This window comes from Nansenia antarctica (genome assembly GCF_963989245.1).
Source record: "Nansenia antarctica genome assembly, chromosome: 7".
NCBI classification, from domain to species: Eukaryota; Metazoa; Chordata; class Actinopteri; order Argentiniformes; family Microstomatidae; genus Nansenia; species Nansenia antarctica.
Genome location: NC_137677.1, coordinates 38,303,038 through 38,373,037, shown reverse-complemented (window position 1 = coordinate 38,373,037; position 70,000 = coordinate 38,303,038). Strand labels below are relative to the sequence as shown.

At 45.4% G+C, this 70,000-nt stretch overlaps 5 protein-coding genes across 6 annotated transcripts in view; 4 read left to right on the top strand and 1 right to left on the bottom strand.

Moving 5' to 3' along the window:
- Positions 1 to 19,173: 19,173 nt before the first annotated feature.
- Positions 19,174 to 25,041, top strand: nme5 (NME/NM23 family member 5; the record flags this gene model as incomplete). The annotated part of the gene is made up of 5 exons (XM_080536371.1): positions 19,174 to 19,296; positions 20,849 to 21,054; positions 22,991 to 23,091; positions 24,293 to 24,411; positions 24,958 to 25,041. The coding sequence occupies 5 exons, from the start codon at positions 19,174 to 19,176 to the stop codon at positions 25,039 to 25,041; spliced, it is 633 nt and encodes a 210-aa protein (XP_080392497.1).
- Positions 25,042 to 25,971: 930 nt separating this feature from the next.
- LOC308162239 (heterogeneous nuclear ribonucleoprotein D-like) lies at positions 25,972 to 32,467 on the top strand. Of its 2 annotated transcripts, XM_080536366.1 has the most exons (9): positions 25,972 to 26,073; positions 26,588 to 26,982; positions 27,517 to 27,685; positions 28,062 to 28,220; positions 28,360 to 28,491; positions 29,273 to 29,393; positions 29,905 to 30,072; positions 30,213 to 30,295; positions 30,795 to 32,467. In XM_080536366.1, the coding sequence occupies exons 2-8, from the start codon at positions 26,618 to 26,620 to the stop codon at positions 30,278 to 30,280; spliced, it is 1,182 nt and encodes a 393-aa protein (XP_080392492.1). In that variant the 5' UTR covers positions 25,972 to 26,073; positions 26,588 to 26,617; the 3' UTR covers positions 30,281 to 30,295; positions 30,795 to 32,467. The 2 variants fall into 2 exon arrangements, with proteins under 2 accessions (XP_080392492.1, XP_080392493.1); XM_080536367.1 differs by lacking the exon at positions 30,213 to 30,295.
- A 185-nt stretch (positions 32,468 to 32,652) lies between these two features.
- Positions 32,653 to 48,011, bottom strand: phykpl (5-phosphohydroxy-L-lysine phospho-lyase; the record flags this gene model as incomplete). Its single annotated transcript, XM_080536729.1, has 12 exons — positions 32,653 to 32,699; positions 33,490 to 33,620; positions 33,858 to 33,947; positions 36,772 to 36,926; positions 37,940 to 38,165; positions 40,852 to 40,934; positions 41,323 to 41,439; positions 41,680 to 41,767; positions 42,503 to 42,577; positions 42,833 to 42,992; positions 47,516 to 47,634; positions 47,953 to 48,011. 12 exons carry the CDS (start codon positions 48,009 to 48,011, stop codon positions 32,653 to 32,655), a joined length of 1,350 nt encoding a protein of 449 aa, XP_080392855.1.
- A 2,394-nt stretch (positions 48,012 to 50,405) lies between these two features.
- On the top strand, positions 50,406 to 60,938 carry LOC308162583 (protein FAM53C-like). Its single transcript, XM_080536728.1, has 6 exons — positions 50,406 to 50,469; positions 53,442 to 53,685; positions 54,008 to 54,068; positions 54,943 to 55,706; positions 58,622 to 58,722; positions 58,980 to 60,938. The coding sequence occupies exons 2-6, from the start codon at positions 53,605 to 53,607 to the stop codon at positions 59,209 to 59,211; spliced, it is 1,239 nt and encodes a 412-aa protein (XP_080392854.1). The 5' UTR covers positions 50,406 to 50,469; positions 53,442 to 53,604; the 3' UTR covers positions 59,212 to 60,938.
- Positions 60,939 to 66,934: 5,996 nt separating this feature from the next.
- Positions 66,935 to 70,000, top strand: part of LOC308162238 (C-terminal-binding protein 1-like) — a 34,772-nt gene continuing 31,706 nt past the window's right edge. The window contains exons 1-2 of the mRNA XM_080536364.1: positions 66,935 to 67,021; positions 68,371 to 68,428. The gene's annotated coding sequence lies outside the window, so the exon portion shown is untranslated. The remainder of the gene's footprint in view (positions 67,022 to 68,370; positions 68,429 to 70,000) is intronic.

The following is a 70,000-nucleotide window of genomic DNA, read 5'->3' as shown; positions in this document are numbered from 1 at the left end:
AAGACAGTTACAACTTGAATTTGAATACATTTTTTAAAGTTTTAAACTGAGTGTTTTTCTGAGTGGGGCAGTCCCACTCATATTTTTCCTTTTTATTGACAGTTACAGTGAAGATTTAGACAGGAAGGATGGGTGAGAGAGAGAGGAGGGATGACATGCAGGATATGTCCCCGGCCGGAATCGAACGGGGGACCCTGCGGTTACATGGTCAACGCTTAACCCGCTACGCCACCTAAGCTCCCCTGAATTTGAATTTTAAAAAGCTGTTTACAGTACAACTACTATTTTCTTCCTCACGTAAGTTATAATTCATCATTCATCATCAGTCATTTTCATAATGTTACAATAATTCCAGGATCCCGCTCTCTGCACCTCACAACATTAGCTAGCTAGTTAGCTGGCTAGCTAACACCCAGGCTCCACTATGGCCATCGAGCGTTGCGTCTGCGTTGCGTTGCGTCCGGAATTGCTGTCAGCCAGGGAACGTTGCTTTTGTAATCAATGAAAGGTGCTCCACTGCCTACGTTGCTTTTGTAATCAATGAAAGGTGCTCCACTGCCTACGTTGCGTCCGCGTTGTGTTGCAGCCGATGGCTGCGTCCAAAGTAACAATTCGGCAAAGTTTGATTTCTGATGGTGAACGCAAATGTATATTTACTATTGTATATTGGTTGTTGGTTATAATTGTATATTGGTTGTTTTCTGGTGTTGTTTTCTTGTTTTGCTCTGTCTGTAGTCTACTTGATCATCTTTTTATCATCAGTTAAATCACCACAGCGGTTAATCCACTACTAGAGAAGATACCAGATTGAAAATGCTTGTAGCCAACTACTCTATAGCTCGTGGTCACAGCTATTGCGAATTGTGAATCACCACAGGTGCTTGAAGCTTGTTGCAGAAATGGATGACGAACGGCTGATACTTGAGGTGGAAAAATCGATATTTCTATATGCGACAAATGACGGTGGAGCAGGTACAACGTCAAGTTAATGCAACGCCGATGGCGAGGTGACGCAACGCTGGTAGTGGAGCTGTCACGACAACATGTAGGCTACAATTTCCTCAATCTCACGTAAGTCATGTATTATGTCATCACAATATGGCCTCTACCTCTACCTCTAGTGGGACCATTAATTGGGACCTATGCTGTCTCTGCCAATGAGATGCTGATGAACCATTGCAAAGACCCAAAAATGAAGGACTTGTATCACACTAGAAAGGGAAAAAAAGATTTCTTCGCTATTGCTAATGTTCTTCCTTCTTCTGTTATTAATGTTACAATTGATCAGTTGAATGACGGTTCAGGTATTGCAGCAACGCTTAAAACACATAATGCTATGTATCACAAACGCTGTAGAAGCTACTGTAGTAGGACTACAAAAGGACTCCAACGTATGACGTAGTGAGTCCTAAAAAGCTTCGATCATGTCAACCCAAAGCCTGTGGCATTCATTGTGTCATAGCCTATGTGAGCAGGAGGATATGGATGACCTTCACAAGGCAGTAACAGATCATGTTGATTCCAATTTGAAAAGCTGGGCAGAATCCTGTAAACATTTTTAGCTTCTTGGTAGATTAGTGACACAAGCTTCCGATGTGCACGCAGCAGGTGTGTACTACATGCCAAATGTTATCTCATGTTGCGATATGCAGCAAAACGGCAAGCATCTCATGACACTGTCAGGCCAGGGTGTCAGAAGGGGAAGCATCTACCAGTGAGTGGGGGACAACCTTTGACCATCTAACTATTGCACAAATTGTTGCTCTGGTTGAGGATTCAGATCCTCCTTCACAATCTCCTATTACGGCAACTCTACAGGAACCTTATGAAAGAACGTAGGTGTTTGTGGCTGATTATGAACCCCACACAACAACATTCATGGTGGGGGTGTTTTTTTATTTATTACAATTTTAAAGGGCTTTATTGGCAGGGGAAACACACGTTTATATTGTGTGAAGATTAAAGAAAAAGAAGAAAAAAGAAAGAATGTCATGTACGACTAAAATAAATAAATAATTAAACAGAGCTGTGTGTGTGTGCGTGCGTAAGTGCGTGCGCGCGTGTGTGTGTGTGTGTGTGTGTGTGTGTGTGTGCGTGTGTTTGTGTGCGTGTGTGTGCTTGCGTGCATGCGTGCGTATGTGTGCACCAACAGAACGGAACGTTCTAGTTTAAATAAGGGTACAGGCGAATCACAATCAGTATAATACAATGACATTGTCCGCAATATCCTGCAAGGTCCTACATCGACACAGAGTATACCTAACCCTAACCCTAACCCTAACCCTAACCCTAACCCTTTGAATACGTAGAAACTAGGCATCTGATCTAGTTCTAACCCTAACCCCAACCCAAAACACCATAAATATGATCTAGTTCTAACCCTAACCCCAACCCAAAACACCCTAAATATGATCTAGTTCTAACCCTAACCCCCACCCAAAACACCATAAATATGTGTGTATGCATCCATCTGGAAACCCAAATGAACTCACTGAGAAAAGTGATTTTGCTCTCTCTCTCTCTCTCTCTCTCTCTCTCTCTCTTTTCCCTTTCTCTCTCTCTTTCTCACTCCCTCGCTCCCTTTCTGAATGAGTGCATATATGATATAATAATAACAATAATAACAATAATAATAATAACCTTTATTTATATTGCACTTTTTTAACAACAAACGTTGCAGCTCAAAGTGCTTTAATCAATCATTGTTAACCCTAACCCGAACCATAACCATAACTCTAATTATTATGATAATAATCATCATTTAATTATTTTGTAATTTAAAGGCAATAAGATGGGTTTTTAGTCTTGACTTGACTTGAACATAATGTGCTGAGGTTGCATGCATCCCTAATGTAAACTGGCAGTGAGACACAATCTGGTGCATAAAATGAGAATGCAGCCTCACCTAATCTCTTCTATTATATAGTATATGTTAACCCAGTTATTTTTTTATTAACTAAGGTTACCATTACTGAATTGTCTAGGGTGCTATTGAACACTAACCAGTAGTTGTATGGACGCCTAACCCCCCCACCCTACCAGTCACACCAAACCTGCTCAAAGAGGATGGCTGCAAAACAACCATTCAGAGGAATCTGTGACATTTAAAATAACAGAAATCAGTTATTCTGAATGTAGTCTAAACCATTTACAGCATAAGGTGTCATCTTGCTGCCCCATGCTGTTTAAATGGTTTATTCAGAAGTGGCCAACCTTTGGCCCCTCGCTGTATCTCAGGTTGTTTCTGCTATCTCTGTATGGAATTATCTAATTGGTCCTCTTTGTGACCTCTTTTGGCGCTTTTCCATTGACCGGCTCGGCACGGCTCGGCACGGATCGCCTCGGCACGCTTTTGAACAGTTCTGGGTACGAGACGTTTTCCACTATACAGGAACGACCTGGGACTGGAGGAGTTACGTGTCATAAGATTCCCCCCGCTATACAGATCAGCGGGGGGGAATGCGATAAGAATTATGTCAAAATGCAGCACTATCGTGCACAGATCAGCCTTACAACATGTAACGTTAAGTGCCTGTTACTTGCCGCTTTCAGTTATAGTAGACTAGTTAAGATCTCGCAACCAGGGAAATGCCGACATGTGTTAAAGCCCCGATTCTATTTTTATTTCTCCTGACACGTTGAGCACTGTGCTTGTTTTTGTTGGTGAACTACCGTAATAAGCCTAAAAAGGTTAAACTGCTTTCAGAAACTGTTTGAATTTTTTAGATTGGGCATATAGTTCATGAATTACGATAGTTTGAAGGAACGCTGTAGCATCCTGTCTGCGCCGACAGCTCCGGTTTCGGAGCAAGACGCGAATCTATCGGCATTAGTCAAATATATGCTCACATCCAGTCATCCGCTCACTGCTCTCCATCGAAAAGGGCACATCCATCAATAATATTACATACTGTAATAACAACTGCTCTGATTAGATTGCTTAGATTGTTTAATACATCAACGGGGGGGAAAGCGAGATGAACTCTGAGCGAGTATCATGCTTCCTCCATTTTATTCCATTCTAAGTGTTTTAGCCTTCCCCCTTTCCACTGGTAATAAGGAATTGGCAAGAATAGGTGTCTTGCTGGTAGTCAAATATATTTATTTATATATACAGCATATGGATGTTACGTGCCTGTTACTTGCCGCTTTCAGTTCTAGTAGTTTAGATCTCGCAACCAGGAAAACGCCGACATGTGTTAAAGGGAGCAAGACGCGAATCTACCGGCATTTGACTCATGAGTGAACGGCGAAAATGGCTGGACGGCACAGCTTGGGATTCCATTGAAGTTACAGGGAACTATGTGTGAAAGAGGCTTAAATGTTGAAATAACAGTAATACAATGTTCATTGATAAAATGACATAAGGGATGGAAAGGGGAGATGGCAGTTTTAGAAGGGGGATGATGAAGCGCTGGACTGAGGAACAGCATAGGCACAGCACATCGTCATAATAGCGATTTTTTGGTTATGCTTGTTGTAAATAAAAGTTTATAATACATTTAAATGACATTAAACTAAGATAATACGATGGTTATCATATTTTTTCAAATCTTTATTAATAAATTATTACAGAAACAGTAAGTGACATTTTCCTAGAGCGAAATCTGTTGTGGTATTTAAAAATGGCGGTTAGCGATGAAATCTATGAACATGGGATGACGATTTCCATTGACCAATCAACGGTGTGCAGCGTCACACGTCACACGCAGCCTGGCAAAAAAGTACCTTTCGGCCCCGTAGTTCCTGCTCGTGAAGGGTAGCTAAAACGGCCAGGTTCGGCTCGCTTCGGGCCAGCTCGGTTGGCAATGGGAAAAGGATAATAAACCCTGTAGTGGAAAAGTGCCATTTGTGGTAGGAAAAGGTTGCGCCTGGTTGTCCCCTGTAGTCCCTCTATCCTCTCTATCCTTGGACTGGTTGCCTTGTCTTCTAGTTTGAGCTTCCCCTCTTCACTTCAGTCCCTAGTCCGCCCCTCTACCCAGCCCCAAGTGTGCAGCACTGTGCAGCAACCCCCCCCCCCACCCCTCCCTCTCCACCTCTACCCCTCTTCCTCCACGGCTCACTCTATTTGGGCTCAGTTCTGCTGGGCCTGCCCACTGCAGGGTCACTGCACTCTTTTCCTGCTTGTCTGATCTGCATCAGGGACTGAGAAAGAAACCACACACTCGCATTGTTGTGTGTTTGGAAAATAGGAAAATATTTGTAAAGCTTCTGCCAGTGTCAATGAATTGTTAATGGTCGATTTCAGAGATCTGCTAAGTCATGTAATTCAAACTATGACTATCTGGAATAACGTTTGGAACAGAACTGCAGTAAATATTTTGACATTTGTCCATTCATCCATACAGACCACGTCCATTATCTCTGTTTAGTTTTTTGTCTTGACCTTAGGCAGAAGCTTAGGAAATATACCATGCTGCCATCTCACACAAAGCATTATTCTTCTCATGTCATGGCACAGCACAACGCTTACTGCAGGTCTGAGCTTCCTGTTGCCTTCCACTCCCACAGGAAGTGAAACTGGGAGGTAACATTGGAGCTATGTCTTAGCAGTAGGCAGCAGTAGGACACCTCTCTAAACCCCCAGACAGAGCATGTGTCTCCCCTCCCCTGTCCAAAAAATGACAGACCAGGTGAACACATTCACCGAGCTTAATCATCAATTCCATTCATACTGAAGTCCCCATTCATACTTGATATCCAGCGGCTAAAATATGATGAAGTTGCAGATATGAACAGACATCAAAGGTTTTAGACCCTGGATAGGCTTTATGGATGTTCTTATGAATATGTCCACAAAAATGTATAATGGTAGATTTACGTTTGTTTACGTTGCTCAGGGATTAGATTACTACTGGTCCAAATGATGAATTCATTTTTGGGGTGAAAATAATCATGGTACATTTCTAAAGTGTGTAATATGTCTTAGTTAACCCGCCATGTCCCTATGAATAACCACATCCATTGGGTGCATGGGTGGCCCAGGAATACATTTGATCCTGCCCTAACCAATTTACTACAATGTTCTATGTTCATCAATTTATTTGCGATTTAGTTTGAACTGAAATTAAAATTGAGGTCAAAGTGATAAATAAATGGATTGGGAAGTACGCGAATGGAGGGATGAGGACGTCATATGATGACACCGTATGAAAGAGATTCTGGAAAGTTAGAAGGTTGAGAACCTTTAAAATTTGCTGACTTGAGTTTTCTGGCACGTTGGAACATGAAGACCAATGCAACTCAAGCGCCGAGCATTGCAGCTTGAATTCAACCCATTGCACTGCTTAACATGCAATGATCATGGGCTGTTCTGACCACGTACTCTTTGTTAAATGCTCTCTTATGCTACTTTGTAATCGCATTCTTACTTTTTCGAGCAATGCAATGTACAAGAATGTAACGGTCACTAGTCATTTTAATGTTGGTATCACTATCTTTTTTCCAACACTAACACTATCTCTAGTCTTTGGTTGCATCTTTATGTAGTAATGACAATATTCCAGTATTTGTTTCGTTACCTTCAACAGACTGTCAAACTAGACAGGATATTGCCATTTCATCAGCACTGGGCCATTGAACAAGAACTCTGAGCCCTTATAGTCAATGCAAATTACCCTTCTTGCTGCACAATGTTAAATATCAGTAGCAGACACATCTGAGTTACATACCAATGGCACCCAGACAGACAGACCCAACTCTTGTAACCTTTAAACAGAGGGTCTAAAAACGACTGTACAACATCCATGATGCTGTAGTTGTGTGTCTTATACACCAGCAGTCCATACACCAGTGTCAAATAACCTAATCAGATACACAAGCAATGTTTTGGCCATTATACTGTATCTTTATCTTTCAAAAGGGTAGCCTTTACATCTCTAATTTATTTTTATAGATTTACACATTTGTTATGCATGGTCTGAGCACAACAAGTTTGAATTAAGGTTCCAGTTTCAATAAAACCTGTACTATTTACATATGTTTTAGAGGTTTGCAATTTAGAACTAATAAACTTTATTTTATTGGGTTACTCTTATTATGACTATTTGGTGATGTAGTTCAGCCACCTGGTATTTCCCTCTCCAAATATGATGACCATCAGAGTGAGCATTCTTAACTTATAGGCTATTATGTCAGTTATCCCCCATTCGGAATTTGACTGTATCAGAGAAGAGGTAGGCCTATGTCTAAAGAAATCTAATTTGCCATAGAACTGTATGAGATATTTCCATACAACTACTGGTTAGTGTTCAATAGCACCCTAGACAATTTTGGTTTGACTAGCAAGTGTGTTGTTGACTGTTTCAGTAAAACAGTGTGTTTTGAATCAATGCTCTTTTAAAGGTGATTTGAAATATATTACGTCACCACCCGGTCCAATTTATTAAAACATTTCTGAATAAAAGTCAAAAGTGAACATTTGGTCTGTTGCCGACTTGTGGCGCTTTTCCATTACAGGGCCAGGCCCGGGCTGGCCTGCTTCTTTGGCGCTTTTCCATATGTCGGCCCGGGTCGGGTCAGGTCGGGTCGGGTCGCTTCTTTAGCTCCCCTTCGATACCAGGGTCTACATTTTTAGACCCGGATCTTTTTGCCAGGCTGCGTGTGACGTGTGACGCTGCACACCGTTGATTGGTCAATGGAAATCGTCATCCCATGTTCATAGATTTCTTCACTAACCGCCATCTTGAAATACCACATTCGCTCTTGGAAAATGTCACTACAGTTTCTGTAATAGCTTATTAATAAAGATTCGAAAAATTATGCTGACCATCGTATTATCTTAGTTTAATGTCATTTCAATGCATCATAGAACTTTTATTTACAACAAGCATAACACAAAAATCGCTATTATGCACCGTCTTTGCCCGCGAATGACACTGGCTGTGAATGTGGTAGAAACACAATACTCCTTTGCTAACTTCACCATCGGTCTACGGTAATTTTGAGCCCTTAACCACCGCGCTGACACCCCGAGAAGTGGAAGTGTCCGGTTGCTGGAGGAACCAGGACGCCGGCTACACTGCACAGTTTAGCCCGAAATAGAGAGAGTGCAGCACCGCGCCAGCTGGTGCAACTCCCGTTGACAGCGGGGGGAGAGAATCGTTTTAACAGGGAATTCGCTGCGGGCTGTGTCGACGGTGATAGGAGTGTAGGATCGACACCATTCAAATGGTTTTGGATTCCCTGTCTTTTCCCCTATCCGGACACGTTTGAATTGTTATCCTAACCCACGGTACACCGAAGTTATTAACCCGCAAAGGGCACCGTGTTTGTCCGTGAATAACACGGCACACAATGATACTACAGTTCATAAAGCAGACAAGTGAAGGCAGTGGTTTTAAGGGTTCAAAAAACATGACTTTATTATGTGTACATAGCTTCCTCTCTCTCTTTCTCTTTCTCTCCCAAAAAACCACGGTTAATAATATACCACATGCCGAGGGAAAGGCATACGATAGCTGCAAGATCCTCCAAGTCTTCATGTTGTTGTGGCTGTGTTGTGTCTCGTGAAAATATACGTCACCACCATGGCGCGCTGTTATGACGCGTAACTCCGCCTACTATCGCCTACTCCTCCTACTATTTCCGGGTCTGTTGTGTATAGTGGAAAACCAGAACTGATCAAAGGCGGGCCAAAGCGGGCCGAACCGACCTGACGCGACCCGAGCTGGGCTGCTGATGGAAATGCGCCATTGTTCTCCCTTTCACCAGCTGCCATCACATATCGTTATCTACAAAATGACCTCAACCTCTAAACAGGAGACTGACAGAACTCACTCACTTTCACTCACACACGTACACACACACACTCTCACACACCCCTCCCTGGTGACCGAGCAGTCTATCTCTGGCTGGCCTCTCGTTGGGTGTTAGAGGCAGGGGCAGGGGTGGGGGCTGTGGCTTCTCTGTACTGCTGGGTCCAACTCTGGGGCTCCTGGTCCAGAAGCTGAGAGAGAGAGAGAGAGAGAGAGAGAGAGAGAGAGAGAGGACACAAAGTGATCACACACACAAACACATATACAGAGTTGAAGGATGACTATCAATTTGATGGTGTAGTTGCACCATCGGTTGTAGTCGATGTGAGGTGCCCTAAACCAAGGTAACACACGCACGCACGCACTCACCTGTCCCATGAACTCCAGCAGTTTGACCTTTGACACTTCAATGTCAGCACGCTGACCCCAGTGGAACTCAAACTCTGCTGGTTCAGTGTGAGGGATGCGCACATACTCCAAGTACCTACACACACACACACACACACACACACACAATATATAAAGTCACAGCACACAACACGTGGTCTCAGGTTTCAAAGTGTTAAGTCAATAGATTGTATGGCGTCGGTGCTGGTCCAGACACACTGCTGGTTGTGTCTGGGTGTCTTCCAGACTCCAGCTTCTCTATGGTGTGGTATAAACGGGTGTCTATGGTCTTAGAGACAAACGCTCTGATCACACCAGTACACAGATATACACTATACACTATACACACACACACACACACACACACACACACACACAGGGGACTGAGAGGGGGTTTGAACCCACAACCTCCTGGTTACAATCCCACCGCACTACCCCCTGAGCCACTGGACGAGGCTGGGATAGGGTTGGCCCAGACATGACACATTCACACTTGGGGGAGGGGGGGCAAGAGATGGGGGGCGGGGGACACACACACAAAGAAAATAAGCCACATTAGATTATTGAAATGACTAAAGCCCAGTTTATGCTTCTGCGTAAAATCGACGGCGTAGGCTATGGCGTAGCTTGCGTAGGCTACGGTGTAGATTGACGCGCACCTCTCCAAAAATTGAACTACGCGGCAGTGCTTACGCAACCGTAAGCTCTGTGATTGGTCCGCTTGGTAGCACATGATTCTGATATGATTCCGACTCTCTCGTAGGCCAAAATGCGGAAGCCATGACAGAAATGTCATTTACTTTTTCTGTAATTACTTATTAATAAAGATTTGAAAAATTATAATGACCATCGTATTATCTTAGTTTAATGTCATTTCAATGCATCATAGAACTTTTATTTACAACAAGCATAACAAAAAAAATCGCTATTATGCCGCTTTCTACACCGTTCCAACGGAGCGCCCTATGGAACACACAGCCTTCCTAGGAAGGAGCGCGATTCACATTTACGAGATGTACAATCCTGTTTATTTAGAAATAAATGATTAGTTACAGGGAGACCCATGGCTGTTCGTTGGGTTTAAATGATATTTATGATAGACATATTTAATGTAAAGTTATCTATAACAACTGTGATTGGTCCGCTTGGTAGCGTCACATTCCGACTCTCGTAAATGCGGAAGTCATGACAGAAATGTCATTTACTTTTTCTGTAATTACTTATTAATAAAGATTTGAAAAATTATGATAACCATCTTATTATCTTAGTTTACTGTCATTTCAATGCATTATAGACATTTTCTTTACAACAAGCATAACAAAAATAAGTTTTTGGATCGCTATTATGCCGCTATGAGTACACCGACCAACGCGACGCGGTCCGCGGACCAACGTAGAACTATAAACTTGGAGAGCCCTCGCGTAGGCTACGGCGTAGCTGCGCGTAAATTCGACGCAAGAGTATAAATCAGGCTTAAAGGCTGATTTAAACTTCTGCGTAAAATCGACGCCGTAGCCTTGCGTCGGCGCGCGTGGGCCCGCCTTGCCTACGGAGAGGGTTGACGTGCACATCTCCAAAAATGTAAGAACGCGTCAGTTTCTACGCAACCGCAAGCTCTGTGATTGGTCCGCTTGGTAGCACATGATCCCGACTCGGCCAAAATGCGGAAGCCATGACAGAAATTTCAATTACTTTTTCTGTAATTACTTATTAATAAAGATTTGAAAAATTATGATAACCATCGTATTATCTTAGTTTAATGTCATTTCAATGCATCATAGAACTTTTATTTACAACAAGCATAACAACAAAAAGATCGCTATTATGCCGCTTTGAGCTTTGAGCTCCGTTGAGTTCCTAACCGGAAGAGGCACAGCACAGGGGCATAGAAAACACACTGCCACCTAGCGATGTGACGGTGTAATTGCAGCGCGGCCTACGCAGAAGTGTAAAGTGCGAGAGCCCTTACGTAGGGAACGTAAGCTACGCACGTAAATTCGACTCAGAACTTTAAATCGGCCTTTAGTCCTGTATTGTGGCAGGATACTTATATAAGGTGCAGAGGTTTTGGAACCTGGTCAAAAATTAATTGATGAACAGTGAAAAAGGGGAGAATCTCTGGTAAAATGTTTAGGGATTTCAGTTTTTCTGATAAATGAGAGAAAAGTGATGGAGTCCTATGTTCCTATCACCAAAAAGTGCAATTTCCGTCTAAACTTTTCCGTCTAAAGTTTACAAGACTATAATTCAGTATTTATTTAGGTAAATAGTTGTCTGACTATTTGGTGATGTAGGACAGCCACCTGGTTCATACCTCAGCAGATCTGAAGAGGAAAAGAGTGATCCTTCTCACGTTATGGGCTTTTTTGTCACCTTCCCCATATTCGGCCTGGTCTAATTTGGCTCTTTTTCAGGGATTGGGGTAGTTCTAAAGAACAACCAAAAAAACATATTTTCCCCCCAAATAAAATTTGACAACAATCAATTTCATTAATGGGAGACCCTAAAGATAAGAAAAATCATTGTTGTCATTTGTTCTACCTCGGGTAGGGGTATCTCGAAAACTAAAGCCTTTTTTGAGGACTTGCTGCTAGACTACTAGAGCATTGTGACAGTATGCTAACAGCCTAGATAATCACAAGGTGTTTACATGGGTTATTGTTTATTTATTATCGTTTGGGTTCCTAAATATTTATTCTTTATTTTCTTTTTTAATGTAATTATACATTTAATTTTATGTAAGTATGTAAATATGATATTTGACTTTTGGGTATGCAGTATTTGTATATATTATGAGATTGTATTAATTTGTGCATTTTAACAGGAAGCATCTTTATGATTTATGGAGAAGGTGGGATTTAATACGTTTATACTTCTCACTCCTTTTCAAAAATGAAGTTAAATGTGCAATAATTTATTTTGCTTGATGCTTTTTAATTATATTAGTTTAGTTTTTTTGTTTTCCGTTATATTCATTATTGTTGCTGTTTTGCACATATTTGAAATAAACATCTCAATCAATTAATCTCTCTCTCTCCCATATATATCAGTGGTTAAACAGTGACCTCTAGTGGCCATCGACTTGTGAAGCTCCGATATTCAATATTACAGTACATATTATGACAGCTGGAGGCGCTAAACACTGAAACTTATTTGGAAAATGATGAAGAAGAATAAGAACATCATCTCTTAAGCAATTTAATTAAGTGAGACAGCGAGAGAGAGACAGAGAGACACAGAGAGAGAGACAGAGACACAGAGAGACAGACAGACAGACAGAGAGACAGAGAGAGAGACACAGAGAGACAGAGAGACAGACAGACAGACAGAGAGAGAGAGAGAGAGAGAGAGAGAGAGAGAGAGAGAGAGAGAGAGAGAGAGAGAGACAGACAGAGAGAGAGAGAGAGAGACAGACAGAGACACAGAGAGACAGACAGACAGACAGAGAGACAGAGAGAGAGAGAGACACGGAGACACAGACACACAGTCACACGCTGGCATTAACAGTCTACGCCTACGGCATATTTTGATCAAATCTCTGCATCTCCCACAAATGCATGTCTTATAAGGCGGTCTGTCGCCATCTAGTGGTTCAGGAATAAATCTAATACATTTATAAATTTAAGACAATGCTGGGCAGGGAGGGGCTGAGTAACGTCACTTTGCTGAAGTGAAACTTAACAGCTAAAGGGAGAGTTCTAACATCACACTTCAGTACGTATCTATCAATGTTCACAGCTCCACCACGTCCACAGTCCATAAACCAAGAAGAAACCAAGAAAACAGAGTCAACACAATAAACAGGTGAGAGAGAGACTTTTAGTCCCATTCAGGTGTTGTCCTCTTTCCTCCATCGTGATGTCTTGTATTGTAAACGTGTGGTGTGCTTTGGCAGTACCCTAGTTTAGGATCTAGCTTGCTGTTGATTATTTTGATGATAAATCGTAGCTAGATAGCTTTAACATCTTCATATAAATCTATATCTATACACACACACACACACACACACACACACACACACACACACACACACACACACACACACACACACATACATATACTATATATACCAGGCTAAATACTGATTAACAGATTATCTTAAGAAAGCGAAAGGAGATTTTTCTATATAACGACGTCGATCATTGCCTGACTGGCCATCGGATTTGGGCTCCTAATAGTTAAAAAGCAATACTCAATGACTGGATCACTTTGAGCTGCAACGTTTGCAGGGAAAGGGCTATACAAATAAAAGTTCTTCTTCTTCTTCTTCTTCTTCTTCTTATTATTATTATTATTATTATTATTATTATTATTATTATTATTATGTACCATATTCAATTAGAGAAAATTAGATACACTGTTAGAGGATCTACTAGGAAAATTCCTCACTATTTGGCAAGCTTTCCTAACCTTTTTTTGAAGAATCTGACAGCATGATAATGTAATATATATATATACAATTTCATTTTGTTTGTACTATTTATTTTTTACTTTTCTGCACGGTCTGGCTATGTGTATAGTGTTTGTGTATATGTATATGCATATGTCTGGTATTTGGGGGATGGGGGGGTTGTTTAAGTAAATAAAACAAAATAAAGTTATTATAGTGTAGACCAGTGGTTCTCAACCTTCTCCTCGGGGACCCCCAGCCGTTCCACATATCTGATCTGTTCCACCACCAGCACACCTGATTCAACTAATCAAGTGCAAAGCAATTATGGTTTGTAGTTGATCAGTTGAATCAGGTGTGCTGGTGGTGGAACAGATCAAATATGTGGAACGGCTGGGGGTCCCCGAGGAGAGGTTTGAGAACCTCTGGTGTAGACCTTGACAAAGTGCTGGAGATAATATGGGGTAAAACAAAATGTAAAAAGTGACATACCCCTTTAAGAAAATGTACTGGGCAGGGAGGGACTGATAGCGTCACTTTGCTGAAGTGAAACTTAACAGCTAAACGGAGAGTTATAAGAAACTTACACACAGCTGCACCAAGTCTACAGTTCCTTAAACTGAAGTAGAGAACAGGTGAGATAGAGAGAGAGATTCAACAATGAACAATAATGATAGCTTTTCCTGTTTTTCTATCTGTATAAAATGTTGGCTATTATTGCCATGATTTAGTGTAACATTGTGACTTATTTGTGACTTGAAGATTTTCTGAAAATGTCAAAGCTAAGGATAAAGGGGTTTTAAGCGACTGATTTCTGAAATAACGTTTGTGTCTGTCTGTCTGTCCTCCTCTAGCTATGGCGTCCAAGATCGTCCTGTCTGAGGAGCAGTTCCAGTGCTCTATCTGTCTGGACGTGTTCACTGACCCAGTCTCCATCCCCTGTGGACACAACTTCTGCATGGCCTGTATCAGTGGCTACTGGGACAGCACTGACCTGTACCAGTGTCCAATGTGTAAGGAACATTTTGGCACGAGACCTAAGCTTCAAATCAACACTTTCATTGCCGAAATGGTAGCTCAGCTGAAGAAGTTATCTCCGGTAGAAGTCACACCTGTCACCCGAGAGCAACTCCAACCTGTGGCCAAACCAGGAGAAGTGGCCTGTGACTACTGCCCTGAGAGGAAGCTCAAAGCCTTGAAGTCCTGCCTGGGGTGTCTGGCCTCCTACTGCGAGACTCACCTGGAGCCTCACCAGAGAGTGGCCACCCTCAAGAGACACAAGCTGATCGACCCTGTGGAGAACCTGGAAGACAGGGTGTGTAAGAAGCACGAGAGACCCCTGAAGCTGTTCTGTAGGACTGACCAGACATGCGTGTGTCAGTTCTGCACTGAGACGGGCCACAAGGGTCACCAGACTGTCCCCATCGAGCAAGGGTTTGGAGAGAGGAAGGTCAAGCTGGGGGAAACAGAGAGCACTGCGCAGAAGATGATTCAAGACCGACGTCAGAAGATTACGGAGGTCAGACGCACCGTAGATCAAAACAAAAGTGACGCAGACAGATTGACGGCGTACACCGTGCAGATCTTCACTGACCTGGCGAGCGCCCTGGAGAGAAGCAAGTCGTCAGGGGTATCGAGGACAAGCAGAACGCAGCAGAGAGGCAGGCCGAAGGGTTCGTCGAGGAGATGGAGAAGGAAATCACCGAGCTAGAGAGGAGAGGCGCTGAGATAGAGCAGCTCTCACACATTGAGGACCACTTCCACCTCCTCCAGAGCTCCCAATCGCTCTTCACCCTCCCGAAATTCAAGGACTGGTCTGCGGTCAAGGTTGACAGCGGTCTGTGTGTGGACGCTGTCAGGACGGCCGTGTTTGAAGAGTTGGAGAAGCTGAAACGTGGAATTGACCTGGTGATGGCGGAGCAGTGTGCGGTGGACGTGATTCTGAACCCCGGGGAAGCACATCCTGATCTGACCGTGTCTGAAGACGGGAAACAAGTGAGACTGAGAGAGAAGTCTTTCCCTAAAGGCCTACCATGGTTTGACGGTGCTGCCACTGTTCTAGGAAGGACAGGGTTCACAGAGAGATTCTACTTTGAGGTGCAGGTGAAGGAGAAGACTAGGTGGATTTTAGGAGTTACTCACAAAGGTAAGAGAAGTACAACATGGTTTTTGCCTTGTAATTGCCTTTATGTCCGACTCCTAGTGACTACTACCTATTGCCCTAAATGTCTTAAGAACAGACAGAGTACAAGACCGAGTCCTAAGGATGGACTGTGGACGGTGGGACTGTGGGATGGTCAGTACCGCGCTCTTGCAAGTCCTGAAGTGGTGCTCCACCTGAAGGAGAACCCTCAGAGGGTGGGGGTGTACGTTGATCGCAATAAGGGCGAGGTCTCCTTTTACGACGTGGAGGCCTGGTCTCTCATCTACTCTTTCACTGGCTGCAGCTTCAGCACAAGCCTCTACCCATGCTTCTATACAGGGGATAATGCTGACGGACACAACGCTGCCCCTCTCATCATCTGCCCTGTCAGGTATTCCAACTCCCTGCTCCCTCTCAGTAGAACTTAGGGTTTAGGAGGGAGGGAGGGAGAGAGAGAGGGAGAGAGGGAAGGAGGTAGGGAGAGAGTGAGGGAGAGAAGGAGAGAGGTAGGGAGGGAGGGAGGGAGGGAGGGGAGGGAGGGAGGGAGGGAAGGGAGGGAGAGGGAGGGAGGGAGGGAAGGAGAGAGGGCACGAAGACATGGAAGCGCTGAGCTGAAACTGAATATCTGAATGACTTCATAACTTAGATGTGTGTGAACGGAGACATCAATTGACGGATGGATTGTAAGATAAGGAACATAATCAATATAGTATGTACAGTATGACTTCATGAAGAATTTCTAGTTTGAACAGTTCGAGCACAAGCATGTTGTCTTGGAGAAAAAAAATCGAATGAAAACTTACAACTGTTAAACCTGTATGGTCAGATTTCTGTTGAACTGTTTAAAGAACATGAGAGGGTGATGTAACTTTGTTTATTTCCTTTAATCGTTTTCTATTCTAGTCTGTGTCATATGTAAGGTGAAAGATCCCCAAGTTCACGCGCTATTTTTTGTTGTTTTTGTTTTACTTTACTTAATATATAAAAAAAGATATAAAAAAGGCTTTGGTCATAGGAACTGTGTTGATTGTGACATGTTGAATGTAATGGCAAATGTTGAAACCGATGACAATAAAAAGAAAGTTTAAAAAAAGTACAAATGTATCCCGTTGGTGGTGGAGGCGGTGTAGGCGGTGTATCTGATATACTTAAAAACTATGAATGAAGAAATCAATTGACAGAATGGTAAGATAATGAAAATAACCAATGTAGTAGAGATATATATATATATATATCCATGTTTTGTTCATCCTGCAAACTTGTTGTTGTTTTTGAAAATCACTGAATAAAACTGAATTAAAACAGACACCGGATAACACCACATAGTGTTTACTGTCTGAAACCTTTCTTCTTCTTCTTCCTGAAAACATATTAAAACTTCATAAAATGACATGTTAACACTTGTAAAACCAAAAGTACAGGTTTTAGCTAATGGAGGTTTAAATTCGCCGGGAAATGCATTCTGGGAGGCAGTATGCATAGTGTGTAAATGGTCGGCTGGTTTTCGCATACTTATAATGAATTTAGTAGGCAGTATGCAGTATATACTCATTGAGTATGCTAGTATGCAGTATGCTAGTATACCATTCCGAACACAGCCCAAGTAAGGGAAACAGCATCCACATGTCTCCTGAGTGTCCTCCTCTCCTTGTAAAGGACACGGAGACTGGAGAAGAAGGGCAGAGAGATTGAGAGGCATGCCTTGATGAGTAGAGTGACAGTTTCACAGGCCAGCCAAAGCACATAAGAAATGCAGCACGGCTATGGCAGTATTAACACTCCTAAACCAAACATGCTTGAACGGCGGCAGTAGTGTGGGAGGTTGTATCGTAAGTTCGTTCATCAAAATACCACCACGGCTGGTGTCCCCCCGAAAAGTCTTTTTTAGAGCAGCGATTTTTTTTTAAAATAAGGGTTCACTGTGTAGCTTGGACTTGTCATGTTCGTTGAGTCTTTCTGTAGAGATGGGTCTGAGTATTATTACATTGGTGGAATAATAACCTGTGTTTGTGACTGACTTGTAAACTTGACTCACAGACCTCTAGGTCAACCACAACTACACTCAATTCGGCTGATGCTGGGGGATATTGTGTTAAGCTTTATCCAGTTTCCCAAACCAATAATAATAATAATAAATACATTTAAAAAAAAAACTACAACTCCCTGAGGCCTTGCGGTTGTGTGTGGTGGGTATCCTAGCAACGCTGCGCGGTGGGTATCCTAGCAACGGAGGACCTCGGCCAGTGTGTCAAAGCAGCCTTGAGTGACGATCAGAAAAAGGTTTGTTGACAAAGTCACAATATTCATATTACAGAAACATGTTTTATTATAATTCCAGTTGGAGAACAAGGCTTCGCTATCTAAGCTAGATATGTGTTCCTAAACGTGTCCTGTGTTGTGACTAGAGTAAAGCGTGTTGCTAGCTAAGGAAGGTCACATGCTAAGGTTGGGTCTGTTGCAACGACGTTAGCGGTGTTTTATCATACACTTCCGTGTTCAAATGCTTTTCAATGTTAACAAGCCATGTAATAATAATAATAATAATAATAATAATAATAATAAATGGTATTTATGGGCGCCTTTCAAGGCTCTCGAGGACACCTTAGAAGACATAGTTACATATCACATATCAAAACATGATCAAATCAACAAAGCAGTGTCAGATATAACGGCTAAGTCAGATATAACAACAATCAAAATACAGCAGGTCAAACCATTATGTCAAAAGGTGTGTTTTAAGACTGGATTTGGAGAAGTGGAGAGAGCGTCAATATGACAAATGTTAGGTGGCGTACATTCACAAATGTGGCCCCATCTGTGACTAAATATGAATATCCTAATGTAGCCATGGATGATGCACCACAGACAGAGATGCCCTCTCTCTCTGTCTCTCTGTCTGTCTCTGTCTCTCTGTCTCTCTCCCTCTCTTCCCCTCCCTCTCTCTCTCTGTCTATCTCTCTCTCCCTCTCTCTCTCTGTCTCTCTCTGTCTCTCCCTCTCTTTCCCTCCCTCTCTTTCCTTCCCTCCCTCCCTCTCTCTCCCCCTCTCTTTCCCTCCCTTTCTCCCCCCCTCCCTCTCTCTCTTTCCCTCCCTCCCTCTCTCTCTCTCCCTCTCTTTCCCTCCCTCTCTTTCCTTCCCTCCCTCCCTCCCTCTCTCTCCCTCTCTTTCCCTCCCTCTCTCTCTCCCTCCCTCCCTCTCTCTCTCTCTCTGTCTCTCCCTCCCTCTCTCTCTCTCCCTCTCTCTCTCCTTCTGTCCCTCCCTCTTTATCTCTCTCTCTCTCCCTCTCTCTCTCCTTCTCTTTCCCTCCCTTCCTTTCCTTCCCTCCCTCCCTCCCTCTCTCTCCCTCTCTTTCCCTCCCTCTCTCTCTCTCCCTCCCTCCCTCTCTCTCCCTCTCTCTCTCTCTCTCTCTCTCCCTCCAATGTTAACAAGCCATGTGACCCCATCTGTGACTAAATAGTATATTAATATCCAAACGCAGCCATGGATGATGCAGCCCAGATGGAGAGGCCTCCGCCTCGCCTCTACGTGGAGAGAACCCTGGCTCTGATCAAGCCCGACGCCTTACACAAGGCAGAGGAGATAGAGGACCTCATCCTCAGATCTGGGTTCAGTGTCTTACAGGTTGGTGTCCAAGACTGACATGACTGTCACTCATCTTTCACACATCTGTAGAGGCTGGTGGAGGTAGAGGCTGTGGCTCAGGAGGTAGAGGCTGGTGGAGGTAGAGGCCGTGGCTCAGGAGGTAGAGGCTGGTGGAGGTAGAGCCTGGTGGAGGTAAAGGCTGGTGGAGGTAGAGCCTGGTGGAGGTAGAGGCTGGTGGAGGTAGAGGCCGTGGCTCAGGAGGTAGAGGCTAGTGGAGGTAGAGGCTAGTGGAGGTAGAGGCTAGTGGAGGGAGAGGCTAGTGGAGGGAGAGGCTAGTGGAGGTAGAGGCTAGTGGAGGGAGAGGCTAGTGGAGGTAGAGGCTAGTGGAGGTAGAGGCTAGTGGAGGGAGAGGCTGGTGGAGGTAAAGGCTGGTGGAGGGAGAGGCTGGTGGAGGGAGAGGCTAGTGGAGGTAGAGGCTAGTGGAGGTAGAGGCTAGTGGAGGGAGAGGCTAGTGGAGGTAGAGGCTAGTGGAGGTAGAGGCTAGTGGAGGGAGAGGCTGGTGGAGGTAAAGGCTGGTGGAGGGAGAGGCTGGTGGAGGGAGAGGCTGGTGGAGGTAGAGCCTGGTGGAGGTAGAGCCTGGTGGAGGTAAAGGCTGGTGGAGGTAGAGGCCGTGGCTCAGGAGTTAGAGGCTGGTGGAGGTAGAGGCTGGTGGAGGTAGAGGCCGTGGCTCAGGAGTTAGAGGCTGGTGGAGGGAGAGGCCGTGGCTCAGGAGTTAGAGGCTGGTGGAGGGAGAGGCTGGTGGAGGTAAAGGCTGGTGGAGGTAGAGGCTGGTGGAGGTAAAGGCTGGTGTAGGTAGAGGCCGTGGCTCAGGAGGTAGAGGCTGGTGGAGGGAGAGGCTGGTGGAGGTAGAGGCTGGTGGAGGTAGAGGCTGTGGTTCAGGAGGTAGAGGCTGGTGGAGGTAGAGGCTGGCACACAGACACTGAACCCCCAAATTGCTCCCAATGAGCGGGCCGGCGCCTTGCATGGTAGCTTGCCGCCATTGGTGTGTGAATGTGTGGGTGAATGGGTGATTGAGAGGCCATGGTAAAGCGCTTTGGAATAAGGCACTATATAAATCATTCCGTTTACCATTTAATGTTTTGGAGCTGTGTTAGTAGCCTATACGTGTTGATTTGACTCACAAGTGATGAATTGTTAAAATACAGAACTGTTGCTCCAATCTTTTAGGACACATTTTCACCATCACATTTTTGTAGGTTCTTTCTTTTGTTTTCTTTTATATATTTGTTTTTAAATTGGAACAGAAGACAACAATATTGTGTATAAAATGAAAAGTGATTTATATTCTGATTCAATATATATATCGTATTATTTTGTAGGGTTAGGTGCTAGGGTGACTTGGTACATGCTGGCATGTCTAACCCTAACCCTAGCACCCTAGCACCTAACCCTAATCCTAGTTTTCCCACATGTACCGTTTTCCCACATGTACCGTAACATACACTTCATTTATCTGAGTGTGTGTGTGTGTGTGTGTGTGTGTGTGTGTGTGTGAGTGTGTGCGCAATGATCTGTGTGTCCTTCTTGACAGAAACGAAAGCTGCAGCTGAGTCCGGAGCAGTGCAGTGACTTCTACGCTGATCAGTACGGGAAGCTGTTCTTCCCCAGCCTGACCGCCTTCATGAGCTCTGGCCCCATCCTGGCCCTGGCCCTGGCTAGGCACCAGGCCATTGACCACTGGAAGGCCCTCATAGGCCCGGTCAACAGCATCAAGGCCAGGGAGACACACCCCGAATGGTCAGTAAGAATGGGCCCAACCCCAACCATGATACACATAACACCGATGCTTCTCAAGATTAACGGCCCTTAGGGCGTAGCGTGAGGTGGCTTGATGTACAAGTACACACCCCCCCGCTAGACATGACGCCCCCCCCCCAATCCAACCCTTAATGGTGAGTGCCAAGCAGGGAGGCATCGGGTACCATTTTTATAGTCTTTGGTGGTACGACTCGGCCGGGGATCGTGGTTAGGACGGACACTCTAACCACCAAGGCCACTGAGCTGGTCAGGCCACCAACCATAACATGCTGGCTCAAAACAGCAAGGGTTTATAGGGATAGTCGATGGCTTTCAGCGCTCTCCTATCCCTATTAATAATGTTGATTGGGGTTTTTATTGGGGGGCCCTATCAGTAGAGAGGTGGGGTGCATGTTAGTAAAAACCCCTGGCGATAGGTAAGGTCATCTGGATCAGAGACTTATGGCACTTTTCCACTACCGTACCGTACCGTGTGAGCCCGGTTTGTTTTGCTTTCTCCACTGCCAACCAAGCCGTACCGAACCGTACCTACCCGGGCCGATTTGAGCTACCCTTCGACAGGGGTAGCGAAAGGTACTATCCATGCTAGGCTGTGTGTGACGTGTGACGCTGCAGACCGTTGATTAGTCAATGGAAATCGTCACAACATCGTCATCCCATGTTCATAGAGTTCACCGCTAACCGCCATTTTTAAATACCACAACAGATTCCGCTCACGGAAAATGTCATTTACTTTTGTCATTAACCATCTTATTATCTTAGTTTAATGTCATTTCAATGCATCATAGAACTTTTCTTTACAACAAGCATAACAAAAAAATTGCTATTATGGCGATGTGCTGTGCCTATGCTAGACCGTTCCACAGTCCAGCGCGCTTCATCATCCCCTAAATAAATGTATGAAAGTAACAGGCACGTAACATCCATATGATGTATAAATAAAGACTACCAGCAAGACACCGGAGCACTCATATCTATAGACTCTTTCACACATAGTTCCTTGTAATTTCCATGGAATCCCAAACTGTTCCGACCAGGCATTTTCGCGCATGAGCCAAATGGTGGTAGATTCCCGTGTTGCTCCCTTTCACACGTCGGCGATTCCCTGTTTGCGCGATCTACTAGAACTGGAGCGGGACGGGCGCGTGGGACTGCCATGTACAATATTGTATATCTGCCATATCATACCTCTGTTTTATATTGAAAAATATGATTATAAATACATGTGGGACGGAGGTATGATATGGCAGGTGTGTGGTATGTGGCGGTCTCGCGTGGGTGTCTCGTTCCAGCAAGTCAACTCAAGAGTGCTTACCATCACCAAGTGCGCTCGCCAACTAAGGCACTTGATTTCCGTTGATATAAACATACTATACTAGTCCATAAGCACAGTATGGGAGAACTAGACCAGCATAATATGAGTTGACTCAATTAGACATATGCGCTCTTTGCTATGTTTTAAGGCTGATCTGTGCATGATAGTGCTGCATTTTGCAATTCTTATCGCATTTCCCCCCTGTTGAGCTGTATAGCGGAACTTATTAAAGTGAAGTGCTCTTATGACACGTAACTCCTCCTACTGTCCCGGCTCGCTCCAGGTCTGTTGTGTATAATGGAGAAGCGTTTCTGAAAGTACGGTACGGGTAGGATACAAATGAGTGCCGTACCAAGCCGTACCGGTCTGGTCAATGGAAAAGCGCCTTTATGTTACAACTCCTGGAAGCTCCCTGAATACACTTAGAAATGCAATCCAACTAGCAGTTAAAATACACAACTAATCTTCCCTATTCCCATATTTTATACTGAGCATATTATGTGTGCGTGTGTGCGTGTTCCATGCGTGTTGCATGTGTGTTGCATGCGTGTTGCATGCGTAACTGAACATGCTGTACAACGTGCTGGGTCTCCCCTGCAGCCTGCGAGCCAGGTACGGCACGTCTGACCTGCGTAACGCGCTGCACGGCAGCGACTCCTACTCCGCAGCTGAGAGGGAAATCAGCTTCATGTTCCCTAACTGTGAGTAAAGATGCATGCTCTGGCCTCACACACACACACACACACACACACACACACACACTCACACACACACACACACACACACACTCACAGTCACACACACATACACACACACACACTCACACACACACACACACACACACACACACACTCACACACAAACACACACACTCACACACACACTCACACACAAACACACACAAACACACACACACACTCACACACAAACACACACACTCACACACACAAACACACACAGTCACACACACACTCACACACACACACACACACACACACACACACACACACACACACACACACTAACAAACCTAATCATGATCAACTTTGAATTATTATTATTAATTTTTTTGTTATTTATTTATTTTTTATAATAGATGAGTCAGTTTAAAACCAGGCCCTATTCACAATGACAGTAGAGCATAATAAATCAATTTAAAGGTCTGGAAAAGTCCACATTCATTGGTTACAATTGTGAAAACTTTCCACCATAGCCTAGCAGAGGGGACTGGAATGCTATGATTAGCTAAATAATGTTAACTAGTGCTAATTAGTTAGCTAGTATGATGTTTCATTCATATAAAATCTTTGGAATGTAACTAGCTTGCTGCCTTCTCATACATGACATTAATTTTATTTATTCGTTTATTTTAAAGGGACAATGGACAGTCATTGACTCTCCCTGAATTAGCTGGGTAGCTAGATTACATCAGCTAATCTATTAGATGTGCTTATAGGTCTGTCAGATAAAGAGGGACTGCTTTGACTGCTGCTGTGGGTAGAGGATAATTCTATTGAGATAGAGACAGTAGAGATTTGACAGTAAGGATGGGTGAGAGAGAGAGAGGAGGGATGACATGCAGGACATGTCCGCAGCCGGAAACGAACCGGGAACCCTGTGGTTACATAGCCGACGCTTAGCGCGTTACGCCACAACCAAGCGCCCCCCACAGAGTCAGTTTTCTGATTGGTGCATGCAATGAGCAGAGAAACATTACCGAAGCTTTCTCCCTGCATTGATCCCACCCAATGTAGGCCCAGTGATCGTATGTGAGGAGAATTGAACAATTACAAGGTGTGTGTGTGTGTGTGTGTGTGTGTGTGTGTGTGTGCGCGTGTGTGTATGTGTGTGTGTGTGTGTTATGATACATGTACACACTTGTCTCCTCCTCCTCCTCCTCAGCCGTGGGGGAGCCCCTCCCCCTGGGGGGCGTGGCCCAGGACTACCTGAGCAGGTGTGTGAATCCCACGCTGCTCAGAGGCCTCTCCGAGCTCTGCAAAGCCAAGCCCGCCGACCCGCTCGTACGTACCAGCCTGGTGTCATGAGAAGGGTGGTGCTCAGGGGGGGGGGGTAATTCCATCAACGTCGCTAAAGGAAAATCCAGCCTTATTTTTGGTAACTCTCGCGAGATTTAAGAATAATCCAGAATAAGCCTGGATTTTCCTTTAGCGACGTTGATGGAATACCCCCCAGTGATCAAACAGGAACTGTGGACATGCACCAAGCAAACATGCATGTTAAAGGCCAGAGATATAAACAATGCATGTGTTAAAAAGCAAGAGAGTTCCCTGATGTATACTGTTATGCTCTTTGTTGAAGTTTAAGCTTGTCTTGAACTTTACTGCTGGACCATCAAGTGTTCACTAAGTATTCTGTCTTTTTCTTGAATATGAGAGATATTCAATATGAGAGATATTCAAGAGGGATGTTTTGTGCCACCTCCAGCATTATCATTAGTGCATGTTACATTTAGTTTTGTGTTTTTATGTTTTTTACGCTGGAGCCATTGAGGCATAAAGCCCTTCTAAATATAGTTATTTGTGCTTTACCCTTCTTTTCTCAAAAAGACTTGGCTCGCTGATTGGCTGGTCAGAAACAACCCCAACAAGCCTAGGATATCTGATGGAGCGACTGTGGAAGTGGAAGCGTAATATGACACTGAACCATAGCTAGTCTTGTATTGTTCTGTACATTTATTCTGATGCCACTGTGTTTCTTACGTTCTGTCTTATAATAAAATGTTGTTTCTGCCACCCCGGAGATGGTTGTTTTGTTTTCAGGGAGGGGCTGTTGATGTTGTATAAACGTGTGTTAGTAATGTTATTGCCTTGCTAATAATAACCATGTTTAGGGTTCTGTTAACCATGATAAACAGCATGAAACTTTGTTGCATCTTTACTAAACTGCCATCACCTACAGTGTTTAGTATACAACCATTGTTTCAAATAAGTGGGATTACACTGTTACTATTCAGTCTGTTTAAAAACCCAAAGATAAACTGAGCAGCTGGAAAGTGTTTTAAAACTATCCAGCTGCTGACACGTTGAAAGTGGCAAGGCAAGGCAAGGCAAGTTTATTTGTTTTGCACATTTCATACCACAGGGGCAATTCAAAGTGCTTTACATACATTATTAAAATACAGCAAGAGGAGCAGAGTAAGAAAATAAAAATGACAATGAATGATAGCAAATATAAGAAGTAAATAGATAAAACATTCAATAAGACAATACAACAGTTAATGGATAAAAGACATTGATAGAAGTGTTTGTGTTTAATCATAAGTGCTGCAAAACATGAAGGTTTGAAGGTTATAGATTTGTTGCTTTGATTTAAGTATTTTTAGGGTGTTGTGCTGTGCTCTACTAGTCAAGAATGTCCCTAACACGAGAAAAGGTACTCAAAGTCCTAATGTGGGATGGGCGTGTACATCTGCTGTGAACAAAATGAACGGGTGTCAGCCATTGGCCGTGGCTACGATTGGCAGCCTCTACGATCCAATCGGAGGCGTCCTGGACTGAAAGGTGGTGTTTTTTTTTAACCGGTCCTATAAAACCAACCACGAGTTGGCGTCGTCTGGGAGACTCCATCTTGAAGAGCGTCCTCAGACTGTGTTATCAGAAAGCAGATTTTGGGGGGCTCCTTTTCGCGTCTATTCGTCTTATTTTTGTTTGTCAGATAATTCAGTAAGTACCACGGCAGTATATCATGTGTTTATTGCGGCTATATGGTTATCGGTGAAACTAGGGTTGTATTGTGTGCAGCGTATATCTGTGCAGCACAGCAGCTTTCTAGCGAGGCCTTCATTACGTAACACCGTGCTGTGGTTCAGCCGAGCGGCGAGAGAGAGAGAAACGCTGTTACAATGTTGCCGATTCTCTAAATGGAAACATTGTTACATTGTAAGATTTAATGAACACTCGATCGGATACTCCGATGTTCCGTTTAATCCCCGGTCCATTTGACACAGGCGGACTCCCCCCATTCTTTGCTCGTTAGCTCGTGTGTAAAATGTATGTATGGGGGAGACAATCTGCAGCCAAAATGGAGGTGGTGGATGTATGTATGTGTGCATGCCCTCCCTGGCAGGGGTGTCAATGGCGAGGCAATGTGCACCGTGGTTAGACGGGGTACTAGGGTTACATAACGATACACTTCCTTTCTTTCGGGTAACAATGTCTCACTTACTTTGTTGTGCAGGAATAAAAAAATAAACCATTAGTAAACACGATGTCCGACTCCGAGCAACAGTTTATGGAGACATCCGAAAACGGCCACGAAGGCGAGGAGGACCTGAACGGCGCCGAGGCCGAGCCCACGACCACCGATGAGCCGGAGCAGGAGACCCCCGAGGCCGTGACCACCGAGGGAGGCCAGGAGGAGGAGGAGGAGGCAGAGGAGACGCCGGCGGTAGCAGAGGAGCCAGCAGAGACGGAGGAGTCTGCAGAGGCCGAGGGAGAAGCCCTGGGAGGAGGAGAGGAGCCAGGGGCGGCGGAGGCGGTGGAAGGAGGGGACAACAGCGACTCGCAAAATGGGGCTGAGGGAGAGGGAGAGGGCGGACAGATCAACGCCAGTAAAGGCGAGGAGGACGCAGGGTGAGTTGGGAGAGAAATCCCCAAAATGTTGATTGTTTATGGAAAACATGAGTGTGTTTGTTTGGTTGGATGTGGTGTTGGACGTCGGCGGAGCGCTGGTGTGCTGGCCCCCGTGTCCCGCTCCTTTGTTCGGCTGGCTTTGTGTTGGCGCCATGTGCGGGGAGCAGAGAGAGAGAGGGGGATGGGCACCTTCTTGTTCAGCGATCAAAATGTATGGGAACATGTATGATCTCTCGACGGATGTTTCTTATGGAAATTTAATGGGGATTCTTTTTTTTTTAAGTGTGTTTTTTTATGATGTTGCGATCATAAGAGACAAAGCGATTTGGGCTCAGAGGGGGCCTGTAGGCTATGCGTGTTCTCTGGACCGTTGTAGGCCCGGCCTTCACGGCAACAGATGTGTAGCAGAATGGGTCTCACATCACTGATTAGAACAGTTTTTTTTTTCTTCAGTAGGCTACATTATAACAGTATATAATAGTCGTTCAACGTTGCCTTTTTAAAAAATGTTTTTTCTTTCTTTTTTCCCTCCAGGAAAATGTTTGTGGGGGGACTTAGCTGGGACACGAGTAAGAAGGATCTGAAAGATTACTTCTCTAAGTTCGGCGAGGTGACGGACTGCACCATCAAGATGGACCAGCAGACGGGCCGGTCCAGAGGCTTCGGCTTCATCCTCTTCAAAGAAGCGGTCGCTGTAGATAAGGTAATCAATGAAGGGACATGTTGTACTTGTAATAATGTTCTGAATACGAATCTGTTTGTGGGGGGGGTGCTGTTGTGCCTTTTTGAATTAATGAATGAATGATCTTTATTGTCATTGTATGGGTACAAAAGTAAAGTGCAAACCCTAGGTGCTAACAATCAAAACACTGTCCTAAGATAATAAAACACAGTCCTAAGATAATAAAAAAAACAAGAACGAGACATAAATAGGGGGATATACCTAAATGTAATCGGTAGGAATGTGAGTATGTATCTATTATGTAAACTTATATACTTGCACTATATGGCCTATTCACAGGGGGGTAGATGGGTATATATTGAAGCACTGAACACACTTCTCTTCATTCTCTCTCTAGGTCCTTGAGCAGAAGGAACACAGGTTAGACGGACGGCAGATCGACCCCAAAAAGGCTATGGCCATGAAGAAGGAGCCCGTCAAAAAGATCTTTGTGGGCGGCCTAAACCCAGACACAGACAAGGAGGTCATCCAGGAGTACTTTGGAACGTTTGGAGAGGTACAGTATCAAGTTATCACTGTGTTTGATAGAGATGTCTGTGTATTACAGTGTGGATGTTCTATGCATGTTTTAGTCTAGCACTTGTTGTTGAATGGATTGTTTAGTTAAAGTCTGGCGTTGTGTTGTGATTTTACAGATCGAGACCATCGAGCTTCCACAGGACCCCAAGACAGAGAAGAGGAGGGGGTTCGTCTTCATCACATACAAGGATGAAACTCCAGTCAAGAAAGTTCTGGAAAAGAAATTCCACAACGTCAGCGGAAGCAAGGTAAGAGACAAACACATTCACACTTCATAGAACACTTCATCGAACGACCGTAGAGCACTTTGCCATCGCTGTTCTGCTAGCTAGTAATGCGGACTCTCGCTTTGAAATTATTTGATTTCAGCGTAGATGATTTGTGAGCCATCAGTTTGAATCCTATTCATCATCCTAAACCGGTGTAATCTCGGCTACTACAACGATTACTACAATTGCAAATCGATTAGAATATTATGAACCAACACAACACAAGCACAGAATTTACTTCCCAACTGTATTCAGGTGTTTGAAAGTAGAGAGAGCCATTATGAACTATGGGGAATGGGTAGAGGTATAGGTATAGTTTAAACATGTGGAAGGACAAATATATAAAAAGAGATGTATAGAGCCTATATCTGATAAAGGGGTGAACTGGTGGAATAGTTGTGACAGTGAATTAAAGATGTGTAGTTCAATGTGCAAATTAAAAAGATGTGATGGATAAATATAAAACTGAAGTACGATCAGTTTCATATTGTGTTTATTATTGTGTATGAAATGTTCTTTTGCTTCTGTTTTGTCTTAGAATATGATGTGTAACAAGGGTAGGCTTAATAAGAGAATGCTTCAGCCTACACTTTCAGTTATTTTTGTTTTCAATTCCCATTTACTCTTAGATGTATTTTTTATGTTCATACATGTTGGAAAATTGTTTAAGGAAGAAAAGTCACCCAAATAAACGAGTACTACATGAATGGCATCTTTCCATGCCTCAAATGGATGTAATTGTTTTGTGCTTTTGTTCCAGTGTGAGATTAAGATCGCCCAGCCCAAAGAGGTGTACCAGCAGCAGCAGTACGGAGGGGGGCGTGGGGGCGGCGGTGGTGGTGGAGGAGGAGGAGGAGGAGGAAGAGGCCGGGGACGTGGAGGTGAGTAACCCCCCCCCACCCTGGTGACCCATGTTTACTATGCCCAACACCCTGGTGACCCATGTTTACCATGCCCAACACCCTGGTGACCCATGTTTACCATGCCCAACACCCTGGTGACCCATGTTTACCATGCCCAACACCCTGGTGACCCATGTTTACCATGCCCAACACCCTGGTGACCCATGTTTACTATGCCCAACACCCTGGAGACCCATGTTTACTATGCCCAACACCCTGGGAACCCATGTTTACCATGCCCAACACCCTGGAGACCCATGTTTACTATGCCCAACACCCTGGGAACCCATGTTTACCTGCAACTGGGACTAGAAATGTACTAAAGAAGACCAAAACTAGCCTCTAGTCATTAGCTACATGTTGTATGTAAAGCACTTTGAATTTTCCCCTGTTGTATGAAATGGGCTATACAAATAGACTTGTGTGGAGCGATCCACTATAACCACCTCTCTCTCTCTCTCTTTCTCTCTTCTGTCTCCGGTCTCCGCAGGTCAGGGCCAGAACTGGAACCAAGGCTATGGCAACAACTACTGGAACCAGGGTTATGGTAACCAAGGTTACGGCTACGGCGGACAGCAAGGCTACGGGGGCTACGGCGGCTACGGCAACTACGACTACTCGGCCGGTTACTACGGTTACGGAGGCGGCTACGACTACAGTAAGCGCTAACCAGCTAACCAAAAAACAAAACAACAACAACAAAAAACGCTAAAATGTGAGAAAAACTTGGTTGTTGGTTCCCGTTTGTCGTTTTACGGAAAAGAAAAAACTCAGTCCCTTTCTCTCTTGTCCTCCCAGACCAGGGCAATACAAGCTATGGGAAAACTCCAAGACGTGGCCACCAGAGTAGCTACAAGCCATACTGATCACATGTAGTGCAGGTATGCATTTTTGCATCATCTATGGTGATATGACAATCTAGCTGTTAACCATTTGTGCCTTTGACTTTCCAAAATTTCTCCATCTAGTCTGAACCCATTCAAACGTTTTTTTGTTAAGAGGGGATGTTCGTGGGGGGGATTTGTTTGTGGAGGTTCTTAAAATCATTAATGATTTGATGGATTCATTATTCCATGTGCCAACCATTTTTAAGATGCATCCCTACAAACACTACTGGATCAATAAGGGTTGAGGTGGTGGTGGTTGTTGACCCTAGTGTGGGGGGGGGGGGGGGGCGTTAGAGCCTTCTGCTGTTGGGGGTGCTAGGTGGGACAGCTAATGGTCATGTCCCCTCTGGGTGTGTGTGTGTGTGTTTTGTTCATTGACTTGACCTGTTAAAAACTTCATTCATAAACTTCATGGTGGCTGTGTGTGTGTGTGTGTACTAAAATACCATGTGGTGTTTCTCAGTAACTATAAGCCCCGTGTTTCTCTCTCAAGGTCTAAAGTAAATAAGAAAAGGAACCCAGGTCCGAACCACAGCGACACATGGCTCTGGCTTTTCCTTTGGAGTTGGCAGAAATTTGGACTCATGCTCCATATGTACAGAACAAGTGAGGAAATGGGGAAGCAAATGTCACTTTTCCACTTTTTATTTTATATTGTTTTGTGTCCATTTACATTTCCAGAGATGGAAGTGTTATTTTTACTGTACTTTTTGGTACCTTTTTGAATCTAATGTATTGTATGGTTGTATTTTACATGTCTACTGGATTTACCAACAAACAGGAGCAAGAGCAGAGCTTTCAGAGCTGAAATGAAATAAAAACAATTTTGAGTATTTTCTTTTTTTTCCTTTATTTTTTTTTCCTTTTGGTGTTTCTAGACTTAGTTAAATGCTGAGTGTTTGATGCGAGTTGCATGGCTTCAGATGTGGGTGAGGTGCGATAAGGGATTCAACTAATCAAAAGGTTTCATTGTAAGCTTGTCTAGTGAATGTTTGCAGTTGGCTAGTACACGAGGACAACCAGTATTTTTTTTGGCTTTTAAGGAGACTTTTTTCCCCATTCTGTCTGCAATTTTAATAATGGCTTTACTAGTGTAAAACGATACAACCGAGCGCAAGCCTGTTAATGTAAGGAGGGCACTCCCTCCCTCACTGGAAACTCATTCCTCTAGTGTCTTGGTCAAATTGGTAGAAATAAACTTTTGGTTTATATTACACGTGGCATCCTTTTGTTATTATTTATAAACCTAAATGCTATTGTGGTTAATGTTAAATGCTTTGTACTGATAAAAAAAAATGGCTTGCTTGTTACTGTCTTGTTTCGGTAATGGTAAAACTACGGCGGGAAGCCTCTGTGAGAAGCAGTGTTGGAGGCAGCAGGATGAATGGGTGGAAGAAAGCCTGTTGTCACTTTAACTGTCCTCCTCGCTTGCTGACCTTACTGGATCTGAAACACTTCTTGGTATGTCTTTAGGTGATAACAATCCAGGTGATAACGGTAGTTGTCTGGTAAGTTCCCCCGCCATATCCCTCCCTACATAGCTAAAAAGGTCACTGTCATCAACACAAAATGGATTCTGGATTCATATGGATGAATTAATACTTGCTTACATGGTCACTGTTGCCATACAATGTTTTCAAGATACAGTTTAAGTGCAGTATGAAGCCTGGGGACCAATCAATTCCACGATGTTCAGACCACTGTGTAAGATAAACGCGGGCTGTTTTAGGAAGACCCATTGGATAACAAGGCCCAGAGGGGCCGTGCTTGTGTCCGGTACACAAATGCAGGTATTAAAAATGTTTATTCGTTATCACAGATCATATAAAGAAGATCATATAAGTGTTCTTGTGTTCCAGGATACATTTTCAGAGTCTTGATTGTTTAACAAAGGGTTCCTCCGCTCTTGTCTTTTTATAACAGGATTGTGTTAGTCCCTAAGTCTTTTCCTCATTCACCAGTCATTACTTGAATCTTCCGCATCAGACTTCAGAATCAATGTCAGTCATGTATGTTTAGATCAGGTTTCGTCTGCAGAACGAGCTTCATTGGGCTGTTTCAGTCTTGGCTTTGTGGGGGATTCTGCCTTGATCCATAATGTGGCTTCTCCAGTTTCCCCCCAGTGGAAGTATCTGTCAAGGGGGGGGAAAGAAAGACAAGGTTTGGTTCTCTTTTACCGCGATGGACGACTCATCATTTAAGAGGTGCACTTAAAAAAACAGCTGGGAAAGTCTGCTTCTTCAGTCATACCTCATGATGCCGTCCACACATCTACCTCTGATCCTTTCTGAATGTGATCCGATTCGCAAATGTCAGATGCAATTAAACTTTTCTACAGGTTTTCACTAACCTTAGACGTCTCCATTGTCCAATTTGTGGTGTCCGCTGGTTTCCATGTCTGGGAGACAAGTGTAACGTGTCAGTTGCAGCTCTCTTCTCTACCAGGGTGCTTCTACGCTTTGTTGGGGTTAGTTAGATTTAAATTCTGTGTGGCTCATGCTTTTCATGAAGGTGCCTCTATACCTGTGGTAGTAAGTATTTACTTCAGAAACGTTGTGTTCAAACGCGTTCCATGAAACATGTTTAGAACATATGTGTCACGTTCTAATGCTTTGGTCCTCATGTTGGGATCCGTTGTAATGATCAGACTTTTCTTTTGAAAAATGTGAATTCATTTCCCCATTGTTGAAAATCAACGACACGTCGCTAGTCAACTAAGACAGCTTGTGTGAGCCTGCTAACAATGTAAAGTAGTGTTATAGTTAACTAGGTAGCAGTGGGGATTACTCACCCAATCCATTTCGTTGCAGTATTTTGGCTTGACTAGCGTGTTTGTGCTGGGATTCTCAATAATGTTGAAACGTCGTTCCTTGTTTCAAAAGAAAAGTCTGAACATTTTGATTGGTTGCCGACATGCGGACCAAAAGACCAGACTGTGTCACATATTCAGTGCAGGCTGACCATTTCTTATACCACTTATCAACTCTGTATACTACTGCAACTACTGAATGACTACGCAACATGTTTATAACAATGACTACAGTAAAATGTTGTGTTGTTATTACACAGGTATACGGGCAGCTTCAAGTAAAGTGTTACCATAGGTTGTGGTGTGCATCACCACAACGTTTGTTGGGGGGAAAAGCTGGTCTAAATGTCCCAGAATATGTGTTTTATTTATCTCTAACCTCTGAGGATGTCGTGGATGCTCTGTGCCACCAGCTCAGCGTCCTCCATGCTGAAGCACATGGGAGGTTTAAACTTGACGACGTTCTCCCAGGGGCCGTCTGTGCTGACACAGATCCGCTTCTCCTTCAGCCTGGAACCACCAGTTAAAGACCGAAATATAGTTTAGCACACAGAGGGTTTCCCTCGAGGCCGATGAGGTGAGAGGATACAGAACAGAACAGAAGAGTACAACGGCCTACAATGTTCTCTTTTCCTGCTTAACACTGTGGCTGCATCAGACATACTTACCGTTGTACGAGTGGAAATCTGCCATATAGGCATAACCTAAGAGCTTCAGTTACTGGGCAATCTGCCAGTCTACTCTTACCTCCTCACTACCCACGATGCCTCAGCTGTGGCCGGGGTCCTTTGCGTCCTGTCTGTCACCAGCTCCAGGCCCACAAACAGCCCCACCCCTCTGCACAGAGGACACAACAATCTTACCACAGACGCTAAGCACATAAACATCACTACCAGTGCCTCAGGATGCTTAGCTATGCAAGCTTCTGTCTAGGTACAGGTAGAACACGTGTATGAATAGTGAAGGTTTATATAAGAAATGTCTATTCCTATCCAACTATTGATGTGACACTTGTGAAGTGATAAGTTTCAAGTTTATTGTTACATCACATTACACAAGTGTAAGAGTAAAATTCTTGGTTCTTGACATTGCAGCACAAGACAATAAGGCAATAGGCATAATTCAAGATTAAAAAGTGACGATAGTACAGGACATAAATGACAAAAAATAATGGGCATAATACAAGATAAGGTGACAATAGTACAGGTAAGACAGGATACACTAGTGGTGCAACTAGTAATAATAGATAGTTCAGTAGTAAAGTGGCTGTGAGCCTAAGGTTTCCCGTAGTCCGTATACATGAATGAATGGTCTTTATTGTCATTAATATAGTACAGGTACCATACAACGAAATTTGTGAGGGGGGGCTCCCCTGGTGCTAGGAAAAAAATACTAAAAACAAGAAGGGAAAAGAGCTGGTTTAGATAAATAAAGGCTATATACACTATCCACTATACTATACTATACAAATAAAACACTGCTGTACTCTATGCTATGCTATAAATATCCTAACATTTCCTATCTCTGAACCTTATGTGCACGAGGGTTGTCATATTGCACATAGTATTATTGCACATTCATTTAAAGTGTTGCAGTTTGCAGGTTTGAAATGTTCACAGTTGTGTTTCAGTATTGCACTTGATTACAATCTAGTAGCTGCCATCAAATTGTCTAGATTGTCCAGGGCCTAGAACCTAGGTCTTTGCTGTGTTCAGGGCCTGAATGGCCCTAGGGTAGAAGCTGAGCTTCAGTCTATTTGTCCTTGCGGACATGGTCCTGAACCGCCTGCCCGAGGGCAGCCGAACAAAGTGTTCGTTCCCAGGGTGGGATGGGTCTCTGGAGATCTTGGAGGCCTTCCTGAGGCAGCGTGTGTTGTACAGCTCTTCCAGAGAGGGGAGGGGGGCGCCGATGATCTTCTGGGCCGATCTCACGACTCTCTGTAGCGCTTTCCTCTCTGCGGCTGTGCAGCTGGAGAACCACACGCAGATGCAGTAGGTGAGGATGCTCTCCACTGTGCCGCGGTAGAAGGTCACAATCAGCTCCTGTCTGAGGTGGTATTTCCTGAGGACTCTCAGGAAGTAGAGCCACTGTTGTGCCTTCTTGATGATGGCTGCTGTGTTGGTCTTCCAGGACAGGTCATCCTGTATGTGCACCCCCAGGAATCGGAGGGTTGAGACTCTCCACGCTCCCTCCATCGACGAGCAGGGGCTGGACCTCAGATTTTTTCCTCCTGAAGTCCACGATGATTTCCTGGGTCTTTGACTGGTTCAGCAGCAGGTTGTTAACCTTGCACAGCTTGCCCAGCTGCTCCACCTCATCCCTGTACGCCGCCTCGTCCCCCCCCCGAGATGCAGCCCACCACGGTGGTGTCGTCTGCAAACTTTATGATGGAGTTGCTGGGGTGGACGGGGGTGAAGTCGTAGGTGTAGAGGTTGTAGAGGATGGGGCTTAGCACGCAGCCCTGGGGGGACCCAGTGCTGAGTCTGAGGTCTGTGGAGGTGTGGGAGCCCACCCGCACCCTCTGGGGGCGGTCAGACAGGAAGTCCTTGATCCATGCACAGATGGAGTGTGATAGTCCCAGGTCTAGTAGTTTGGTCACTAGCCTGTCTGGAAGGATGGTGTTGAAGGCAGAGCTGAAGTCCACAAAGAGCAGTCTCGCGTAGCTGTTCCCCCTCTCCAGGTGGGATAGAGTGGAGTGGAGAGTCGTCGCGATGGCGTCCTCTGTGGGGTTTGTTTGGGGAAGATAGTCAATCGTCTACAGGGGGCTTGTTCATGAGCCTGATCGCCTGTTAGGTCTCCCTTTAATATACAGCATGACTATACACACCCCCTGGCGGGTTGAGAATGACCTCCGTTAGACTCTTCAGTAGGGTTGGGTCACAGCCATATTTAGGTCATGTTCTCACATGAAAGTCCGAATCAGGTCCCGGTTCTCTCAGCGTTCTCACAGCCCTTTATGTAAACGAAGTAACATACGCAATCGAAGCAACAGACATGGTAGTTGATTGGTCCGAAAAATTTAAATTGCCTGTTCGTCCTGCTCTTATCCAGATCAACATGCATGCGCTGTTGTTTTCCTATGGACAGCCTCGATGCGTCGTTTCTAATCGGAGCGAAACCACCCTTTTCAAGCGGAGCATCCGTCGGCCGTTTGCTCCGGGAGCGCCTTCGAATGCGCGTTCTCACAGCTCCAAATGACGCAGAGCAAAGCACATTTTATCCTAAACTCCGATTCCAAGTGAAGCAAATGTTCTAGTGAGAACACACCCGTAGTTATTCCCAATACTGCTTTAGAAAACCTCACGATATAGGCCTACAATAATCTAGAGTAAAAAAAGACTGAAGTGTCGTGCTCAGGGTGTACGGCTGGTGTTGTAAACAGTCTGGTGAAACTGAGACCTTTCCACCACTAGATGTGCTCTGCCTTGCAAACAGTAGACCACAGCACTCGTAGTGATGCACACATATGGTGTTTTAAGCACTTTAACACTTTATTTCTCTGTCAGAACAATTTCACAGTATGCTCAAAATATCATGATTTGATAGTATCTGATACAGGCCAGACAAACACCTGCTGTACCTGTCTTTACCTGTCTTTACCTGTCTTTACCTGTCTGTCTCTGCCGTTAGAAATGTCACAGTGATGTCATAGTGGCCCTACCGTACGTCTCCTATGATTGGGTGTTGGGTCTGGAGCTGCGTGAGCAGGTGTTTGAGGTGCCCGCCCACGCGCTGGGCGTTCCCCCTCAGGTCCTCCCTGTCAATCACATCCAGGACCGCCAGGCCGATGGCACAGGAGACAGGGTTCCCCCCGAACTGCCCCGGTACAGAGAGATGGCAAGGCAAGGTTATTAGAACTTCCCTGGTACAGAGAGATGGCAAGGCAAGGTTATTAGAACTGCCCCGGTACAGAGAGATGGCAAGGCAAGGTTATTAGAACTGCCCCGGTACAGAGAGATGGCAAGGCAGGTTTATTAGAACTGCCCCGGTACAGAGAGATGGCAAGGCAAGGTTATTTGTATAGCACATTTCATTCCAAGTACTGAAAATACCACCGCTCATCCGTGATCAGACTTTGCTGAGGTGCTGGAACTGAAGAGTATCAAATAGAGTGCAAAATAACAGTATCCGCTCACTCAAACACTGCAAAGAAATGTAGCTTATTGCGAGCTTTCGGTCATAGACCTTGCCTGACAATGCCTGAAGAAGGTACAGTGTTTGAGTGTGCAAACACATTTCATACAACAGTGGCAATTCAAAGTGCTTTACATACAGCATAAAAAAATACAGAAAAAGAAGGATAGTAAGATTGTAAGACTACATATAGGCATATGTATAGAAAATAAATAGATAAACATTTAACAATATAATAAGACAATGAATAAAAAGATATAGATAAAAGTGTTGCTGCAACTGTATTCAAGCACTGCTCTTCCCGATACGGCGTGAGAGATTGCAGATACTGTGTCTGTGTTTAGATGCTACCTTGAGAACCCCTCATGACAAGCTGCTACTCTGTAAAGCTTCAATGCATGCTGCTCAACTTCACATCTTTAGCAACCCAGGTTAGGATATGTCTACGCTTCAGACATCTTCTCTGCTGTTATTGTCGTAGTAAATGCAGGAATACACAGTTTTTCTGTGTAGGAAGCAGGCTAATTTACAAGCCGGGCCAACTAGTGGTCGTTGTGTGTACGTAGCAGCTTCCCATGGTAAAGAATCTAAAGGTCATTTGACCACCGAGGCGGCTCTGTGTTAAGCCTGAGTGCTGAGGGAGGGTAGGAGCAGAGAGGGGATTAGACGAGGTCATGTGACGAGGTCATGGTCACCGTGTTGAAGTACTCGACTCCGTTGGCGGTGAAGGCGTTAGCGACCTCGGGGGTGGTGACCACACAGGCCAGCGGGTGGCCGTTTCCCATGGGCTTCCCCAGGGTCACCACGTCGGGGCAGAACCCCTCCCCCTGCAGCTGGAAGGCCCAGAAGTGGCTCCCCACGCGGCCGAACCCCGTCTGGACCTCGTCTGCCACGAACAGCCCCCCCGCCGCACGCACGTACCTGAGGGAGGACAGAGACATCTGAGACAGATGGGTTGATAGATATAGATAGATACAGGGCGGTTGTGGAGCAGGAGATAGAGCTGCCGTCTAATGATCGCAAGGTTGGCAGATCGGCAGTTCAAGCCCCGGCTGGCCACATGTCGAAGTGTCCTTGGGCAAGACACTGAATCCCAAATTGCTCACAGTGAGCGGGCCAGCGCCTTGCATGGTAGCTTGCCACCATTGGTGTGTGAATGTGTGTGTGAATGGGTGAATGAGAGGCTGTTGTAAAGCGTTTTGGATAAATGCGCTATATAAGTGCAGTCCATTTACCATTGTGTCAGAGGTGTATAAAGATAAGGTGTATAAACTAAGATGAGGTGTATAAAGATGTGTAAAGGTCTCTAATCTAAAGATGCTTTGTTTCTAATGAATGCACACATGTCTGTCGTCGACCCCCTCGGCTAATGCCATAGTCGTCACCTTCTTTGTTTTTTCTTTGATCAGTATTTTATTGAATTTTTCATTACATTTGTCACTCATCCAATTTGTTAACTTCAGTCTTACTACCGATTAGCAACATATCCCAAGTAGCCTCCCCATTTTGCTGTGTATTGTTCAGTTCTGTCCATAGAGCTGAAGGACATTTGTGCGTATGATGCCACCGTTGCCAACTCTGTGAGCTAGTCGTCACCTTCTTAAAATAATGGCTTAAGTCATATACAGTTAGGTCCGGAAGTATTTGGACAGTGACACAATTTCCATAATTTTGTCTCTGTATGCCACCACAATGGATTTGGAATGAAACAATCAAGATGTAATTGAAGTGCAGACTTTCAGCTTTAATTCAAGGGGTTGAACAAAAATATTGTATTAAACGTTTAGGAATTGCAACCATTTTTATACACAGTCCCCTATTTTCAGGAGCTCAAAAGTAATTGGACAAATTAACATAATCATAAATAAAATGTTCATTTTTAATACTTTGTCGAGAATCCTTTGCAGGCAATGACTGCCTGAAGTCTGGAACCCATGGACATCACCAAATGCTGGGTTTCCTCCTTTGTGATGCTTTGCCAGGCCTTTACTGCAGCAGTCTTCAGTTGTTGTTTGTTCGTGGGTCTTTCTGCCTTTAGTTTTGTCTTCAGCAAGTGAAATGCATGCTTGATTGGGTTGAGATCAGGTGATTGACTCTGGCCATTGCAGAATATTCCACTTCTTTGCCTTAAAAAAGTCCTGGGTTACTTACGCAGTATGTTTTGGGTCATCATTGTCCATCTGTATTTGAAGCACCATCCAATCAACTTTGCTGAATTTGTCTGAATCTGAGCAGACAGAATATCCCTAAACACTTCAGAATTCATCCGTCTGCTTCTGTCGTCTGTCACATCATCAATAAACACTAGTGACCCAGTGCCATTGGAAGCCATGCATGTCCATGTCATCACACTGCCTCCACGTTTTTTTACAGATGATGTGGTATGCGTCAGATCATGAGCCGTTCCAAGCCTTATCCATACTTTTTTCTTCCCATCCTTCTGGTACAGGTTGATCTTAGTTTCATCTGTCCAAAGAATGCTGTTCCAGAACAGGGCTGGCTTTTTTAGATGTTTTTTGTCAAAGTCTAATCTGGCCTTTCTATTCTTGAGGCTTATGAATGGCTTGCACCTTGTGGTGAACCCTCTGTATTTGCTTGTGTGAAGTCTTTCTTTTATGGTACACTTGGATAATGATATGCCTACCTCCTGGCGACTGTTCTTCACTTGGCTGGATGTTGTGAAGGGGTTTTCCTTTACCATGTAAAGGATCCTGTGATCATCCACCACTCTTGTCCAGACCTTTTTGTGGTGCCGAGCTCAACAGTGCATTCTTTTTTTCTCAGAATGTACTAAACAGTTAATTTGGCCACTATTAATGTTCCCACTATCTCTCTGATGGATTTTTTTTACAGCCTAAGGATGGCCTGTTTCACTTGCATTGAGAGCTCCGTTGACTGAATGTTGTGCATATACAGCAACAGCTTCCAAATGCAAATGCCACACTTGGAATCAAAATACCTTTTACCTGCTTAATTGATAAAGAAATAATGAAGGAATAGCCCACACTGGCCCATGAAACAGCTTTTGAGTCAATTGTCCAATTACTTTTGGTCCCTTGAAAAAGAGGGAGCTACATATTAAAGAGCTGTAATTCCTAAACCCTTCCTTCAATTTGGATGTGAATACCCTTACCCTAAAGCTGAGAGTCTGCACTTTAAGGCCATATTCATTATATAACTGTAACTTGAAGATGTTTTGGTAAACAGCTAAAATAACACAAATTCTGTCTGTGTCCAAATATATATGGACCTAACTATATATTTTAGATTTTATTTTAAGTCATACTAAATATTGTCATATTTTCAAGTTTTGAGATTTTTTTTTTCTTTTGGTAATTTGTAAAATAATCGACAATATATGATATTTAGGCAAAAACATACTCTTCCTCAAAAGTGACGTAAGCCATTATTTTGTAGTGAGGAAGATGTAGCAGACACAGTGTGCTGAGTCTCCAGACAGTCAGTGTCAGGGTTAGAGGTCAGGGTTAGGGTTAGGGTCAGGGTTAGGGTTAGGGTTAGGGTCAGGGTTAGAGGTTAGGGTTAGAGGTCAGGGTTAGGGTCAGGGTTAGGTTCAGGGTCAGGGTCAGGGTCAGGACTCAGGACTCACTCTGCTACTTTAGTAGAGTATCCGGGGGGCATGAGGATCTGTCCCCCCACGCTGGGCAGTGACTCAGCGAAGAACGCCGCGATCTAAGGGATGACAGAGTAGACCCGTTTAGCTTCCAGTTAAAACAACGTTATTACGACATTGAGCACTGTTTTGTTTTGACGCTATTATTACCGTATCTGCGGTAATGCCGTCATGTTCTCTTGCCTAAACCGATACCGATAATGTTGTTGAGTGGGGAGTGTGTCTATGTTCCCATAGCCCGATGGTCCCACAGCCCAATGGTCCCACATTTCTAAGTAATCTAACTAACCCTAGCCCTAGCCCTGATCCTAATCCTAACCCTAACACTGACCCTAATCCTAACCCTACCCCTAGCCCACCTATGAAATATTAGAAATGTTGGGACTATTGGGCTGTGGGAACATAGGGATGAGCTCAGCCTCCGAGGCGTACAGTGTGTTACCATACCTTCCTACCCTTGCGGTGCACCTCGTCTATCAGGTCCTTCACCGTGTCTGCGTACGCCTGGGCGGGGGCAGGGTGGTCCTCTCTGTACGGCCCCCGGTAGGTGTCTGGCAGGGGCGCCTGGAAGGAAACAACCGGAGTATGATCCCTGGCCTGAGCTAGATTACTCTTCCTGCTTCGACTGGTTGATTGATGATTCACTTACTTAGTCAAATGTATTTATTGTAAGTCGCTTTGGATAAAGGCGTCTGCTAAATTGTGTGGTGTTGTGTTGTGTAGTGTAGTGTTGTGTGGTGTTGTGGTATGGTGTTGTGTTGTGGTGTTGTGTTGTGTTGTGTTGTGTTGTGTGTGCCTTCGTACCACGTGGACCCAGTCCTTCTGCCCTGTCAGCTTCCTGAACTTGTAGGGGCTGATGTCGATGAGGGAGGTGAGGTGGCCGTGGTACGCACTGACCCGGGAGAGAGACAGAGACACAGTAGTGTAGTATGCAGACACAGTAGTGTAGTATACTTAAGCAATATCACACGAGAGGGAGTGTGTTATACTGAATATCAGCACGACCGAAGACAATCACAGCCTCCCTCTCGTGTATACAATACACACTGTAGTCTAATTAACGGTCATTTAGTAGAATATCTGTGCGGCGGAGTGATACATATAGTTAAAAGTCCCAGTGCTGTTAAACTGTATATCAGCACTCTTGGAATGCCTCTTGTCCAGTCAAATTACTTGGTCGGAACTAACTGTTGTATAAAGTAGTGTAGTATGCAGATACAGTAGTGTAGTATACAGCAGTGTAGTATGCTGATATAGTAGTGTAGTATACAGTAGTGTAGTATACAGTAGTGTAGTATGCTGATATAGTAGTGTAGTATACAGTAGTGTAGTATACAGTAGTGTAGTATGCAGATAAAGTAGTGTAGTATGCAGATACAGTAGTGTAGTATACAGCAGTGTAGTATGCAGATACAGTAGTGTAGTATGCAGATATAGTAGTGTAGTATACAGTAGTGTAGTATGCAGAGAGCCATGTGAACAAATAAGTAAGTAAGAGATCAGAAAGTGATGTGATGAATATGAAAAGGGTGAATATCATACATAGCTCAACATGTGGCCCACAGTACTGAGGTACTCAGTGTGGAGTGACAGGAGTGTCAGGGGCTAAAGAGTATAAGAACCTTACTGGTCTATCACAATGACGTCTTCATGTCGGCTGTACTGGCGGGCCAGTCGCAGCGCTAGGTCGTTGGCCTCTGACCTGTGGGACGCATACAGACAGAAACATTTTTACATTTTACATGCCATTTAGCAGACGCCTTATTCCAAAGCGACTTACAATCAATACATGTGACTAAGCAAGTGAATCATCAATCCACCAGTCGTAGCAGGAAGAGTGATCTAGCTCAGGCCAGGGGCCATAAACCAGGGGATATAAATATGATTCTTTCCATTATGTAATGGATATAGTGGTTGTGTTGCGGGGGGATGGGGCGGGTTAGGGGGCAGGACTTACCCTGAGTTGACAAAGTAGAAGACAGAGAGCTGGTCAGGCAGGGTGGCAGCGAGGCGCGAGGCGTAGTGGATGATGTTGTCGTGCAGGAAGCGCGTGTTGGTGTTCAGCTGCTCCATCTGCGCCGTGGCAGCTTGAGTGACGCTGGGGTGACAATGACCCACTGTAGTAATGATAATAATAATAATAATAATAATAATAATAATAACCTTTATTTGTATAGCACCTTTCCTGCAAACGTTTCAGCTCAAAGTGCTTTGACATATCCACACAGCATAAAAACAATAATAGAACAATAGTAATCAATAAAACACACAATAGCAATAATATAAACTACATAATAAAACAAGAATAAACCATACAATCCAAGGGGCATAGTCGCATAGAACAAAGATAAACAAAATAACTAAATAATATAAGAATTACTATTAGAGAGTATAAGTAAATACATATACAAATATATACAAATATATAGATTCATCAACTAACATTAAAAGATACATTTTGAAAATAATACACTAATAATAACAATACACACTAGATAGACACACGTTAACTGTTCATTCCTGCCACTTCCGCTAAGGGGCGCTGTTGCAGTGTTTATGCAGCAAAGCGCTGAGAGACTTTTTGACACTGCAGTCATTGAACTTGAGTAAATGATCTTTACTCATAGGCGGTGGGCCGAAGCTGTCTATCTGCTTTCGTTTGTGAAATGATCGATCTACAACTACAGACTAGTTGATTTTTTCATATAAGCTAAATAGTTTTTTTTTTTACATGTTTCCGTCTGTTGGCAGACGATTTTCGATCGGCGTTTTATGAAAAGTAAACTTACGATCCATAAGTTAATAAGGAGAATGCTTGGGGCTACTATGCCGCTAACCAATCAAAACCCGTTAAAGCGTCACCTGACTTGACGTCTGCCAATGATATTCCTTCAAAATACGGAACTAGACGTAAACAACGTATTATCTGGAAAGACGAGAAGACTGAGTTGTTTCGGATAACTTTACTGTCAAGTAATGTTTCAGGTAAGATGTGCATGTCATACTAATTCATATCACATATTAATGAACAAGTCCATGTCATGTTGTGTCAATACAAACATGTTCTAATATGCTATTTTAGTGAAAAATCCGACCTATCGTCACCCGCGATTGTGAAGCTAATTAATTAACAAGCTAGTTATCTAACTTTAAAGGGTACAATAGCTAAGTTACCAATGTCAACTATGTCTATTCTAAATTGGGACCAGTAACATTAACTTGTGTGTGAGTATGTTATATGTGTGTGCAAGCATGTTTTTGATATTGTCAATCGTCTCACTTTTACGAGGTGAGCTGGTAAGACAAAACCCAAGACTAAGGGCCGGTTTCACAGACAAGGCTTAAGCCTAGTCCTGGACTAAATCACACTTTCAATGTAAAATCTCCATTGAAGATGCTTTTTAGTCCAGGATTAGGCTTAAGCCTTGTCTGTGAAACTGGCCCTAAGTGTATCTTCACTTGCCTTGTCTATAATTGACGAGACTAGACAAAGATTCAAGTGTTAGAGAACATTTATAACACTAGTGTGTTTTCGCAGTGCAAACACAGACACATGTCTGTACATGGTAGGTTGTTAGATTTGCATGTGCATCTCCCTTTCACACATTTTGTTTTTTTGCAGGAGCAGTATACAAGCTCTAAAACTGCGACTGGGGCTGGGGGAAGGGACATCCAGTCAATCTCAAAGAAATCTCCCTCTATCTTCCAGCCATGGCTCATTGGCGGAGGGATGTCTGGCTGGCTCTTAAGGGACCTCCTGTATATGGCTGCCTGGTAGTTTGCCCGCTGACTATGTTTGTGCAAGGCATCCTTATTTAGTGGTAGACTTCGGTCATTGCACTTCCCACTCTTAAACATTTGACACCTAGCTAAATGTACATCCCTACAGCCTTTGTGGTCGTAGAGGTCGCATGTAAATGCCTCAATTTCCTCATAAAGCTCTGTTGGCAGTTGAAAAGCTCTTCCCAACTTTTGGAAAGTAGCACAATGCTCTTTGTTGGACAGGAGTGTTTTTACGGCCTTCACTTTTCCATTGCCGTGCAGTGCACTCACTGTATCACAGCCGGTGAAACAGTTAAATCCAATGAGCGCATCAGAGACTTCATCACCAAGATGGCTGTGTATTCTCTGTACGTGTATGGTGTTTGTTTGTCCCTTTCCCTGTGTGGAAGTACAGGTTTGCTCCTATTTCCTTACAGAAAGCGATAGCCAGTACAAACACATCTGTGTCAGGACTGCTGATCACAACATGTAAGCTATACTGTGAGGCATGTTCACAGTGAAGCAACAGCAGGGTGTCTGCCTCCTCCTGTATTGAGAACAGTGTGAGCAGTGGTAAAACCTCAAGTTCTGTGCCACTGCTTTTGACTCTGATCACATGACACTCAGACCCATGTCCAACAATCAAAGTGATGTCTTGAATTTGGTTTTTCCTGGACTTGGACCATGTCTCAAAAAGAAACTGTTGTAGGTTTTCTTTGTTTTGGCCACAAGCCAAGAACTTGGACCAAAGTCTTCTGGTCAGCTGAATATATTGTTGTCAACTGCGCAATGTGCAATATTCGAAAACACCACTTGAAGGGTTATGTGCAATATATATTTATACCAAATGATGCCATGTCCAGGTGGAAACTGCTGCCAATGTCACTCAATGTTTGTTGCTGTCCTGTTGTTTACTTTGCCCACTGTATGTTGTATGTATCGTCTCTGTTGCACTTGAAGCATGAAAGTACCATGCCCAAGACAAGTTTCCCCTCGGGGACAATAAAGTATAATCAATCAATCAATCAATCAATCAATCAACTGACATCCTTTTGTTGCTCGTCGACCTCGTTCTGCATTCTTTATACTCAGTGTTTTGTAGGTGTCAGGGACAAAATGCACCACTTTAGATTTACTCACTTTGGCTGCATTGATCAGGTACATTAGTGCACTGTTGGCAAATCTTCCAAATGTATCTTGGGGTTTCATAGCCTGTACTAGTGCCATTGCATCCCACACCCAGGTTGAGCCATCAGGGATTTCTACGGTGGCTGGTGGATTTACTGATCCTTCTAGAAAGTGCATTAATTTGGCTTTGTTTTCACAAGAGAGCCATCTATGTTCGCAATTGCTGCAGGAAAGGGTCCCAGACTATAGACCAGCATTTCCCCTATGTCTATCTTCCTCACTGTTCCCACAACAATAGTAAAAGTAGTAAAGCTTCCAAAGTTATAGCCTAGTTTATTTAAAACTCTCCTAATCTGTTTACCAAGGTAACCCCAGATGCTCAGCCCTGGACTGCACTGCACATCTTCTGGACCTGACCTGGCAGGGCTGACCCTGACCCATTGATGCCTTGTTCATATCTTGTTCATGTCATATCTTAGCTTGTTTATATCATATTGTTAATAATGTCCATGTCATATCTTAGCTTGTTTATATCATCTTGTTCTTATAAATAACTTATATTGCTATAAAAAACCTGCAGCCTCCTGTAGGCCTACTGATTTTTCCCTTCTCTTGTGGGCTCTTTCAATGTTTCGTATGTTGGCATACTGCATATACATTAGGGATGCAACCTCAGCAAATATGTTCAAGTCAAGACTAAAAACCCATCTTTTTAATATTGCCTTTAAATGACTAAATAATTAAATTAAGATTATAAAAACCCATGCTTTTAATATTGCATTTAAGTTACAAAATAATTAAATTAAGATTATATAATGATTAAAGCACTTTGAGCTGCAACGTTTGCAGGAAAAGCGCTATACAAATAAAGTTATTATTATTATTATTATTATTATTATTATTATTATATAGCATTGTCTATGGTAGCCAATATTACCGTAGCAGGCACATCTGGAATGTAACTGTCTACTAGGTTATATTTTTTTACAGCCCTTTCTGCAATTTGGCTTTCTGCAGTGTGAAGATTCACCCACTGTAGAGAACAATGTACAAATTTGGTCCAACTTGCATCTGAAAATGCAATAATATTGTCCGTTCGGTTTGTTAAATGCATACAACACTCCATAATTCATCACATCTCGTTATTTTCCCGTGGTTGCTAGGGTTAACATCCAGTCAGTTGCTAGGGTTAACAGCCAGTGTTTACATTTCGGGGTCCTAATGAAGCCGTACTCGAATTCTGATTGGTTTATCAACTAGAGCGACCAGCGATGTCCCTGAGCAGACAGAGGATTAAAAAACTAGTTTGTGAAAATCTCAGACATAAATACAGCTGCCAACAAATTGTTATAGACTAAAGATAATTACTTAATATCGTATGTAAGAGATTGTTTACTCTGTAGATGGAAAAAGATAAACTTCGCGATAAACGCGTTCGGCCCACCACCTAATACCACCAACATCAAAGATGTCAACTAGTAGGAAGATAACACGTCCTAATGCACTGCCAGTTTACATTAGGGATGCAACCTCAGCAAATATTTTCAAGTCAGGACTAAAAACCCATCTTTTTAGTATTGCCTTTAAATGACTGTATTAGTTTCCTAAATTTATATTTTAATGTTAGTTGATGAATCTATATATTTGTATATATTGTATGTATGTGTATATGTATTTACTTGTTTAAATGGTATAGTCATTCTTATATTATTTAGTTATTTTGTTAAAGCACTTATTATTAATTTCTTACCATGCTGGACGTTGCTGATACAGTCCAGATATCTCAGGCCATTTTCATCATATAAATACTGTCCTCGGGCTCTGACTATCTTCACAGGGTCGTCTGAATAGAAGAGTCTGCAAGACCCCCTGCAGGACAGACACACATGCACGACCCGTCCACTACCAGACTGCAGGATAGACAAACTTGGGGTGCGTTCGTAAAATCGCTCTGGAAATTTGATCAGCACTCATGGAATGCCTCTTGTTCAATCAAACTACTTGGTCCCTATATGACGTTGAACCCAGTGTGCGCTCCGGCGCTCTCAGAGCGAATTTACGAACGCAGCCATAGACTGGAAATATGCAACGGAAAAAAAAACTAATACAGTAAAAGTAACATGGCAGGTTTTATAGCCATCTTCCAAAGTCCATGTACTGTATTGCAAAGCAGTCCTGTGTACGTACCCGATCAATTTATTTCTCATTGCAAGGGTCTGTTCTTTGCTGAATTTCTCCAGATCCATACCGACAACTTTTCTCTTGCTTGTTTAATTAAAGTAAATGTTAATCCACTTTACCAGATATAGTCCCTGCAACCTCTGTGTGTACTCTGGTCTGGTGATCTGCTTCCAACTTTCATAAAACCATAATGTCATATAATATCATGTGCATTATAAGCGACTGCGCATGCGTGCGTCCGTGTGAGTGTCGGTCTCTGGTTACAAGGAAGATACTGACATGTCTGTGGATTCGCCATGCAAACATTTTACAATAAACATTCTATTCTTTTCGAGCAGATCTACAGTGCATCCTCGGGCAAAGCCACAGTACAGCTACTACCATGAACATCGCACAACGTGAATCTCGTGAACTACACTACCCAGAGTTCAACATCTGTTATTTTGATAACCCTCGCGAGACTTGTCAAAAATAAACCTGGATTTTCCTTTAGCGACGTTGATAGAATACCCCCCACGATAAGCAACAAAGGCTCATAAAAAAAATGTTGTCCAAATTATGACAACACCACGGTGAATGTGTTTAGTTTTCAACAATATAGACAAACTAATTCACTTTACACAACAACATTAACTAACTTTTTTCAATACTAATTATGTTTCACGTTTTTTAGTTGTTTACTGAATGTTTAGAGTTAACATGCACAGACTGTAATTCATGGGGATTTCAGTGAAAGTATTTGGACGTTAAGATCACCCTTATATATATATATATATATATATATATATATATACATAAACTGTGAATCACCCCTTCATACTGGACTCTTCCAGGGTATGAATGAATGAATGAATGGTCTTTATTGTCATTGCTACAGTACAGGTACCAAACAACGAAATTTAGGAGGGGTGGCTCCCCTGGTGTTAGGAAAGGGAAAGAAAAAAAAAATCACAAGAAGGGAAGGAGCTGGTTTACATAAATAAAGGCTATGTACACTATCCACTATACTATACTGTACAGATAGACGACTAGGGTTGTCATATTGCACAGTAGTGTTATTTCACATTTATTTAAAGTGTCGCAGTTTGCAGGCTTGAAATGTATATAAACTGTGATCAGACACTGCTTCATACTGGACTCTTCCAGGGTATAACATAAACTGTGAACTCCCCTTTATAATGGTCTCTTCCAGGGTATATAAACTGCGATCAGACACCCCTTCATAGTGGACTCTTCCAGGGTATATATACATACTGTATATCTCATGTCACCCCTCCTCCTTCGCACCCTTCACTGGCTCCCGATAGCAGCTCGCATCAGGTTCAAGACCCTGGTGCTTGCCTACCAGGCAGCTAAAGGGACAGCCCCTGCATACCTGCAGGCAATGGTCACCCCCCAAAACACCCCCCACTTCTACGCCAACATGGCAGTCATGCTGCTCGATCACGTCTCTTCACTACACTGGCTCCCCGCTGGTGGAATGAGCTGCCCACGGCTGTCAGAACTGCAGAGTCACTACCCATCTTCCACTGGAGACTGAAGACCTCCATCTCTTCAGGCTACACCTTAACTGCTCCTCCTGAGACACCTGCTTGGCCTCCTAAAACTCTACTGCCCCCTTGTACTGTCTCTTCAGTGCCCCCCTTGTACTGTCTTTCCAGTGTCTATAATTATGAAAAAATTAAATAAAAATCACAACGACTGCCAGTGGCCCCTGGCCTGAGCTAGATTACGCCTCCTGCTAGAACTGGTGAATTGATTATTCACTTCCTTAGTGAAATGTATTGATTGTAAGTCGCTTTGGAATAAGGCGTCTGCTAAATGCCAACATTTTTAATGTGAACACCCCTTCATAGTGGACTCTTCCAGGGTATACATATATATATATGTTACGGTACATGTGGGGAACACGGTACATGTGGGAAAACTAGGGTTAGGGTTAGGTGCTAGGGTGCTACGGTTAAGGTTAGGTTTAGGGTTAGGGGTAGGGTTAGGGTTAGGGATAGGATTAGGGTTAGGGTTAGACATGCCAGCATGTACCAAATCGACGTAGCACCTAACCCTAACCCTAGTTTTCCCACATGTACCGTATTCCCACATGTACCTTAACATATACATATATATATACATATATAAACTGTGAACACCCCTCCATAGTGGACTCTTCCAGGGTATATACACTGTGATCAGACACCCCTCCATAGTGGACTCTTCCAGGGTATATACACTGTGATCAGACACCCCTCCATAGTGGACTCTTCCAGGGTATAAACTGTGATCAGACACCCCTCCATAGTGGACTCTTCCAGGGTATATAAACTGTGATCAGACACCCCTCCACAGTGGACTCTTCCAGGGTATATAAACTGTGATCACACACCCCTCCACAGTGGACTCTTCCAGGGTATATACACTGTGATCAGACACCCCTCCACAGTGGACTCTTCCGGGGTATATAAGCGGCGCGAGGCCGGACTCTGTCCCGTGCGTCGCTGTCGGTTGCTAAGGAGACACGGTGAGCAGGTAAACCATCTCGTAGCTGAACTATGCAGCGATAATAATCATGTTTTCATATCTCATATGTCGCTCGTATAGACAGCCGAGGCACATTGACCAAACTGTAACTGTGATTTCAGAGACTTAAGACACGGTAGGAGTGCAAGCGACGACTTAAAGCCTTTTTCTTTGTACATGGATAACATGACAACAAGATGGTTAGCTAGCAGCTAGCTACTACTACTTGCCTGTATCATAGCAGTCATGGTTGTAACGGAGTGTAGCAGGTAAGGTAATATTAATAATGTCTCAGCTAAGATGACCAGGTAACTGGACAGGACTGTCCACAACTGTCCAGCTTGACAACAGAAAATATCCCAGAGATATCCCTCACTGAAGCTTTGCAGGAGGCTGATGTTGATGAGCTATACGATCATGACTAAGTTATCCAACAACATGTTGACTAATGGTCCCAGACCACAGCTTATAACATGCTTATAACATCACATGTGATGGTTAACTAGCTAACTAGCTGCGAAGATGATGGGGGATTACTTTGTCCAGGCGACGATAGCACAGTCTTCCTGTCTGTTTTACATATCTGGAACTTTTGTGTGTTTGATTGACACTTACAGCCACTTACTATACTCTGAAGCTATGGTTTTCTTGAAAGAAAGCTTTGTGGAAAACTTCCATGCATGTTGATTCATATGAGAATCATTCTGGTCAATTGATCTGCAGTGGTTGAATGAGAAGAATATATTGGCTTGGCTTGGCTTATAACTCTTCACCAAGACGAAGTTGCCTCTGATGGTTTCAGTGTCTAGTGACATGGCCCTGTCCTTTGAACCATATTCAGGGTACTTTCCTGAGTGTTCGTGTAGTCTTGGCTCATCCTGCCACATGGAAAGGGCCCAGACAGCCATAACAAGCCACTGCCAGGCCCTAACCCTAACCCAGGGAGGAGGAGAGGAACAGGGACTCTAACTCTAAGTTCTCTAGTCCCCACAGACCATGACCACCACAGTTCTTTGTCATCTGGAGTGGAGAGAGATGGCCACATGAGAAGTTGAAAGCTGGTTGCTGTGTGTCGTTCTATCGAGAGAGGCTCCCTTTGAGTTCAGTTTCATTGTGAAGTGCACACACACACACACTCTCTCACACACACACACACACACACACACACACACACACACACACACTCACACACACACACACACACACACACACACACACACACACACACACACAGCACAGAACCTGTCCGTACCTGGCAGTGCAAAGGTTGGAAGTTAGTCGTTGGAGTGTTGTGTGAGTCTGGCACTAGACCACGTCCGGCCCCACAGGGTGTGTCTGGTTTCACTAACTATTGGATCTGTTGAAAAAGCTGACTGACTGACTCTGTGGTATTTGACTCTGTGGTATTTGCATGCAAAAAAGAAAAAAAAGATTTGTGCATAGTAGTGACTGAGGAATGTGTGTCAGTGTACTCAAGAACTGGCACACAACTGTGTCTCACTGGCCTCTGGTGCTGCTGAGTGGTGCTCAGGACCGAGTGTGATGTGTGTTCAGGTCCAGTGTGTTCAGGTCCAGTGTGATGTGTGTTCTATAGTTCCATAGTTCCATAGCTCTCAGGCCCATATGTGTTGTTTTCTGTGTCCTGGTGATGTTTATAAAGCTTCCTCCCGAGCCCTGCTGTCCTGCACTCTCTCTTCCCTCTTTTGTCTCCCTCCCACACAGCCACCATGGCATGCCTGGCCTTCAGCCCCTCTCTCCCCCCTCTTCCATCCTCCATTTTACTCACTTCTCACTACCTACCTACCCCCCTCTTCCTCTCTCTCTCTCTCTCCCTCCCCCTCTCTCCATTCTCCTCTCTTCACGGCTCTCTTTCAAAGGGCCAGAGTCTTATCGCTCCTTGGTTTCTATTGTAGCCACTGCTGCTATAATAAACGTGCTGTATTATTCTCCCCCCCTCCCCCCCGAATCTTCCGTCTTCCTTCTGGCGTGTGTTCTTGCGCTGCACATGGTGCTACTTAGGAGTGTTATGATTTCTAGGCCCTTACAAAACAAATAGTTACTGCTCTGCATCACATGCAACAACTAGATGAAACATGATTGTAGGGTCTTTTTTGTTGTTGTTCTTCCTTTGGTTAGCCCAAAGCAACGTTTTCAGCAGAGTGATGTTGGTTGGTGTCCTCAACTTGCCTTTAGCCAGTTGTGAGAGTGTGACACGTGTGTGTGTGTGTGTGTGTGTTACTTAGAAACCCGTAGACAGTGTTGCCAGATGGGGCGAGTTCCCGCCTAATGGACTACTTTTAATCACACTGGGCCGGGAAAAAAGCTGGTGGTTTATTGGGTGGATTTAGCGTTTTTTAGACTGTGGTTAGGCTGGAAAATGTCAATCCCATCTGGCAACCCTGTCTGTAACGTGTGAGAGGCTGCAGTGTTTCCCCAGGCCTGTGTCACATACTGTAACAGTCATCTGGATCAGTCAGCAGATCAACACTCTCCTTCCTCCTTTTTGACTGTTTTTCTTTTTTGTTCGCACAGAAACGGTGTAAACATGGCAACGGAGTTGCCAAACGGGCACTTTTTTTTTTACTGCAATCTGCGTCAATGAGTTTCCAGTCATTGTATCTGTATTTAACACGTGTTTAAGTGTCGGGTCATGAGAACATCCAGATGTTCGTTGTTCAAAGTGTATGATGAGCCTATTGCAACGTTCCGACTAACACTTCACTGGGATTTCTTTTCAAATAAGAGAGATTTACCGATGGAATTTTCCTGTGTTTAGAAACGGACTGTACTTATATAGTGCCTTATTCCAAAGCCCTTTACAATGGCCTCTCATTCACACATTCACACACCAACGGCGGCAAGCTACCATGCAAGGAGCCGGCCTGCTCATTGGGAGCAATTTGGGGTTCAATGTCTTGCCCGACCTTGCGATCACTAGACGCCAGCTCCACCTCTTATGTCTCTCCCTTTTTTATCTTTAGATGATGATGATGATGAAGATGGCCGTGTCTCAGTGAGAGCAGCAGGGGTCAGGCTGGCTGGTGGAGGTGCGGAGGGGGACGCCACATACCTTGCCAGGAGTCTGACGGACAAACACCCCCATCCCCTCCCTCCCTCCCCCCCTCCCCTCCTCCCTGAGTCGCCATGGTGACGCTCATCACAGAGCAGCTCCGTAAACAGAGTCTGGAGGAAGCCCCGTACCGCAGGGCCTTCTCTCTCAACCTGGTGAGGATGGCTCATAGACACACACACACACACACACACACATATACACACACACACATATACACACACTCACACACACACACACACACACACACACACATATACATACATACATACATACACAGACAGAGTAGACACACACACACACACAGAGGCAGAGTATACACGCACACACACGCACACTTTGTTTCTATCTAGGTCTTCACATTGTCAGCAATTTCTTTTTTGAAATGTTGTGGCTGTAGTGAGAATTGCCCAATTTTATTAAATTATAAATAAATAAAAATCACCTTTTAATCTTTGAATTGTCTGATGTTCACAGCCGTTGCCTGAGGTGGGGGCCCGTCCCCCAGGGTGCTGGAGCGGCTACGGGTTCACCCCAGGTAAGCCTCCCTTCATCAGAGAAGAGGTCCTGTAGTGGAAAATTCCTACTTGTGTTTTTATCAGAAATGGCCTGATGGGAGTGTCCATGTCACTATGTAACACTTGTGCAATTGTGAAAGTCATCAGATCAATCCAGACCATCTAGGCTTTGCAAGACTCTAGATTATTGATCTCATTGTTACATTAAGAATAAATCGCTTAAGGCCAATGCACACGGCGTGCGATTTTGTCGCACGACAACATTCGATTCTCAATTCACACCAATGAATGAATGAATGTGAATTGAGAATCGAATGTTGTCGTGCGACAATATCGCATCGCACGCCGTGTGCATTGTCTCATTCAAAACAATGGAATCGGATTCGGCGGTGCGACAAAATCGCACGCCGTGTGCATTGGCCTATAGGCTTCTAATAAATGATCCTGTGTTTACCTGCAAATAAGGGAGGAACACCTACAGTTCTCAGGCTTTCACACTGCCATGGAACCTCAGAACCTTGACTTTTGATGACTGTTTTGATCACTAATGATTAGAATTTAGATGAAATTACATTTTGTCTCCTTCCTTCTTGCTGGTCTTTGCAGTCTAGAATATGACACACCCACTGACGACGTCACTGTTCTACGTTTTTGGTTCCTGAACCACTATTTTCTGGTTCCCGCTGCGAACCAACTTTTCAGGCTCCGAACCATTTTTTTTCCGGTCGGAACGCGCCGGCCGGTTCCAGACTTGGTTAGCAAACGCGAACCGGAACGGTTCCTTGGCGGTGTGAAAGCCCTACGGATGATGTCAGCGTCATGTCAATAGGAACCGGACACAGTGCCTAGCATGTAACATGTAAGGTGTAACATGTGTCATGTTCGTCTCCACAGAGAGCAGTTGGACCGTGTTCCCTCCTGCTAAGCCCCGCCTCCTCCAGGCCGCCCCCCCCTCCCCCCTCCTCCTTCCCCGGGAGGTCTCCCCACCCCCTCCCCCCAGCCCCCCTGTGACAGCCCTGGCCCCCCAGCACGGCTCCCCCCCGCCCCCCCCTCCTCCCCCCAAACGCCACTGCCGCTCCCTGTCTGTCCCAGAGGACCTGTCTCATTGCTGCCCCCCCCCCTGGCGGCCCGGCGCCTCCAAGGTCTGGACCCCCGTCAAACGCCGCTGCCACAGCGGAGGAGGCCCCCCCCTCCCCTCCTCCTCCTTCCCCTCCTCCTCCTCCTCCAGCCCCACCTCCTTCTGCAGCCTTGCCCTGTCCCCTGACTCCTCCCTGCTGCCCTGGGGCCTCCCCTGGGAGCCCCGGGGGGGGGGCCGCACCCACCTCCTCCTGGGCCCCCCCCACACCTCCTTCTCCTCCTCCCCCCCCTCGTTGCTGCATCGCCGATACTCCCCCTCCCCCTCTCCCCCTGCCCTGACCCCCCCCCTCCTGACCCCGGGAGCCCTGGAGTCCCCCCCCTTCCCCTCCTCCTCGGCTTGCAGCACCCCGTCCTCCTCCCGTCGCGCCTCCTCCCGCCCCCCTCCCCCGCCCCGCTCCCGCTCCCAGCCCTGCGACCTCCTCCTCCGCAAGCCTAACCCCGGCCTGAAGAGACGCCACGACGCTGTGGACCCCCCCCTGCCCTGCCCCCGGCCCGGCCTCGACTTCAGCAAGATGATTCAGGTGAGCCCACCCCTGACATGTCCCACCGCCTCTAACGCCTTGAGCCTAATTTATACTTCTGCGTCGAATTTACGCGCATCTACGCCGTTGATTTTACGCAGAAGTATACATTTGGCTTTAAGCCTGGTACACACACAAAGATAATCTGGCCTATTTTGGCCCGATTTCCCCGACCAAGAACAGCAAACGCCCGATTATCGGATGGCTCTAAAGATTATCCTGCAAGATTATCCTGTGGTGTGAGGTGTGTTAAGAGTCAATTTCTCCCGACAATCTGCTCGGAAGATTGTCGGGGCCGACGATCGTGTTCAATATTAAACTTGTTTAAAATAATAATAAATAATAACAAAAAATATTAAACGTGTTCAATATTTACGATCGAAAGTCCTTGTGTGTGGGCAAAATGGACAACTCCCGAGTCCGATTGTGACGTGGAATGGAATGTAGCCAATCAAGAAGTGAGCTGACTGACGCGTCTTCTTCTTTTCGTTCTTCGGCACTTTATTTGTCCTGTTGCACATGGCTGCCTCGTCCAGGTCAGTCAGAGTAGTACTACTCTGATCACGCGAGATTTCTGGCTTGGTGGACGAGACTCTAGACTGTCGTAGGACAGATCTTTGTATGTGGTGTGCTGTATTGGGAATATCGGAGCACTCAGCACACCACACACAATACGATCAAAACTGTTCGATCCATGATTTTTTATGTGTGGGGTCACTCTCAGATAAAAAATCTGTTAAGATTTAGAATGTCTTTATGTGTGTACCTTTAGTCTTTGGATAAAAAAGCATCAGCTAAACCAGTGGTTCTCAAACCTCTCCTCGGGGACCCCCAGCCCTCTCCTCTGGGACCCCCAGCCTCTCCTCGGGGACCCCCAGCCCTCTCCTCTGGGACCCCCAGCCTCTCCTCGGGGACCCCCAGCCTCTCCTCGGGGACCCCCAGCCTCTCCTCGGGGACCCCCAGCCTCTCCTCTGTGACCCCCAGCCTCTCCACATATTTGACCTGTCCCACCACCAGCACACCTGATTCAACTAATCAAGTACTGCATCAGGTCTCAACCAGGTCTCGGGGTGGTAAAAGGGTAGCAGCCCCTCGGCCCCGAGCCTGGTGGAGTGGAGAGGAAAACAACTACCCATACGCCGAAGAAGAAGTACAAAGCAATTAGGATTAGGTGAGCTGGTGGTGGAACAGATCAGATGTTGTGGAGTGTCTGGGGGTCCCCGAGGAGAGGGCTGGGGGTCTCAGAGGAGAGGGCTGGGGGTCCCAGAGGAGAGGCTGGGGGTCCCCGAGGAGAGGGCTGGGGGTCCCCGAGGAGAGGCTGGGTGTCCCCGAGGAGAGGGCTGGGGGTCCCCGAGGAGAGGGCTGGGGGTCCCCGAGGAGAGTGCTGGGGGTCCCCGAGGAGAGGGCTGGGGGTCCCCGAGGAGAGGGCTGGGGGTCCCAGAGGAGAGGCTGGGTGTCCCCGAGGAGAGGGCTGGGGGTCCCCGAGGAGAGGGCTGGGTGTCCCCGAGGAGAGGGCTGGGTGTCCCCGAGGAGAGGGCTGGGGGTCCCCGAGGAGAGGGCTGGGGATCCCAGAGGAGAGGCTGGGGGTCCCCGAGGAGAGGCTGGGTGTCCCCGAGGAGAGGGCTGGGGGTCCCAGAGGAGAGGCTGGGGGTCCCCGAGGAGAGGGCTGGGGGTCCCAGAGGAGAGGCTGGGGGTCCCAGAGGAGAGGCTGGGGGTCCCCGAGGAGAGGGCTGGGGGTCCCAGAGGAGAGGCTGGGGGTCCCCGAGGAGAGGGCTGGGGGTCCCAGAGGAGAGGTTTGAGAACCACTGGCCTAAATCACACAAACACACACACGCCTTTTCTGCTCCACTATTCAACGATCCCCCCCACTCACAGACCAGTGTGTTTATGTTGGGATCATTAGCCTTGAGAAGTGGGGCCTCCCTCCCCCCTGCCTCTCTCCCTCCCTTCCCCCTGCCTCTCTCCCTCCCTCCCCCCTGCCTCTCTCCCTGCCTCCCTCCCTGCCTCTCTCCCTCCCTCCCCCTGCCTCCCTCCCCCTGCCTCTCTCCCTCCCTCCCTCCCTGCCTCTCTCCCTTCCTCCCCCCTGCCTCTCTCCCTCCCTCCCTCCTGCCTCTCTCCCTCCCTCCCCCCTGCCTCTCAGCCTCTCTCCCTGCCTTACTCCTGCCTCTCTCGCTCCCTCCCCACTGCCTCTCTGCCTGCCTGCCTCCCTCCCTCCCTCCCTCCCCCCTGCAGTCCTCTGAGTTAGGACTAGCTCTCACATTCCTGTCGTAGCCAGACTGGATGATGGGGGGGGGGGGGTTAGGGGGAGGGGGGGTTCTGGCCTGGGCCCGGGTGGGTGTGGTGGTGTTGGTCCTGGCTGGGGAACATGACTCCCCCTTCCCCTCCCTCCTGACCCGGTTGTGTTCTTTGGGTTGACCCCTGCATTCTTAGTGTGTCCTGTCCACGTCGCTGCCCCCCCCCCTCACTACTTCCTGCTCTGGGGAGTGATGTCATCATCACTTCTCCTTTCTGTGGTGTTGGTTTTTTTCCTCTCTCTCACCCCTGTTTTATTTTTTTATGGCCTTGTCTGGAGAGGGGGGGGGGGGGGCTGGGGTGGGGTGGAGCTGCTGGGTTTGTAGCTGTAGCTGTGTCTTGTGTCATGATGTTTTTAAGATGGTGGGTTGTTTTTATTTTATTTTATTTTATTTGTATTTATATATATAAATGGCTTCCCTTCTAGAACGAGCACAGAGAGGTTTTTAGTTGGTCGGAGAAGGATCCCTGGGAACAATGGTCAAATAGGCCGTGTGTTCACACACACACAGAATCAGACACATTTGCACATGATTTGCATAGACCGGTTTCATTTGTGGAGATGCGTACACACGAGCGTTTTGTGCTCGAAGCCGTTTCCCCTGGGAATCTGTAATGAATAGCCACTGAAAAACTGTGATGTTGCCAAGTTTGAGGTCTACCGGTACGGCACGGTACTGGCAGGCGCCAGACCAGACTCGTGGACTGAAGATATTATTAAAGCGTACGCGCCTGTCGATCACGTGTCGCATCTAGTCTGGTCTGGCGCCTGCGCCGTCCGTTGTTCTTCCTGCAACACCGACACACAGATCCAGGATCCAGCAGCGTCGTCGCTGTCGCGCAAACAAACCCGGCGAATTTGTTTACTTGCCCCGGGCAACCGTTAATGTGGAACCCTGAATATTGTGTCCGTGGTGATTGTTGTTGTTGTTGTTGGTGACGTGTGTTCTTCTCTCCCCTCTCCTGTGTGTAGATCGTCAGCAGGGAGGCAGGGGGGGGGTGCCTGGGGCCTGGGTTGTGGGACGTCCACGGACCCCTCTCCCCTGCAGACTTCCTGGGAAGGACTAGTATCGGGCCTCTGAGTGAGAGTGAAGAAGAAGAGGAGGAGGAGGAGGAGGAGGAGAGGATGGGGTGCGTGGGAGAGGCAGGACTGCAGAGTGTGTTTGAGAGAGACTGCATAGAACTGGACTTGAACCTCATCGAGGAGAACTGAGGAGATTGTTTCCCTGGTGCTGCTCTCTCTGTGTGACTGATCTGCACCTACGGCCTACACACACACACACACACACACACGCACACCCCTGGCCTCCATATCCACACACACACACACACACACCCCTGGCCTACACACACCCCTGGCCTCCATATCCACACACACACACACACACACACACCCCTGGCCTCCATATCCACACACACACACACACACACCCCTGGCCTACACACACCCCTGGCCTCCATATCCACACACACACACACACATCCCTGGCCTCCATATCCACACACACACACCCCTGGCCTCCATATACACACACACATACCCCCGGCCTTCATATCCACACACACACACACACATCCCTGGCCTCCATATCCACACACACACACACACACCCCTGGCCTCCATATCCACACACACATACCCCTGGCCTCCATATCCACACACACATACCCCCGGCCTTCATATCCACACACACACACACACCCCTGGCCTCCATATCCCCCCCCCCCCCCCGGCAGAGTCCTCAGGAACCTGCCCCCCCACCACCCCTGTAGAGGAGTAAGGACCATCCATATTACCACTATTGTAAAGTGAACGCTAGAGCGATTTCCCCAGCTTGTATTATTCAGCATTTCAGGACATTTTCATGTCATTTTTGCCTGTTCATATTTCCTCTGTGGGTAATTGTGTATCTACACGCAAAGGCCTAAATCAGAGAAGACCTATGCAGGAGATCTAAAGGTACATGCTAGCCTCTTAACCATGAGGGTTTGGATGTACTGAACTGTACTGTTCTCCTAAGACGGTGAGTGCAAATGTGAGGCAGTCAGGGAGCTATGTGCACACACACACACACACTCACACACACACTCCTGTCAGCAGAGCTACATTCCAGAACATGATGCCTAGTCCCTAGAGCCTCCGACATGTAACACAAGCACACCTTCTGCACACACACACACACACCTTCTGCACACACACACACACACACACACACCTTCTGCACACACACACACACACACATACCTGCTGCGCACACACACACACACACACACACATACCTGCTGCACACACACACAGCTGCTACACTCACACACACCTGTTGCGCACACACACATACAGCTGCTACACACACACACACACCTGCTCTAACGGACGTTCTTCTGTCATGTAGATCACCCTCCTCCACCAGTAAAGGGACACTCTCATGGACCCAAGTGCTTTCCTCACCGCTGGCTAACTGATCATTTTATTACTACTGTGTGTCTCCTCTCTGCTGCCACACACGTCTCCTAGGGGGAGGGATGTATCCGCTGTTAGGATAATAAATGCATTCATCGCCAAGACCAGTTATCAATTCGTTGGATGACATTGATATGAAATGTTGATCATGCCTTAAAGAAAGTATAAGACAGAGATGTTGCTGTTCTGTTGTGTTTGTTGTGTTTCACATGGAGGTGTTTCCTCTCCGTTCTCTCTGCTTCAGCCTCCGCTAACCAACGGGTCTCACTTGCACTGTAATAAGGTTTGGAATAATTGAATCGATGCTGCAGTCGGATCCTATAGGGCACAACAATGTAATGATGTACTGTATAGTGGTGATATTGAAAGTGTGTGTGTGTGTGTGTGTGTGTGAGAGAGAGAGAGAATGTGAGAGATGAAACCAATAGTAATGCAGGGGGTTGGTGGCCTTTCCAAGATGATTTCTTTTGTATGTTTTCAGATGGAAATTTCCTCTTACACAATTTGTGTGCAAATAAAGTTTATTAGAGAATAATTTTTCAAAAAAACACGACACTTGTCCTGTCTTTTATTCAATGAGAAGTGATTTCTCAAGGGGTTATGGTTTGAAGGCGTAAACAAAGAAGATTACGGTCATTAGTAACTTGTGTTAAGTTAAGGGGAGTGAATGTCAAGTTGAATAGAAGAAACAATTTGCTCAAGTCAAAGATACTCCCATTCTGTTGAAAGTCTGTCAAACAGTACCGGTATATGGTTGAATGTAGCGCCACCACGTGGTTCATATCATTCTCAACACTTTGAGTAGAGTTTTGAATTTATTTGAGCTGATATGACTCCGATTACACAGGGATTTATTATGGAGGTAGTGGTGTGTGAATGTGTGTGTGTGAATGAGACGCAATTGTAAAGCGCTTTGGAATAAGGCGCTATATAAGTGCAGTCCCTTTACCATTCCATTTACACACACACACACCTTGTGACCTATACACATTTACATTTACAATACAATACATGCACTGTCTGTCCTGTGTTGTCCTTTTTTGCATTTGTTTTTGTTCATGTATACATGTGAAAAAAGCATAAACACACCTACTGTAATGCCAAAACAAATTCCTATATGTGTCAAGCATAATGGCAATAAACGTTATCTGAATCTGAATCTGAATCTGAATCTGAACACACTGATCTACATAGCCTAAGCACTTTGAGCTGCAACGTTTGCAGGAAAAGTGCTATACAAATCAACTTTATTATTATTAATATGGGTTTGCTGACCTCTATACAAAATGGACCCTGGCTATGGTCTGTGATGTAACAATGACCAAAGTTAGAATTCTTCTAAAACATTGCCCACATCACATCCAGTCATTAAGGATGTCACCATGTGATGACATAACAATGTAGAACATGCAGCTGGGGTTCTAGAATCCAGCTGCAGTACACATGCCGTTCATTTACCTGCCATTCCTCTGTGAAGAGCTAGATAGATAGATTAGTTATTCGTTCTTCTCACAGTTTTTCTCCAACTCTCGCTATCCGAAAGTCACCAGACAATGAATCCTAGTGCGCCTATTCAACCGACGGCCTCCTTGTATGTAGGAGATCTCCACATGGACACCACTGAAGGAATGCTATGTGAGAAATTCAGCCCTTCTGGACCGATCACCTCTATAAGAGTGTGCAGGGACATGAGGACACGCCGGTCTCTCGGGTACGCTTTCGTCAACTTCCAACAGCGAGCTGACGCCGAGCGCGCCTTGGACACCATGAACTTCGACGACGTCAACGGGAGACCCATGCGCATCATGTGGTGTCAGCGTGACCCCTCTAGAAGGAACAGTGGAGTCGGCAACATCTTCATCAAGAATTTAGCGAAGGCTTTCGACAGCAAGGACCTCTACGACACGTTCTCCGAGTTCGGGGACATCCTTTCCTGCAAGGTAGCGTCTGACGAGAACGGCTTCTCTAAACGCTTCGGCTTCGTCCAGTATAACACCCAGGAGGCCGCAGAGAGAGCTATCGAGAGACTCGACGGCACGTTGTTGAACGACCAAAAAGTGTTTGTCGGACACTGGAAGTCTTGCAAAGAGCGAGAGTTCACTAACGTGTACGTCAAGAACTTTGGGGAGGATATGGACGACCGACGCCTGAAGGAGAGGCTTGAGAGATTCGGACCGGCCCTGAGCGTCCGGGTCATGACTGATGGCGCTGGTAGATCCGTGGGTTTTGGATTCGTCAACTTCGAGAGGCACGAGAACGCCAAGAGGGCCGTCGAGGAGATGAACGGCCAGGAGATAAACGGGAGGCGGGTCTACGTGGGCCGGGCCCAGAAGAGAGGAGAGCGCCAGGCTGTCCTGAAGAGCCAGTTTGAGAAACTGAACCAGGGCCACAGGACCACATACCAGGTGTGTGTTTATGAAGGAAAAAATGTGACAGCTGCTGGTGAAAAGTAGTCAAAGCAACCAGTAGGCAAAGTCATTTTTCAGTTTTTTTTTTTAACATGTGCTTAAACTACAGATTGTACGCTTTCGAATGATGTGTCATACAATCACAATCCAGAGAAAAAGCTGTTTAAAGAGTTGGTTGTTTTTCACACCTTCACACAGCCAGCTAATGGGCGGTAACACAACCACTCCCCCTCTAGATTGGCAGCTGTCAATATCTGTCAGTGTTAGTCACTGGGTGAGATAGCTACAGCTAACATTATTATGTGTATAAGAAAAAGAAGCTGATAGTCTCGGTAAACATTGCTGATGTATTTGAGGTATAAAAACATCTCACTAAACATGCTCTCTCTCTACCAGCAGGGTGTCAACCTGTACGTGAAGAACTTGCACGACCGCTTGGACGACGACCAACTGCACAAAGAGTTCTCCCGCTTTGGAACCATCACCAGCGCGAAGGTGATGATGACGGAGGAAGGACGCAGCAAGGGATTCGGCTTCGTGTGCTTCTCCTCCCCCGAGGCGGCCACCAAGGCTGTGACCGAGATGAACGGCCGCATCGTGGCCACCAAGCCCCTGTACGTGGCCCTGGCCCAGAGCAAGGAGGAGCGCCAGGCTCTCAGAACCAACCGGAACATGCCACAGAGGATGGCCAGCGTCTGCGCCGTTCCCGACCCAGACTTCCTACCTAACTTACCCTACCAGGTTGCTCCCCCACCTGGACTCTTCATGGCTTCTCACATTCCACAGACCCAGGACTGTGGAACCGCCCAATACTCCTCAGCTCAGCTGAGACCCACTCATCACCTGGCTACCCTCGAACCTGAGGCGAAACCTCAGCACTTCCAGAACACGCCCGACGACACCACCACGTCTCCATGGGCTACCGGGCCTCAGACCTTCGATGCTATGACCCCCGCCACACCTTCCCAGGTGCCCCGTAGGATGACGTCTCAGCACATAGGTCAGTTTATTTAGTGAAGCATCCCTGCGCATAGCAAGGTTCCCACGGGTCCTTGAAACCCTTGAAAGTTTGTGAGTTTGAGAAAAATAAATCAAGGTCTTAAAAGTTTTTTGAAAATAGACATGGGCCATTGAAAGTGCTTGAATTCCCCTCTCTCTCTCGCTAAAAAATAAATAATATATATTCAAAAATGTTTTACTCAGCTCGTCAACTAGCTCCGTCTCAAACTATGCCGTGTTGGGTCCTTGAATTTGAGGGAATCGAGTCTTGAAAGTCCTTGAAAGGTGCTTGAATGGGATGTTTCAGAAGGTGTGGGGACCCCTGACATAGAGACAAGAGCACTATCCAAACATTTGCCATAAATATCCCTTTGGTTATGCTTATCTTCCCCTCTCAGCTACCGAGGCCTTGAGAAAGCACCCTGCCGTTGCAGATGGTGATCCAGCTATGGCACGGCTGCACGCTGTGCCCCAGAACAAGTCCACAGCTGGTGTACACGACCGCCAGCAGCACACGGCTCCCCAGCTACAAGTCCCCGTGCAGCAGCCTGTTGTCCATGTCCAGGACCAGGACCAGGAGACACTGACTGCCTCCATACTGGCTACAGTTCCCCATGAGGACCAGAAGCAGATGATAGGCGAGTCTATTTGTCTGTTTCTATGGATCCCCATTAGCTGTGACAGTTACTGTAGAATTTCTACCTTCTGAAATGATGGCTATGACTGGTGTTATCAAGCGAAAATGTTCTTTATATACAAATCTGCTGACATACACTTGTGATCACTTTCAATTCAATAAAACAAGCTGTTAGATATTCACTTTCATATTCTGGACGGTACAATTTGCATTTCTCAAAAACAACAAACTGTCGACTTCTGTGAGACGTCTTGTTGCAAGGCATTCTGGAACCTGCAGTTCTGAAACCCATTCTTCTTATCCACCTAATTTTTCTGGTTTTCTGCTCGAAATGACATGCCCACAGTGAATATAGAATATCTCCACAATCACAAGGGCCTTCATAATGATCTTGTTATCAAATGAAAGCTAACACCTGTGGGGTGGCTGTAGAAGTGTCAGAATCAAAATCTATGTTACTGTGTCAGAGCAAATAGAGCTAGAACATTATAAAACATCTCAAATTCAGTCTCCGCCTAAAAAAAAAACAGCTTTTACAGTGAATATCACCTTGGAAACCTGATAACCAAGCCCAAATCATCTAGGAATCAGTACTCCAGGGTCTTATTAGTACTTGTGCCAAAGTCGATGCTAGTAATGTGAGCAAATGCAACTTTGTACCTGTTTTAGTACAGGTATGTTTAGGCGGACACCTATGTTTAGGCCATTTGGAGATATTTTGGCACCATCTTTGACCTTTGACCTTTCTCATGTATCAGATTTTTTTTTTTTATATATTTTTTTTTGGGTTGGCCGACCAATGGTATGGAAATTTGGCGTTGAAACCGGACATGACACATTCTCCAGTTGGAGAAAACTGTATGTGACTTAGGCCGTGTTTACCGTCTCGGGAAAAAAAATGTGGCATCGTATAGCATGCAAAATTGTGAACAAAATGTGATATCGATGAAGAGAATTGATCGAGGTAAACTCTTTATATCACTTCGGATGCCCATCTGGGTCCGTGGATAAGAAGAGGTTTTAACTAATACAACAGAAATGTACTTCTTGTTTTTTAACTACCTTAACGATAACTAATAACTCTTTTAACTGTCAATCAATCATGTAACATATTAATCAATCTCTTTTAACTGTCAATCAATCATGTAACATATTAATCAATCTCTTTTAACTGTCAATCAAACATGTAACATATTAATCAATCTCTTTTAACTGTCAATCGATCAGGTAACCTATAAAGTTACAACAGTTACTGTTACTGATATCTATTCTCCCCTCCCTCCAGGTGAGCATCTCTTCCCATCCATCCTCAGCATGCACCCCAGCATCGCCCCCAAGGTCACGGGCATGCTGCTGGAGATGGACAACCGTGATCTGCTGCGCCTGCTGGCGTCTCCTGAGGCGCTGCGCTACCCGGTGGATGAAGCGGTCGCTGCGCTGGAGGCCCACTGGGCTGAGGAGGCTGCACAGAAAATTGGCCACTTCCCAGAGTTCCAAGCGGCTAACGCATAAAAAAGGAGACCCGGACTATGAAACAATACCGATTCACAGATGAAATAAAATGTTAGCATTGAAAAAAAACGATTACGAAATGAATACATTATTTCATTAGGAAATTAAATTGATGGACTCGGCTGTGTCTAGAAAAGGGTAAACTGGACCGTGACGATAAAAGTAAAAACCCTGGTTGGACTAGTAGATAGACCAACAACAAGGCCTCCTAAGTGGTAACTGGACTGCACTTATACAGCGCCTTTATCCAAAGTGCTTTACAACGGCCTCTCCTTCACCCATTCACACATTCACACACCAACGGCGGCAAGCTACCATGCAAGGTCGCCGGCCCGCTCACTCACTGGGAGCAATTTGGGGTTCAGTGTCTTGCCCAAGGACACTTCGACATGTGCCCAGCCGGGGACTCGAACCGCCGATCTGCCAACCTTGCGATCATTAGACGGCGGCTCTACCTCCTGACTCCTGGTGAATGAACTACTAAACCCCTCAAAAAAAGTTTGGAAACGTTATTTCAGTCGATTCTTGCTCCCCTTTAATAATACCAATTGGTATTGTATTTTATGTCGTTGGAAAGCCTGATTAGTCAGTGAGTAACTCAGTCTGCATCACACAGTGGGCTCATACTCAGCTTGCTCCGCCATGTCCATATGAGTCTTTACGTTGCAATCCCCCCCCAAAAAAAATGCAAGAAGAAAAGAAAGTTGCAATCAAAAAATAAGCGAATTCGCCAGCAAAAAACAACAACAAAGCAGCTCAACCCAGCCTGTGTGCACCACGCCGTCCCCCCCCCCGCCGCAGAGGGCGCTCTCTCTCCCGTCCCCTCCTCCTTCCTTCCTTCCCTCCCTAACCCTAACCCCTGACCCCCTGACCCCCCTGAACCGGAGACTTCCTCCTCTGACGGGTTTCATGGCGATCGGGAGAGAGGGAAGCCCACCGCACGCAGCAGCAGCAGCCTGTCCCGACACCACCCGACACCTCCGCACAGCCCGGCACCTCCAGAGGGGTAGGTAACCATCCCGATCCTGCCTGTGCACGAGCCCGGGCCCCGGGGAGGGTGGGGGGGTAGGGGGGAGTCACAGCTCCGTGTGAGTCTGGAGAGAGAGGCAGAGAGGCAGAGAGGCTCAGTTTGGAGCTGCAGCAGAGATGGTCGACCAGACCAGAGCATTGACTGGTGGGCTGCTGGGGCTGGATGGAGGCTAGCCGCTAACCGCTAACGGGCTCCTGGGTCTGTGTGGAGGCTAGCCGCTAACCGCTAACGGGCTGCTGGGTCTGTATAGAGGCTAGCCTCTAGCTGCTAACCGCTAACTGCTAACGGGCTCCTGGGTCTGTGTGGAGGCTAGCCGCTAACCGCTAACGGGCTGCTGGGTCTGTATAGAGGCTAGCCTCTAGCCGCTAACCGCTAACTGCTAACGGGCTCCTGGGTCTGTGTGGAGGCTAGCCGCTAGCCGCTAACTGCTAACGGGCTCCTGGGTCTGTGTGGAGGCTAGCAGCTAGCTGCTAACCGCTAACGGGCTCCTGGGGCTGGATGGAGGCTAGCCGCTAACCGCTAACTGCTAACGGGCTGCTGGGTCTGTGTGGAGGCAGGCTAGCCGAGACACACCCCAGCAGCCTAACAGCTCCTCCAGGGTGATCTCGGGGCTCTGCGGGGCTGGTCTGTGTGTCTGTCTGGTCCGAATGGGACTTTCTAGCAGAAGTCAACACAGAAGGTGTTGCTAGCTAAGCCGGCTACATAGCTTAGCATAGCGCCTCCAGATACTTTTTGTCAGTCTTGATTTGAAATCCTTTCTACTAAATGAGGATAATAATAGTGCCATTTGGTACCACAAGAACACAGGCAAGTCTGAATTGAAGTTTTGCCAGGTTAGTTATAATTTTGTGTTATTATTTTTATTTTTATTATTTATTTATTTGTTCTGAGTTGAGGCAGTCCCACTCATGTTTTTCGTTTTATTGGACAGATACAGTGAAGACAGACAGGAAAGTGAGGAGATGAAGGGAGAGAGGGCATGTCAGCAGGGGATTCGAACCCATGCCAACATGGGCATAATGTGTGCTACTGTAGACCGCCATGCTAGACCACTGGAACACCCCAGGCTACAATTTTGTTTTGTTATTGACAATAGCCATAGGTATAAATAGGAATGGATTACTATGAATAAAATCCATGTTCCCTGCTACGATTTAGGCCCAATGTGTGTTCCAAGAAAGGTGTTTCGTGACGTATAGAACTCTAGTTTAAGTACCAGTGTTGTTCAGTGTTGTCTAACACGTATCTGTGTGTGCTCCAAACGTTGTATGTCTTTGGTAACAAAAGTAAAAATACATCACCGGTTTCTCTCTCTTGCCTTACAGTGGATCTGGTCAGTTAGGCTGAGACACAGACAGAGACACTGACATCATTCTCCTGCAGGTGAGTTTCTGCCACTCACCGGACAGGTGACCCTCTAGTCTGTGAAAATGGTCCTGGTTGGACACTTTGAGTCCTTTCTTCCTCCCTTGCTAGAGACCACACTATCAGATACATGGTGAAAGCTGGGGTTCAACTATGTGTAGATAGATCTCGCTGTGACCAGTTATTAAGAGCCAGAGAACATTCTCTCTTCATCTCGTAGAGTCTGAATTCATCCCAGTGAAAAAGACGCAGCTTTTCCACCCCCGCGTCCACCTCGGTTTTGTTAATCTTCGATTGCCACCGTTTTTTTTGTTGGAATCCTGACACGTTGTTCTTCAATCATTGACAATTTTGTTCAAAAACATAACTGACTTAACATGTATGCGTTTTACCTCGAGCTTAATGTCTGCAGCTATGATTAGCTCAACTGCCAAATCAGTCTCCATCCATGAGGAAAAGTGCCAGGATTCCAACAAGCTGCAGCAGTCCCAAGACTGATGAAACTGTTCTCGACTTAAAAGTAGTTGCCAGTCACGGAGGGGGTGAAATTCTCCATCTCATATGTGACACGTTCTAATGCTTTGGTCCTCGTATCGGGATCTGATGTAATGATCAGACTTTTCTTTTGAAAAATGTGAATACATTTCCGCGCTAGTCAACTAACACAGCTTGTTCTGTGAGCCTGCTAACAATGTAAAGTAGAGTTCTAGTTAACTAGGTAGCAGTAGGGATTACTCACCCAATCCATTGCGTTGCAGTATTTTGGCTTGATTAGCAAGTTTGGTTTGTGATTCTCAACAACGTTGGATGTAGTTCCGTGTTTCAAAAGAAAAGTCTGAACAAGCTTTAGAATGTGTCACATATGTCCCATTATTATTAATAATAATATGAGATGGTATGGGTAAATATTTTGATGTCCAGTTCCAGTACTTGCTCCATATTGGCACATGGACACTAGGGGGTGCAGCAGTATGAGTCTCCTCATGCATGTTTACAGTGTTTAGTTTTTAGTTCAAGTTGTGATGTGTTATGTCCAAAAACAAAACAACCCCCCCCCCCTCTGTAACCTCCTCCGTATCTATGCAATATGAGAAACTACTGTGCAATAACCAAGGGAATAGTGCAATGTTCTATAACCGTGCAATATGTTTACATTATTGCGTTTAAGTTTACATGCACTGTATATAAATGTACTACTTCATATGTTTATATGTTTATAAAAGTACATAGTTACATGCTAACACCCCCCTGTCTATATACCCCCCTGTGAAGAGGCCATATAGTGTATATAAGTGTATACGTTTACATAATAGATACATACTCAGATTCCTACCGATTACATATCCCCCTATTTATATCTATTTATGTCTCATTATTGTTTTTTATTATCTTAAGACTGTTTTATTATCTTATGATGATTGTTATGTGTTGATGTTAGCACCTAGGGTCTGCATTTCAATTTCGTTGTACCCGTACAATGACAATAAAGATCATTCATTCATTTATTCAAGTCATTCAGTGGCGAGCTGAATAAAGTCACCCACACTGTCAACGTTCTCATTCAGGCATGGCTAGTTTATTAGTATAGCA

What these genes read in the sequence shown, in the direction of transcription:
- LOC308162583 (XM_080536728.1), top strand. Translation starts at nt 53,605, where the DNA reads ATGGTGACGCTCATCACAGAGCAGCTCCGTAAACAGAGTCTGGAGGAA. An exon ending in GGGCCTTCTCTCTCAACCTG is followed by an intron (nt 53,686 to 54,007) that starts GTGAGGATGGCT and finishes TGATGTTCACAG; the next exon opens with CCGTTGCCTGAGGTGGGGGC. An exon ending in ACTGAAGATATTATTAAAGC is followed by an intron (nt 58,723 to 58,979) that starts GTACGCGCCTGT and finishes GTAGATCGTCAG; the next exon opens with CAGGGAGGCAGGGGGGGGGT.
- LOC308162239 (XM_080536366.1), top strand. Translation starts at nt 26,618, where the DNA reads ATGTCCGACTCCGAGCAACAGTTTATGGAGACATCCGAAAACGGCCAC. An exon ending in AAGCGGTCGCTGTAGATAAG is followed by an intron (nt 27,686 to 28,061) that starts GTAATCAATGAA and finishes TTCTCTCTCTAG; the next exon opens with GTCCTTGAGCAGAAGGAACA. An exon ending in CGGAGGCGGCTACGACTACA is followed by an intron (nt 30,073 to 30,212) that starts GTAAGCGCTAAC and finishes TTGTCCTCCCAG; the next exon opens with ACCAGGGCAATACAAGCTAT.